Source organism: Seriola dumerili, unplaced genomic scaffold, assembly GCF_002260705.1.
Source record: "Seriola dumerili isolate Sdu_G_001 unplaced genomic scaffold, Sdu_1.0 BDQW01000047.1, whole genome shotgun sequence".
Lineage (NCBI taxonomy): Eukaryota > Metazoa > Chordata > Actinopteri > Carangiformes > Carangidae > Seriola > Seriola dumerili.
Window position 1 is genome coordinate 205203 of NW_019174302.1, and position 53740 is coordinate 258942.

Consider the following 53740-nt stretch of genomic DNA (forward strand, 5'->3'; position numbering starts at 1 on the left):
TTTTTTTTTTGTGGGGGGGGGGGGGGGGGGGGGGGGGGGGGTGCAACAAGATGGAGAGAGACTGCCTACACATACTGTCAAGGCAGTTAATATAAGGTGTGGAGATAAGGCCCCACAGACAAACATTGACCAAATCAGGCATTTCAGCAGCGCAGCCCGAACTGTCAGTCAGCCTGAGAGACAGACCAACAATCAGCACTCTACCTCTGATAAGGGCTCTACTGGGCGCGTGCAGGAAATAGCCAATCTGCAGCCAGCCTGGCGAAGGAGGGTGATGGCGGGGAGGAGGGAGGAACGGTGTGATGATGGGGAGTGACGGGGTTAGAGGAGGGAGTGAATGTAGAGAGACAACAAGTGAGGGGGTGNACCAAGAGTTCACAGGGAGGGATAATACCCGGGAGAGAGAGGAAAAGACGGAGAGAAGAGAAGAAGAAAAACAGGATGATATTCCTCCACACCCCACCAAGTGCTCTCACAGAGGAAGAGATTCAGGAGGGAATATAAGTGATGGGGGTAAAAAAAAAAAAAAAAAAAAAAAAAAAAAAAAAAAAAAAAAAAAAAAAAAAAAAAAAAATAGAAAGAGAGGTGTGATATCAGCTCTTAAAATAGTGTCTCTCTCGGTTTTTTGTCACCTGGGAACAGCTTGCACAGAGAGAGTGTGAGAACTTGGTTGAGACCAACACCTTACATTAATGATTTGCCAACAGCTTTGACTGGCTCATTCTTCAATGTGCTGTTCGCCTTGCCTCGCACACAATAGCATCATTTCATCGTCTCTATTGATTAATGGTGCATATAGTGTGTACATGCGCGAGCACAAATTCACATGTGCGCCGCATCTGAGTGAAGGATAACGCTCCCTATTTAATGGAAGAGTCTGGCTATGAAATTCCCTCATCACAGAATAAACACATCCAAAAAAAGGCTGGAGTGGATGCCTATGGAAATCCAGGGAACGGGAAGGCCACGTCGGTAGCTTGGATCCACACTGGCCCCTGTGGGTCGCATCGGGAACTGCAGTCTGGCTGCAAGTTTGAAGAAATAAATTCCCACCCGTTTACCTTTGTCAAACACATTTAGCTTCCTCCGAGCAAAACAGTGGAGAGCACCAACAGCTGGCGAGTATTTATTTTCGGAAGTGGAGTCAGAGGGGTGTCTGAGCTTCCTTGATCATGAACCAAAATGCCATTACCATGACCACTGATAACAGTAGGAATCGTAAACAAGCTAATCACAGAGGGCCTATTTGTATTCTGATTTGAGGTTGCATGCACTGATGTGCTGGGGGGGGGTGCACAGAGACCAGGGGGGAACAGGCGTGGGTGGCGGCAGAGAATGGGAAGGGACACGGATGGAGGGTGGGGTGTGTGCGAAAGGGTTAAGTTCCCTCCCTGGTTGCATGCTGCTTTCCCTTGCTCTGTCAAGCCCCATTAAACCTGCTACACCACAGCAATATGGTGCCATCAATTACAGGCACGCTGCCATCAATGCAGAGCGCAGAGGAGAGGAGAGGAGAGGCAGGAACATATAAACAGGACAAACGGCCACATAAAAGACCTGCAGCTACATAAAGCCCTGCAGCCTGCCTCATAGACACACACACACACACATACACACACACACACACACACACACACACACACACACACACACACACACACACTATCTCCTCTCTCTCCCTGCATCACCTCTGAGGTATACCATCACTGTGTGAATGAACGGACGCTTTGTCTCAAATATGCACAGTACAAATAAATAAATAAATAAATAAATGCAGGCCTTTAAGATTCACTTTCATTCACGATACCAATCAGATTTCTGAAAAGCATGGAAAAAAAAAAAAAAAAAAGGACCTGGGCACGCTGGGGGACAACCTTAATTGCAGTGTGCTTCTACTGCCCCCATGTGATGGAAGTAAAAACAATTCACAACGACAGAGGCATGAAATCCAAAATAAAAAAACAGAAATAAATTTAAAAAAATACTCACCAAGCACTTTATGAGGAACACCTGTACACACCTGTCCAATCAGCCAATCATGAGGCATCAAATCCTGCAGGTTCAGGTCAGGAGCTTCAGCTAATGTTCCAGTCAAACATCAGAATGGGGAATAATGTGATTACTGATCTCATGGGATTTTCACACACAACGGTCTCCAGAGTTTTTAATTCAGAACGGAGACAAAAACACTAAATTATAGGAGGTCGGGGGAGAACGGAGAGACTGGTTAGAGCTGACAGAACTTTTACAACTGTGGTTGTAGAAAAGCATCAGGATGAACAACACATCTAACCTCGAGGTGGATGAGCTACAACAGCAGAAGACCACGTCAGGATCCATGGACCCGACCTGCCTTGTATCAACAGTCCAGGCAGGTGGTGGTGGTATAATGGTGTGGTGAATGTTTTCTTTGGGCCCTTAATACCAACCAATCATGGTCTGAATGCCACAGACTCTCTTGAATATTACCGCTGACCCTTTACAGCCACAGTTTACCATCTTCTAAAGGCTGCTTCCAGCAGGAAGTACATGGGCCACATGCTTGTTTTCTTCTGGCCCAGTTCCACGGGCCAAATCTGGCCCATATACAGCACGACTGTAAGATGCTACCTCCACATCTGGACCAATCCTGGCCCACACACACACACAGAAAATCTTCCGGCTGTCAGTCAATACGGGAGGATAACAGCTGGAATCCACCCAAATCTGCGAGTACGTGGGCCGGGCTCTGGGCTGAAGGCCGAGGCATAACAGGGCCAGATGTTTCATTTCGCTCCATGTCACAAAGCAAGAGACATCTCGAACTGGTCGTCTGTGATGCAGTCACGTCAACAAGGAGAACCTCAAAGGAAATTTTCCATCATCTTGTGGAGTCCACGCTGAAAACAACTGTGGCCGTTTGAGAGCAAATGGAGGCTGTACACTGTATTAATATATTGTTAATAAAGTGCTTGATGAGTGTGTATCTACTACTTCTACTTAAACCCACAATCCTTCTCACTATCATGGGACAGAAAAGAAAAAAAAAAAAAAAAAAAAAATCAATAAGACCATGACAGTTTGAGTAAGATCAATAGCAGCGGGCATTCTTGAAAGTGACACTTACAAATCTGTGTTACATCTCCATCACAGAGTAACCGGCATTCCTCGAGGTTCTGAGAATATTATCAGCCATTCAAGAGGAGAAAGACACAACAGCTGTACTCATTCAGTGCCAGGAAAAGAAGAAAGACACACGACCACTGCTCTGAGATCGGTGCAGGTAATTGTTGCCGAACAGCAAAGAGAGAACAAAGCCGAGCTTTCGTTGCCTTTTGCTGTTGTAGCGTCTGGAAAGATTATTGTGCAACAGCTGGATTAAGATTCTCTGAGCATCATCATCAATTATAGAAAATATAACTTTTGATTATTCAAAAACAAACAAAAAAAACCAAAACAATACAATTATGAAAAATGCACTAATGCCATACATTATGTGGGTATCTGCTCCAATAATGGCGCTCATCAGGTATCCGCCATGACTTGACCAATCCACACTGAATACTGTTGCCACTGTCAATACGTCACAGGCTACCAGCTCCGTTTGTAGTGCTACAGCAATCCCTGACCTCATTTTACATTAGATTAAAATGATTCCTGGGATTTCCAGAACAGGATTTTAAAGCCCCCGACCCCTCCGCTCAAAAATGTATTTTGCTTTCTGTTACTTCCCTTGGTTTCCATTCTGGAAATGTGATCTCAGTCTACATCATTCTAGAAGAAACGTTGCAAGTTCAGCATTAAATTTTGCTGTTTCCAATTTCCAAACGTTAGCATGCTAACCGGCTAGCTCCAGCCTGGTCAGAAAGTATCGTCACTTTCTGATACCGAGTCACTGTAGCCTCCAGTCTGCGTGAAGACGTAGATGCTCAGAGGACGTATTATAACCTCTTGTCTAGTAAACACAACGATGGCTGAAAGTCTTGGCAAGACGGGAACGTTAACAGCTGTTAATGCTAAATAGTTCTTTTAGGAGTGGACTAGTGTTGGATTGGGAATCTGAGTTGAGTTACCAGAATTTGTATCAGGAGAGAAAAAGTGGGATTGGTGGATCCGTAAAAAAAAATCTGCTAAAAAACAGACGAATTAGGAAATTACATCATTATTGGGTTTATTAAGGATTAATTGTGATATAGAAAGTTGCACATTGAAAAATCTGTCTTTTATTTCTTTTCAGTAGGACTTTTGAATTTTACATGGCACATTACTTACAGTAACCAGAACAGGAATGAGGACTTGTCTTACCTTGTGTTAGAACTTTAAAGGATGGATTTACCCAAATTCAACAAAAAAGAAAGAGAAAAAGAGAGAAAACTTTCCATATTTTCTCAATTAACATCCATGGTATCTATCCAGTGATGCGTGTAGCTTCTGTTTTATTTTCCAAGGTTTTCAGATATCTGTGGCTCATCACAGACCTCGCTGTGAACAGTTTTCTTTGCAACTATTTTGAACCAGAAAGAAATATCGAAAAACCTGTTCACACTGACATCCGTGGATTATCCGGATCAATCTGGACATTGTTCAGTAATTTAGGTGAACTAACCCTTTAAACAGGCTACACAGTAAAAAAAAAAAGAAAAAAGAAAGATAAACGCAAAGAAAAACTACATATTTACAAATGGCCTCACATTGGCCTGAGTCTTATGTGGAGTTTATCTGAGAGGAGGAACTACTGCTGCCGGAGCTCTTGGTCTTCTGCCCCCTGGTGGCGCTGGGCTGCCGCTGCACCCGCTGGCTGGACGCCTCTCTGCTCTTCTCACCGTGACTCGCTCCAGCTTTACTGCGCACTGCCGACAGAAAGCAAGAAAACAATAACGATGAAGGCGAGTGTCGAGTTATTCTCACTGCAGCTTCACACGGTCCAGGCAACATGGACACTTTCAGAAATGTAAAGGAACGATGAAATGGAAAAAATGCATTTGATGTATGACATGAGAAGAAATGGTTCCAGTTTTACTTACCTGCTTTGAACTGCAGGTGCAACAGCGTCAACGCTCGACTAGAGCAAGAACCATAAAGTGACCAGAAAGTGCTTTTAGCAACGATGAACTGTGACGGTTCAGAGACTAGAGATGGGACTATACACATCTATCTACATACAATATGTAATTATTTAACAATAACTAATACTATTAACAACTTAACTACAGCTAACATCACACTGCAACGACCAGTCTATAACGAGTAGGAGTGGGAGTCTCATCAAAGAGGCAATCAGTTTGATTAGCACCAGAGTTTTTAGTTTAGTACGATGAAATGTCATGATTCATCTCAAGTCATATGTTTACCGTCGACTCCATATCTTTTCGTTTGTCGTTTTCTACTTTTCCTGTGTGCACCTGCTTTTTTACAAAGTACTCGACTGTTGATTTTGTCGAATCAACGACCTTTGATATCTTTTTTTTATACCTCTGCTCTTCTTCCCTTCTTCCCTTCACCCCGTTACTCCTCATACTGACCGACGACAACGCCTCAATCTAAAGGAAACTCTCAGTGTGCTCGGAGCCACATGTGAGCCGCACACAGCTGCCCAACATATATTCAAGCAGCCAAGTGTTCAATGCCTTTTGAATCCTTGCAATTTGAGCGCCATGTGTGAAACGGGCTACACCTCCCACGTAGTTCCTTCTACAGTAACATAAATCTACTCCAATGAAAGATGAGATTTGGCACTTTAATGTAGTTTCCATCATATTATTTCAAACTGAATGTGCTGAAGCTCGGAGCCTGAAAAACTAAAAATATCTAACTGTCCAAATACTGTACGTCAGCCATGCCAAGACCCTTCATCCCCAGGTGATAATTAAATCTGATATCTGGTCAGAGTCCTGCTTTCATTGAAAATCAGGCAGTTTGAGTTTTATTTTCCTCCATTGTATTGAATGCTGTATTTCACTTTGTTTCGGCACAGCATCTTTTGTGAGGGGAGGGGAAACCGAAACACTGACGCAGTCGAAATTAGTTTTTGAATTTGTAAATAAATTCAGGAAATAAAAGTTAAATGAAAATTCTCCCTCTCACACCTTACCCAATCTTCTTTTCTTTTTTTTTTTTTTTTTACTTTCTAGCCACTTTAAAAACAAACAGTTCTACTATTCTAGTCCACACAATCATGCATGTACACACACACACACACACACACACATGCATACACACATAGCTTCCACTCGGCGTAGTCATGAGATGTGGGGAAAGCACAGCATGTAGTTTCCTGCCTGGTAATACAGGCAAACAAACATAACACTTATATTTATAAAGAACAAAAACAAAAAGGCAAGCAAGTGGACGGATGGAGGTGTGGGACGAAGTGCAGCAGAGGGGACCTTGAGAGTGAGGAGAGCTAGAGTCTTGGGGGCCGTAGACCACAATCTTAGTGTTGACCCTTGTGGCTCTGGGGCCAGATGCTGAGGGGGCAGCTGCAGGCGGCTTTGGGCTCTTTCCAGAGACCAAAGAGTCCTCTTCTTCAGGAAAACAAGAGGGACAGAAGAGAATAGAATTGACGGGGGGGACAGAAAGGAAATTAGAAAACGGCGTGGAGTGCACACAGTGAAGATCAGCTGAGCAGACTCTCTACTGTACACCCCTGGTCTTCAGTTCACCTCCATTTAAATGGAAAAGCTCGCTATGGATTGAACTGAAGAGGGGATTTAGTTAGTGAGAGGGATCAGGCGATGCGGAGTGCAGGACAAGAAGCTCTTCTACAGTATGTACAGTACTGAAGAGGAGGGATAACAAAGCAAGCTGAAAGGTTTCGCTTCATTCTGAAAGCTGAGGCCTTTTTCCACACTGTGTTATGAAAAGCTGGGAGCCTGTGCTTTGCAGACCTTGAACTCTTTCCCCTGTGACCGGACACGGTTTATTTACTGCTGTTAAGAAACTTTAGAGGCTCTACAGGTCAGAGAAGTTCTTCTACCAAATGAATGAAAATGTTACATGTCACAAAGTCACATTTTCAACACGTTAAGTGCAGAACTGTCAGTGTCGATAAGTCAAGATGAATGTTGTGGGGAACGTCTAAAGACATTTCCTCCAGTAGACATTTTGGCTGTGAAAGATCAAACCCTCATTCACTCATTTACTACTCCCTATAACAGTTTGCTCTGTAACCAGCAGTAAATTAAGATTTAAGACTCTTATGAATCATTTCATCTTCACTGAAATGTCATGTCTATAAAAGCAACAAATAGAAGAAACAGGAAAACTTCCCATTATTCTGACTTGGCATCGATGTTCACACATTATTCTTTGTTAGATATTTGCAGCAGTTTGTTACCAAGTGAAATCGGACATAAACAGACAGTGTATAGCTCCTATAAAATGAGATGATTTCATTGTAATAGTGTTATTATTGGATTATATATTTTGATTTAGCTCTGATTTTACTTGGATGATTTTTCTACAGGATGACATTTTGTTTTTTCACGTTTATGAGCAGCTAAGAAATGTTTCTACAATCCAGAAGACTGTGTGAGTTTGCATTATCAACATACGTCTCTTTTTATGAGCAGATCTGTGACATGTTAAATGTCCATGTCTGTGCGTATATTTATGCAGGACTGTGATATGTGACGTGGTTACACGGTCCCGGATCAGAGCTTAACTTGATCCATCTTCAATCTGCGCAGAGGTCTGATCAGCCACAAGAAGGGCAAAGACCTGTGAGAGAGTTATCTGTAATCTAGTCACGTAATTGTCTTCAGACACTGACCTCTGGGCTCTGCTGGTGCTGTGGTGATGCTCGTGGTGTGGGAGGCAGCTGAGGACTCTCCGGCGCAGCTTTCGGCCACTCTCTGACCTGCACACATCGCCTTCAGAGTCTGGAAGACTGCTTGAGGAGCCACGTTCATCTTCAGCAGGTCCACTATGATCCTAAGAGGAGAAGAGGAGGAGTAAGAGAAGCGGAAGACGAGTGTTTCCTCGTGTTCATTCAGCATATACACAAATTCAGCCTGGTTTCTAGTCGTTATGCTTACTTGAAGACCTCTTGGTCTACAGTGATGCCTGCAGCCTGGGTCAGTTCAAACAGCTCAGTTTCTTCAGCACTGAGGACTTTTTTCTTCTTAATAGCATATTTCTGCACGTTGGAGGTGACTACGAGCGCAGGGGAGTCTGGGGCGGAGGGAACGGTTTGTTGTGGTTGTTGAGCCATTGGAGATGGATACCTGAGAATAAATGAGACTTAATAAGGAACATTAAAACATACATAAATAAACACTGTAATGTGAAACCAGTGAGCTGCCGCCCGGGAATCAAAACACGGGTAAATAATTTCGACGTCCTCTGCAAATATCATCAAACATATGAGAGACAGACGAGGAACTTATTAAGCAAAAGACTGTTTAATTAAAATAAAAGTACAACACAATAAAACACCTACCGTTAAACTAACATTGATGAGCTACAATACTCCTGCTGGAGACAGGCGAGGCGCGCCAAGAATACGTCATCACCAAAAGACAAACCGTGCCGTATTATGGGAATTGTAGTCAGTAGTAATAGGGAGCTTTCACATGCATTGGGAAAAATACCGACACTCTCAGTACAATAACCCTGTACAAATTGCTGGTAAAGGTAGAGGTAGAGGTAAAGTCCGATCAGTACGTTCTTACATTGAAGAGGAACAAGCTATTTTTTTTATATATTTCTTTTTTCTTTTTTTTTTTATAAATTAAGATAAGTAAGATAAATTAATAAATTATATAAGCTAATGCGCTGCAACGCTTTTTAAAGCCACAAAATTAGTCAAAAATTTATTTGGATTTGTTGTACAGTCTTGAAGATATAGGCCATATTAGTTGTAAAATGCATTAAAACTATGTGATTCCTTAGAAAAATGTTTTAAAATAACCTTTAAACCGATGTATTTATTTATCCATTAATTTGTCTTTTTATGTTGGTAATCTATCCAAATGTGGCCCCTAAGTTAACGTTTCATTACCTGACGCTATGACAATCAGCGATGGAATGGGACGCTCACCTGACATGACTTTGCTGCGCATGCGCTGTAAAGAATAACGTCGCAGAAATAGCAGTTTTTCTCTAAATTTCTGTTACACTATCGGTATCATAGCAACATACTGACACACGTAACACTATAATGACTTTCATTGTTTTTCTACGGAGGAAAGTAGGCGAAAAAATTAGCATTGTATGCTAATAGTGCGTAATGAGCAAACCCGGAAGAACTTGTAGGATTGTCCTCTCGCACCTGCTCCGTCTTCTGCGCTGTCGACGAAGAATGGCCGCCGCTGCAGCAGGAATAAACAAGCAGGGCGCCGTAGCGACGATGGAGCCCTGCATCCGACACGGGAGGGGAGCCAGTGGAAACACGGTTAAGGTTGTAATGTTGTAATCTTGTCACCGTGATCCGCAGCTATATGATGTTCGTTGTGTTGAGTGTGTGCGTGTGTGTGTTTTTGTTTTTGTTGGCACGGAGGGTCGTCAGCAGGCTGCCTTCGTGGCTTCTGATTTTGGGTGAATGCTGCTGCGTTGGCGTTGTTAGCCGTTGATGCCAAACTGTCATCCATAATCGATCAGAGCTGTGTGGTTTTTTGGGGGGGGGGCACCATAAGAAGATTAGCCTGCTGCTGACGTATTTCATAATGAACCACATTTGTGCAGAATCGCAAGGCTGCTGTTTGAGCCTGCAACACGCTAGCAGTGCTGGAGGATTACCATCGCTAGCTGGCGTCTGCACAAGCAGTGGTTCACTGCAGCTCCTCTTAGCAACGTGATCAGTTTTAAAAGTCGTTGCTCAGTGCGTATGCAAGTTACAACCTGCATATCTTAAAATAGTGACATGCTATTTAAAAAAAAAAAAAAATGGTGCAGAAGCCAAGGAGGGTTATTCATCTGAAACAAGATGAGTCAAGGTGTTAGATCTCAGTGAATTCACTCAAAGTGGAACAGCTTAACTCTTCTAATCAGTCTGACTCTTAATTATTCTCTGGGTCCTTGTCGGATTTGTGAAATCACTGCCAGCTATTTTAATAATAATATAATGACAATAATAATAAACTATTCATATTGCACTTTTCTTAACAAGGTTACAACGTGCTTTACATAAAGAAGAAAACAAACACATCATCAAACAGAAGTAACTTACCTGAAAACATAGATTGAATAAAGAATGTTTTAAGACACTAAAGAAGTAGCCTGTCTGATCTCTGTAGGTAGAAAGGAAAGGCCCAGTCACCTTTAGTCATCAGTAAACAAATAATAAAAGATAAATTAAGTATATCTATGTATCTATGTATCTATCCATCCTTGGTATAACCAGCAGGCTCCCTCCACCGATCTAAGTAGACACTTAGGAGCGAGGCCATATAATGCAGTATTTAGTTAATATTAAATATTTCTACACACACTCACGTAGGGGTGTTCTGGAGTTTAATCAAGCTGTGTATTCACTTACAGGTGCTGGAGTGTGGCGTGTGTGAGGACGTCTTCTCTCTCCAAGGGGACAAGGTCCCTCGTCTGTTGCTCTGCGGTCACACAGTGTGCCATGATTGTCTCACCCGGTTGCCCCTCCACGGCAGAGCGGTCCGCTGCCCCTTTGACAGACAGGTCACTGAGCTGGGTGAGTTACTGTAGTAACTTATTCACTTCCTGTCTGAAATGTCTACATTTTTTTTTATGCAACTTTCATTTTGAATTGAGTCATGATCTTGACCTGTTGTTTGAATATTGTGCTGAAAAGTCGAGTCTAATTTTGACCATCAGGCCATAAGCGTTACAGTGATGCATAGGGAAAAGGATGTTAGCTGATTTCCAATGTTTGTGCACTACACAGAACTATAGTCCGACTACTTCCTGGAGAAAGTTTGGAGGATTTTTGGTGCAACTTTCCACGTCAAAAAATCCCAGAAGCGATAGAAAACTTTAGAACAACATCCAGGGATCTGCAGGTTTCTTCTCGTTTGGCTTCAGAGCAGAAACTGCAGCTACTTCTGAGAACATGAAAACCAAACCAAAGTTGATTTTATCTAGATCTAGATGATAGTGGCTTGATGAAAATAACATTTGACAGTCAAAGCCAGCGAAAGCCAACTTTTCATGCATCACTGAAGCACGAAACTCTGCATGAATTCTGCTCTGAATCAAAGAGAACTGTGCTGGAACATGCCAGGTATTCAAACAACAGTGAAGCTTATAATCAGTGGTTTGATGAGACAATATTGGAAAAAGGTATTTATTCAGTTCCTGTTCATTTGTGAGGCTGTTGCTCGTGGTGTTATTGCCTTGGATTGCATTATATTGTCTCTCTCTGGCGATCGGTCCTTTTCTCTGTATTGGAGGGTGGAAATCACGACTTTCCTATTGACAGTGTTTTTGTATTTCAACATCTGTGTAGGAGACTCTGGAGTTTGGGGTCTGAAGAAGAACTTTGCTCTGCTTGAACTCTTGGAGCGACTCCAGAATGGAGCCACTAATCAGTCGGGAATGGCGGAGGATGCTCTGAAGGGCATGGGAGAAGTAAGGGAGAAGTCTGTCATTGCATGTTGACCCTCACAAACTGCTTCACCTTCCCCTCACAACAACTCTTCTTTTTCAACTAGTGCATAATACGGTGTGACGAGGACGAGAGCCACACAGCCTCCATGTACTGCACCGTGTGCGCCACCCACCTGTGTGCCGAGTGCTCCCAGCTCACCCACTCCACCCGCACTCTGGCCAAACACCGCCGGGTGCCGCTGGCCGACAAGCCTCACGAGAAGACCCTGTGCCCGCAGCATCAGGTCCACGCCATCGAGTTTGTGTGCCTGGAGGAGGCCTGTCAGTCCGGGCCTCTCATGTGCTGCGTGTGCAAGGAGTACGGCAAGCACCAGGGACATAAGGTGGTTAGAAACATGCTATATATATCTCATCACCTCATCCAAACAGACATCCTCATGTTTTCCTCACCTTTCTTTTCAGCACGCTGTTCTCGAGACCGAAGCAAATCAGATCCGTGCGTCCATTTTGGACATGGCCCACTGCATCCGCACCTTCACAGACGAGGTGTCCGAGTACTCGAGGAAGCTGGTCGGCATCGTGCAGCAGATAGAAGGCGGGGAGCAAATAGTAGAGGATGGGGTCGGCATGGCGCACACTGAACATGTAAGATATGACGCCGGACCTCTTCTTAAAACATGAGTGATTGTGTTTTTCCTTCTGAGCATTAACCTCTCCTCCACGACCCCCGTCAGGTCCCTGGCACAGCGGAGAGCGCACGCTCCTGTGTCCGGGCTTACTTCGCGGACCTCCACGAGACTCTGTGTCGGCAGGAGGAGATGGCGCTGAGCGTGGTGGACGCTCATGTCAGGGAGAGGCTGATCTGGCTGAGGCAGCAGCAGGAGGACATGACCATCCTGCTGTCTCAGGTGTCCACCGCCTGCCTGCACTGTGAGAAAACACTGCAGCAGGTAGGAAGCATCAGAAAACACTGAGCTCAGTGAATAATCTGCTGGATTAAGCCTACACTGTCAGGCTGGTGCACACACACACACACACACACACACACACACACACACACAGTACAATGTCAGGCCTGAAGGTTGTTCTCTCCTCTCTGTCGTAGGATGACTGCAGAGTCGTGCTGGCAAAGCAGGAGATCAGCTGTTTGCTGGAGACCCTACAGAAGCAGCAGCACCAGTTCACTGAGCTGGCAGATCACATTCAGCTGGATGCTGGCATCCCCGTCACCTTCACGAAGGTACACGCTGTCCCCGCGGTCAGAATTACTCCTGGACATTTGCATTGATCCGCCAATGAAATCATGCGACGTGTAAAAGGACTTTGAGTCCCTTCCAATATCTGTAACAACCCGGTCAATATGTGTTGTGTTGGCAGGACAACCGGGTCCACATTGGTCCAAAGATGGAGATCCGTGTTGTGACCTTGGGGCTCGACGGCGCCGGGAAAACCACCATCCTTTTCAAGCTGAAACAAGACGAGTTCATGCAACCCATCCCAACTATCGGTTCGTGCATTTGCAGTATAATGACTATCATTTATCACTTGCCCATAAATGTTGTTTGGTTTTTCAGTCACAAGAATCTGATTTCTCTTCACTTTTGTCCCAATAAATCTGTGTTTTTCAAGGTTTCAATGTGGAGACAGTTGAATATAAGAACTTGAAATTCACCATCTGGGATGTGGGTGGAAAACATAAGCTCAGACCTCTCTGGAAACACTACTACCTGAACACTCAAGGTATTGACTGTACTTAAAACATAGTGTTTTATATTGTCTAAATGTGACACTGACAGATTCAACTTACTTACAGCTTGGAAGAAAGATCCCTGTTGACTCCAGACACAGTTTGGTGGAGTTTGGTTGAAGTGCAGTCCTTTTTAAATCTCCACATGCGGTTTTGAATAGAACATATTTTAAAAATCAAACATATCTTTTTGTTTCAGTGAGTATAAAATTTGCCCTTGAGACGGGAAAACACTCATCATGGAGGAGCATCTTGTTTAGTCTGAGGGCGTCTGCGCTGAAAAGGGCCGTAGACATAAATAATCGTTTCCGTTCACATAGAAACACGCTCGATTAATTATTGCAACAATATAAAAATGCAGTGAGAAGACTACTGCGCATTCTTACATCCACCAAGGCTGTACTTTCTGCCAAAGGTTTATCTACTTGTTTATCTAAATGTAAAACAAATGTTGTATTTTATATTTGTGATTATTTTAGATCACTCTTTAGAGACGTGGTTTTGTTTTGTGTTGATCCAGTGTTCAAGTTTAAATTATGGAGAGTAAATCAGGGAGATTGTTATAGATGTTTCAAAAAGATGAGTGAAAACTACGATCAACTCTGGTTCTTTTACATGTGCTTGATAAATAAACTTTGATTTTATATGGTGGTTAAAACATGAGGCAGTTAAAGATGAGCTGCTGCTCCTGTGTGTGTGTGTGTGCGTGTGCGTGCGTGCGTAGCGGTGGTGTTCGTGATCGACAGCTGCCACAGAGACAGACTGATGGAGGCTCACAGTGAGCTGGCCAAACTACTGACGGAGAAGGAGCTGAGGGACGCCCTGCTGCTCATCTTTGCAAACAAACAGGTACAACGTCCCACAACTGCGGACGGACGCACGCACGGCATCATGGGATACGCGACATACCTTCTCTTGGTGAATTTCTGTAAAGCACGTTCTTTTCTGAGCTTGGGCCGTCGGTTTGAATGTCGTTTGCGTTGCAGGACGTCCCCGGCGTCGTCTCGGTGGAGGAGATGACGGAGCTGCTGAGCCTCCACAAGCTGTGCTGCGGGAGGAGCTGGCACATTCAGGGCTGCGACGCCCGCAGCGGGATGGGCCTCCACGAGGGGTTGGATTGGCTCTCCAGACAGCTGGTGGCTGCTGGCGTCCTGGACGTGGCCTAAGTGAAACCTCCCTATCCTTACTGACTCTCCCCCTAAACAACCCCCCACCCCCCACCCCCAGCCTCTCAGCTCTCTTCACCAGTTCTCTTACAACCTCCTAGTATTAAAATTTAAGACAGCACCGCGGCTTTAAGCCCTCTCTCGTCATCTTTCCCTCTTTGTGCACCGAGAAAACACAGATGTAAATACTCTCTAGGCTCATTTAATGGGAACATGGAAAATAATAACTATCTAAGTCTGTCCTACTGCGAACAAACTCCCATCCTGCTTCATTTCTAAGGCAGCTTACACCGTCTAACTTTAGTTTCTCTTCGTTCTAACCCTTTCAGGAGACGACGCTGTTCATCCGGTATCTATAACTAGTCGACTTAGGTCCAGTCAAATGTTAGAAATGCTCCTTGTGCCCTGACAGAGTGAACTGTATCTGTATTTTCTGTCTCACATGTTATTCACCATGACCACAGCCACCACCACAGGTGACAGTAATCTCAACTAAAAATGCAGAGCAGTCCGTATCGCAACGACAGCATCGTTTTATTTGCTCAGATCATCGTGAAAATGCCCCTTTAGTTGGATCCAGTTTATCTGCAGGTGAGTGAGGGGGGACGTTCACTACAGGTAATATAATAATAAACCCAGAGGACTTCCAGTGATGGAGAAATGTTCAGATTCTTGGCCTTGTCACATCTATTGTAAGCAATAGCAGCTGATGTCTTTTAAGTTGTGTGTTCAAGTTTTTTTTTTTTTTTTAAAAAGTGTATTAACCTATTTAATGCCACAGCTGGTCTTGAAATGGCGCACCAGTAGAGTTTTTTTGGTTTGAATGTAGTGTTTACTGTTACAGAACAAAACTGTTTACTGAACTTATTTATGAGCGGGAACGAGGATGTTTCTGTGTGTGAGGGGGAAAAATACAGTTTTTATTGCACCGATTCTGCCTCCGTTTTTTTGTGGAGCGTCTTGCGCGCAGAATTTGTGAACTGCACTTGTCTGCTGCCTCACTACCGGTTTCATTTGGAAGTAAATGAACTACCTGCTGTTTCTTAGTCGACTCAGAGTTTATAAAACTCACTGCAAAAAAGTTAAAAAAACAAAAAAAAAACAAAAAAAAAACACAAAAAGTGGAAAATATTAAATATTCCTATTTAAACATCACACACACTAGTCCTGTTTATCCGTCTGGAGTTCTTTACGAGATGGTACACCTTTAAATCTACAGCCTTCAGTAACGTAATGTGAAACTTAGTGAAACATTAAGCCTAACACTGACACTTGTCTTATTCTTGAGGAACCATCGTTTTTCAGTTTCATTTAATCCTTATTCATTGCTATGTAATGTTTACGACTTGTACCTATGTATAAAAATACAAATAAAAAAAAAAAAATGCACGTGTGAAAAGCCTTTCCACTTAGTTTGTGACAACATTTTCTGCTGTTTTGGAAACGTAGAAGCACAATGCGCGTTGAAACCTTTGTTACCAGTGGACTTGATAAATGGCTTTTGTAAATTATTCATATTGTGATGCTGTAAAATAAACTAATTGACCTTATTTGTTTGTTTTATTGTTTCTTTCTTAATTATAACAAATCTTTCCGACTTCAGTCGCACTGAAAACTTTCTTTAATAACTCGATGTGGTAAAAAAAAGAAAAGAAAATAGGTGGCTGTACAGGACACGATGGATGACGTGCGATCACTTTATGGTGATGTTGATGATGCTGATGTCTTCGTACGGTTTGTCGGTCTTGGGGTTCACTTTGACATTGGAGATCCTCTGGACCGCCTCCATGCCTTTCGTACACCTTCCGAACACTGTGTGCTTGTTGTCGAGCCAAGGCTGCGGGGAAAAAAGAAAAAAAGGGCAGCACATGAAGCGAGTCCAATCACAACTGACAACAGATATGGGGAGTCTGTAACACTGAGGCTTCATACTGTAGGTGTCAGTTATAACCGTGTTCAGGCGGGGCAGGAGCTTTACAACAGAGTCACGGTGCTTGGCAGCTGGTGTGAGTGAGAGAGAGAGAGAGAGAGAGAGAGAAGCAGTGGCACAGCTGGAGAGCAGCAATGACTTGGAAAATAAATGTATGAAGGAAGCCAAGTGTTCTCTGTTCTCTTCCTGGCTGCATCACTGGTGGATTTCTTCAAACCTAGTTTTATAATTAATGACCGCTGCTCACCCAACTTCTCACAAACAGCACCCTGAATAAATGTACTCCCTGAATCAAAGACAACATCGCCAGAATACAATCTTCTGTTGCCCGTTTATAAAGTCCAACAACACCCAAGAAAAGGAAGAAAGAACTGACAATATGTCAGTTTAGGACTCACACACTGGAGCGCACCTAGTCAAAGCCTCCCTCTTAAATTTAAGGGGTGTAAGATACATTTCTGTTATAAAAACAGCTCAATTTAAGAGCTATTTTTAATGTATGTGAAGTGTTTTGCTGGATATTAATACTGCCAGTAGCTGGAATGAAAGAAAGGTGGAAATTTGGGGAGATTGATGGTTTTTCCCTCTTTTGCCTGTTTTTTTCTCCTCAATCACTTAAAATTGGTTCATTCAGTGTTTCACAGTTTATTACACTGGTTTTATTTTCTTTTGGCAAACACAACGATAATTACAGGAATGGTTTGACATTTTGGGAAACGGATTAATCTGCTATCTTGTCAAGAGTTAGATGGGAAAATTCATTCCACTCTGTTAAACATGAGGCTGTTGCTAGGAGACGGTTAGCTTAGCACAAAGACTGGAAGCAGAGAAACAATAAAAACTACCAGTACCTCTAAAGCTCACTTACTATTATACCTTGTTTGTTTAATTCATCCAACCACAGACTGTTGTTTGTACACTGAGAAACAGGCTAGCAGTTTACCTCTGTTTCCAGTCTTTATGCTAAGCTAAGCTAAGCTAAGCTAACTGTCTCCAGGATGTAGCTTCATATTCAACAGACAAACATGAGAGTGGTTTTGATCCTCTCATCAACTTTAAGTGACAAACGTATTGATTATGCAGACATGCTGTCAACCTCTCTGTGGGTAAAAAGCTTTAGGCTGCTGAGTATTTTGTGACAGCGCTCAGTTCAGTTACTGTTACCAAGTCTGACGTGGTCAGATCATCTCAGCAACTTTTAAAATACCGTCTCAAGGACTTGCAGCATATTATTGAAGTGTTTGTCTGGCAGAGGCCGTAGTCAGGTTTGTTGTGGTGAGTTACTAACGGAGGCGACTTACAGTGGGAACGACGGTGACGAAAAACTGTGAGCCGTTGGTTCCGGCGCCTGCGTTCGCCATACTGAGCGTGTACGGGCGGTCGTGTCTCAGCGTGGCGTGGAATTCGTCCTCAAACTCTCCTCCCCAGATGCTCTCTCCCCCCATGCCTGTTCCTGTGGGGTCTCCTGTCTGAATCATGAAGCCCTGCACACAAGAGACGCAAAGACTTAGACCCAGCAGGACAGAGCTGCGGGGTCAGATGTCTGATCGACAGGTTAGAAATCGTACCTTGATTACTCTGTGGAATATGTGGCCGTTGTAGTAGCCGTTCCTGCTGTGAACGCAGAAGTTCTCCACAGTTTTGGGGCATCTGAACATAAAAGAGCAAAGTTCTGTTTATATCTTGTAAAGAATTAAAGAGGACTTCTGAACAAAGCCAACGTGTCCATGCTGGAAACCTACTCCACAGGGAAGAGCTTGATGTGGATGTCGCCCATGGTGGTGTGGATGATGGCGCTGTCAGACACCCTCTTGGGGCCCTCGGCCTGCGTCGCAGCCATCACCTCCTCCTTCGAAGGCTTCTCGTTAAAGATGTCTCTGTCCGAGTCGGCGCTCTTTGTGTCCTCCGGTTCCCTTTTTGAGAACTTCAGTGAGGAGAACAGATGCATTAACAGAGACGCTAACAGGAAAAAAACTGAAGCTTTATCGTTTTGATGCTGAATGTCATGTGATCTCACCATGTAAAAGCGGTTCTTCTTGAACGCAGTGCAGAATATGGTGGGGTCGGGCTCTACGTTCTCTAAGGCAGGGTTGTCAGACGCCTTCATCTCCACAGTGGGGGCCACCTGCATGGCCTTCGCAACCCCCTGGAACAAACTCAGCTGCACCACTCGGATGTTCTCCAGCTTCCCGAGGATCCGCACACATCTGAGGAACAAGATCCAGAGGAATTTATTTTATATTTGACCGATAATGAGCAAGATGCAGTTCTGACACAAGTGGTCAAATATTACTGTAATTGTCATTACAGCGAGGTTCTTTCGTTGATTTTACTTGACTTGTCTTTTATTTTTTTTTTTTTAACTTTACTTGAATTTGTTGTTGTTTTTTTTGTCTAAATGTTTTTCCATTTGCTTTTATCATTTGTGGTTTTAAATTTGTTGCCTTCGTAACTCGGCTTGACAGATACTAAATATTATTACTATCATCATCATCATTTGTATTTTTATTATTAACTCCAAGATTAGTCTTTTTTTGTTGTTGTTTTTTTTGCCTAAATGTTTTTCCATTTGCTTTTATCATTTGCGGTTTTAAATTTGTTGCCTTCGTAACTCGGCTTGACAGATACTGAATATTATTACTATCATCATCATCATTTGTATTTTTATTATTAACTCCAAGATTAGTCTTTTTTTGTTGTTGTTTTTTTTTTTTAATTTAAATTGTATTTTATCTATAATAATATAAAAACAACAGTGGTGCTACTTAACAAAGTAAATGCCACATATTAATGACAGTGGCCAGACCATGAGGCGAGATATGTGAAACCCTGAAGCTCTTACTTTCTCCACCTTCATATGAACGTACCTGTTGGTTTCCACATTGATGACCTTGATGCCCAGCATGGTCCCGTAGAGCACAAAGTGTCCGGTCTCGTCAAAGATGATATTTGTGAGCCGGATACCATCCACCTTCTCCAGCTCTCTCTCCACGGCCATTCGCCTCCCAAACTCCATGTCAGGCAGCTGCTGCCTCATCTGCTGCAGCTCTGTGAACATCTTAACACACAAAGCATGTGTGATGAGCATGTGGATTCATCACATCAGTAAAGATTCAGGATGAGACACGTGTGAGAACTTACCGTTAACGATTCATCGAACACTCTCATCAGTTTTCCAGTTAGAAAACGGAAGATCCTGACTTTCCTGTCGGAGGCAATGGTGGCCATTTTCTTCCCATCATAAGAAAACGCGAGGCTGGTGGGATATGTTTTGTGTTTTGCAAATTCATACAAGTCTGTGTCTGTTTTGTATTCCCAATCCACATGTTTGGGGAACCTGAATTCACTCGGGAGGCCGGTCCAGTATTCAAGCATTCCCGCTTTGTCAGCTGAAACGATGACTCTATATTTGGGATTCAGGCGGATTTGGGACAGCGGCGAGGAGTGCATTTTGTCGAAGACGTGGAGGGGCTCGTTGTCCCCTCGTCCGTCATAGACAAAGATCTTCCCTGTGGATTTTTCCGAGCAGGCCACTGTGGAAATGGCATCCCCGGGATTATAGATCCACTCACACTGGCCTGGTTGAAAGCTACGTAGAGAAGAGGAAAAAAAATCTTTGTCACTACATCCTTGTCCTGTTCTTCATGTTTACAAATTATACCTGAAGTATACTTTATACTTTGTAATTTAGGCTCACCCCAACTTCAGCATATTGATCATGTCAAAGTTGACAACATCAAATACTTTCATGGCCTGATCATCACCAACAGAACATAAGAGAGCCCCTTCAGCACTGGCTGCAATGCTTTCTATCACACCTGCAGAAAATGCAAAAACAATGTCAGTATTCATCATACTATATAAAACAGAGGGTAACCAGCATAACACTTTGCCATGTAGATGCCTGAAAAGAGATTGTGATCGACTCAATTCATACCGAGATGACTTCGAAAGTGTTTGACAAACTCTATTCCCTCATCCTCTTTCTTCTTCCAGAACTTGACATGGCCGTCCTGGCTGGCTGTGATGATAAAGTCTGTCCTGAAAAGGAGGGAAATTTACTTTGATTAGTCAAAAAACTTGAGGCAAGTGTGCGATTTTCATAATAGTATGATCATTTTATTTTCATTTCCTTGTATATGTGTTAGTTTGAGGATATTTTGACTGTTAAGCTATGCTTTGAGTTTCTCCTTTCAAGATGTGAAGAAGAAGAAGAAGTTTGTGGGCAGGGTCTCTACATAAAAATATTTATAGTAATAACAATATATAACTATTCTTATGAAAGTTGCAAATCAATGCCCATTATTACAGGTACACTGTAATAAGGCCCCATCACACAAAACATTGGACATTTAACACAAATAAATGGCATTTTATTCAGACAGGAAATCAGATTACCTGTATGCAACTTCTTCCACCACCAAGCTAATGATCAACTTTAGTGAAAAATCACTTACTTGGAGCAAACTAAGTGTGTGATAACGTCTCTGTGCATGTAGCTCCTTTCATACATTGCAGCTGAAGGCAGGTTGTCCAAGTAGACACGCTCATATTCCAAAACTGAGAAAAACAAAACAAAAACATCCAAAAGTTAGCGGGACTCTGGTTAGCATTAATTAGCCTCGTTTAGCGGGAGTCGCACATGAATGAGATGTAGCGAGGTAATGAACTACCAGAAACCGACCTTTCCTTTTCTTGGCTTTTGTGGCTTCGCTTGGCATGGGTCCGACCCATCCATCGTCTTCTTCATTTCCATCTCCACCCTGGTTTTCATCTGCTTTTCGTTTTAATTCCACATTGTTTTCAGACTCCGCCATTGCTGCCGATTTTCAGCACTGTCCTTTCCCAGTTACGGTACTTCCGGCCGGGGCCTCAACTTCTGAATTCTCTCTTACTGGTTTGCAGTTTCGGCCTTAAGATCCTGCCATAATTTGTTACAACCAATAAATTATTTTTCTCGTTATTTTATTTTCATTATTTAAGGTTTTAAACGAATGTCTATATCAGAGTGTAACTAACTGGCTGTAGTGGAACAAAGTACTTCGCTGTTTCTGACGGTTGGCTATCATGGAACACTTGGGTCAAACCAAAAGTCAACTTTAGGGGGGTTTGCGATTATTGCTTGAATTTTTCTGTGAGTAACACAGTTTCAAATTGATACTCATGTAAAGAAATTATTTAGACAGGTTATAACAAAAACAAAATGACTGATTCAAATGTTAATTGTTGCGAAGAATCAAATAAATAAATTTTGTTTTTATTGAGAATCCCCCATGTTCTCGGAAATAAACAATAAGCTCACATGTATAGTCAACATGGCTGTAGACAGAGAAGTATAAAAATTTGTTCGTTGTAAACCAAGCTAATTTAACAAAAAATATCTTCCACTTTATATTTTTATCGTCTGTAAGTGTCAGTGTAAAAAACACCATTTTCTTGCTCTGACGAAAAACACAGCTGTGGTGTCAAAATGAGCAATATTTACATTCAAGAGCCTCCAACAAATGGAAAGGTGAGCGCGACTTTTTGCAATTTTAACTTTCACATTTTTCTTTTATACTCATTTTCAACAAATTCCTTGAATACATACTTCCGTTTTAGAGTTCTTAACGTCGAGTACGTTTGGCTTCGTTGCTATGAACGATTAAAATGCACGACTACAGTTCTGAAAGATGCAGTTATAATAAAGACACTTTTAACAGTCATTGTATCAGCTATAGCTAACATTATTTATGTCAGATTTAGTGTTAGAGTTGTAGAGCAGTTATTTTGCTTTACAGGCCATAGGTGAATTGGAAGACGTGGTTATAATAACCTATTTAAATGTCCCACTTTTTGATCGTCTCTCAGGTCCTGTTGAAGACCTCAGCAGGTGATATTGACATTGAGTTGTGGTCCAAGGAAGCTCCTAAAGCATGCAGGAACTTTGTGCAACTGAGCATGGAAGGTAAAAAAAAATCACTGCCAATCAAATGACTCACTGTATCTTCGAACACGCTGCAAAGCTACACCAAAATCAGTCAGCAATCAGCTTTTATACTTCAAAAATACATAAACAAACATGTCTGGAAAGTCTTTTAAAAAACTTCTGCGTCCACTCTGAAGTGTGTTTAAAGCAAGTTATGTTAAGTATGGAGTAGTGTCATTTAGAATTAGAGTTGTTTAGTGTATTGTTTAGTTGTCTGTAGGATTTCCTGATTTGATGCTGCTACCAATTTGAAATAAATATATTACCAACGTATCTTCTATCTTGAAATCTGAAATAACATCACAACACGCGCTTAACACCCTGGTGTCACGGTGCAACAGTCTGACCATAACTGATCTCTTAAAGTGGTAAAATATCGATTCATATTTATATTTAAGAATGTTATATTTCAGTACATTGTGGTTTACGTTGCAGTCTAAGCAACTCGTATGTATTTCACAATAGCTTCACAATCATGAATACACTTTTCATGAGTTTTCATATACATTAAGTTTTTTTTTTTTTTTTTTTTTGTTGGTCATGCTTCATTTTATGAGACCATAAGTTTCCTGGAAAGAATTGTGCAATTTGGTATTAATTATAGGAGAGAAAAAAAGTTATTTTTTTGAAAGAACTCAGTTTAAATCCAATTAAATAGTAATTTATTTATGTTTGCCTGCTGACTAAAAGACTCCCTACTTTACGCCAAGAATTATTTGCAGTTAATTAATTGGAAGTGTACCAATTGAATACTGTCTTAATTTTCCTTTTGCCTATTTCCAAATTACACAACTCTTTTCAGAAAATTGGTGGAAATTATTATGAGAATTGTTTTTACAGATTACAGACCTGGAAAATGAAAATGTTATATGTCTCTGTCGTCTAGGTTACTATGATGGCACAATATTCCACAGAGTGGTGCATGACTTCATTATTCAAGGTGGAGATCCCACTGGAACAGGGACGGGTGGAGAGTCCATCTATGGCCGGACATTCAAGGTTGGATATATATATATATATATATATATACATATATATTAACATATGAATCCTGATGACCAATCAAATACCAGGAGAATCTAGCTGACACTGAAAGCAGCTCTCTTACACTGGAATGAATACCCGTACGTTTTCTTACAGGATGAATTTCACTCCAGATTGCGCTTCAATCGAAGAGGTTTGGTTGCCATGGCGAATGCTGGGCCACACGACAATGGCAGTCAGTTTTTCTTCACCTTGGCACGTGCAGATGAGCTAAACAATAAACACACCATATTCGGCAAGGTAAATCTGAAGAACGGGAGCGATGAATACATAAATAAGTCTGTCCCCAGCTAAGTGTTTGCATCTTTCAAAGGCTCTGCAAGGTTTTTGAACTGACCATCAGTTTTATTCCCAATGCAGGTCACAGGAGACACAGTTTATAACATGCTCAGATTAGCAGAAGTTGAATGTGACAATGATGAAAGACCTCTGAATCCCCACAAAATAAAAACAGCTGAGGTATTTTCCTGTTCCTCTTCTTTCTTCTTTTTTCACTTTACAACTTCTTCCTTTTTAGTACCTGTGTTTTAAACACTGACACAAGAAACCTTTTTTTTGCCTTTTCCAGGTGCTTCATTCTCCTTTTGATGACATAATACCTCGTGAAACAAAGAGAGCCAAAAAGGAAAAAGACAAAGAGGAGGGAAAGAAATCACAGTCAAAAGCTACAAAGTGAGAGCTCAGTTTTCATTTCTCTTTTCATCATCTTTCCCTGTTTCATCTGCGTCATAAATATGTGGATGTCAGAAACATTATAATGATCAACAACCACCCGAAGCAGCCACGTACGCTCCGACAGCGAGACCACATTCCACTTGCTGCACGGCTAAATTTAGTTTTTGTCTGACCCGTGTTGTCACTGATGCTTCAGCGCTGAAACTGTGTTTTGGTTTTTGTAGGAACTTCAGTCTGTTGTCGTTTGGAGAGGAAGCTGAGGAGGAAGAGGAGATGGTGAATCAAGTCAGCCAGGTACTGGATTACAAAATATGTCCGTGTCTTTACAGACCATTAGAACATGGCCACATCTGCTATCGAACCTCATGCCAGACAGTCACACATCACAACTAAAGGGAGGGAGTCTGAGTTACATCTTTACTGAGCGAGTCTAAACAAAGTGATTGATTTGGAAATACCAGTGTTTCCTTTTTTCAGATGTTCTAGATAATAAAAATTACTCGGTCACCTGAGAGTAGCTGCATGTTTCATATCATTTTTACATGAAACATTCAAAATGTTTTTCACTTGTTTTTTCTTTATTGAACTTATAAAAAAAGTTAAGTGAAATTGATTTTTCAGAAAGTCGAGTTTGCTTTGGAATTAAAAAAAAATGTTGCATCATGTGTAAAAACATTGTTTGTGTTTCCTCAGACTTTCAAGGGAAAAAGCAAAAGCAGCCACGACCTTCTGAAAGATGATCCGAGGCTGAGCTCTGTCCCAGCAGTTAATAAGTATGTACAATAACTAATTAATTAATAATGATTGAATCCTCGATTTATCCTTTTAAACATGAGCCCATGTCCGTTCTACTTTAAAAGGAAGAAAAAGAAAGGGACACCTGGAGATGCAGCCGAGGTGAGTCAGACAACAATAATGAAAAATTCAATCTGTGTCACTCCCAGAGTCTCTTTTATCTGACCGTCAGTTTCACTGCGTTCTTCCAGGCGGACGATGATGAGGCCGATGATGATGTTGAAGATGATGCGGATGAAGAATACGACTCGGATGAGAGAGAGCGGATGAGGGAGCTCGTCAGTCAAAAGCTGAAGAAAGAAAAGGGCGCAGAGAAAGCGACGGAGCCCAGTGAGGAAGAGCGAGGGAAGAAGAGCAGCCGCAGGTATGACTCCGCTCTAACTCTCAGTCTGAGTCTCTCCGAGGCTTCAGGTAGAAATATTAACTATGTCCAACACACTGGGATGTTTGACAAATAACAGCTTGTTGTTGTTGTTGTACTTGTAATGTGGTGTAACAACCAGGTGGGGGAGCTGTTGAACTGTGTGATACAGAGGAGGCGAGATGGAGAATTCCTCTCCTGGTGAATTACAACAATAAGACGAGAAAAGGCCACGCAAACTTTGTTTTTAATGACAAACAGAGCCTCAGGTAAATCTAGTTAATAACCAACAGTCCGGTTTAATATCACATAAAGGGAAAACAGCAAATCGTCACATTTGAGAAGCTGGAACCAGAAAATATTTGGTGTTTCCTGCTTTATTGATTTTCTTTAAAAGGTTAATTCTCTCAACCAATTGTTTCAGCTTCTCACTGAGTTGATGTTGAAATTTTAAAGCAACTAGAACAAGCTTCAGAGATGAGAATGATTCATATAATGTTCAGACACCCCCGAGGCCCAGACTCACCAAAAACAATCATTAACATGTATTAATTACTGCCTCTCTGCAGCAGCAAATCCCCCCCACAACAGCCATGGTTTGTCTGCGGGTTTCTTTGATGAGGTCGTGGCTGGACTGTCGTAGCAGTCTGACGAACAAATTGATCTCCATTTAAAATAGTTCTTATTTAAAACACGTTCTTCAGCCTCTCTAATCGAGCACATTTTGCTGTTTACAAACAGTCAAACTAAAATTTTCAGTCAAATTCAAAAACTTTAAAAGAAATTTGTTGACATGAGTTTGGTTGTGGAGGAACACATTAAAACTTTTTCTCTTGTTAAGATGCAGATATTTAAGTCCCCATAGCTAGATTGTTTTCATTATCATTGAATCTACTGATTATTTTCTCGATTAATCAATTACTCTTTGGTCTTTAAAGTATCAACAACAGTGAACAGTGTCCCAATGATAAAGACTTTACAAAATATTAAAGAAAAGCAGCATGTCCTCACATTTCAGAAGCGGGAACAAGAAAATTATCAACAAATTGTCCCCAAAAATGATCAACGGCACTTTGATCCTGAACAGCATTTAATAACAGACACATCGACGCTGTGAGAGCGTGATGCTCTTGAATGTCATTTCAGTCTTTCCCCTATTGAAATGTAGTGTCAGTATGTGGGTGTCCATCCAGTTGTGGCGCGAAGTGTAACAGAGTTTTGAGAAAACTGGCAGCAGAAAATGCCAATCAATGCGCGTTTTCCATCTTCTACCGCTGTCATGTGAACATCCGGTGGCTCTAAAAAGCCTTTGTCATTGCATTTTTAAAAAACAAAACAACGTGCAAGTTCAAATAGGCAACAAGTAAAACTTCAAACTGTGAAAAACACTGTCTGTGATGGAGCAGAAGTGTCAGTGGACGTTTAGGTCACAGACTTCACATACATCATGATTTGCTAAATTTATTTTTATTGCACTTTGTCACATTTTGCCTTTATCAATACATCTGTTTTTTACACCTTTTTACACCAAGCTTAGTTCCTCATTTTATTTCCTGCCTTTGCGCAACGTTTTAAATGTGCAATTTGAAATATGTGCATAAAAACGGGTGGTTTGTCACCGCACCTAATGCTACACACATATACCAAACACACACACACACACACACACACACACACACACACACACACACACACACACGCACACACATATCTCAGTTGTAGCTCACTGGACCAACATCAGTGGACCTGCTATTTGAAACAGGAATGTTGGCACTCAACGCAAATTACTTACTGTGCTGAAGTAGAAGCAAACAGTGCCTCTGTCTGAGCCAGCAGTGTGAGTGAAATGAAGGTGAGAGTGGAAGGTGATGGTGTGTGTGATACAACGCTCGTATGAAAATGACCTGAGGAGAACGAGGAGCGAGCGATTTATCTTTCATCTCTCTTTGATGCCGAGGGGTTCGGGCCAGTTATCTCTCCTCCATATCCTCTTAACAGGTAGCCCTCAACACACATAATCAACATACCCTTCTCTCATTAGTGCTAATGGGATAAGGAGCCGGCCCCAAGTCAGTTGTGTGTATGTGTGTGTGTGTATGCGTGTGTGTATGCGTGTGTGTGTGTGTGTGTGTGTGTGTGTGTGTGTGTGTGCGTGCGTGCCCTGACTGACAGCCAGCCCAATGCAGGCAGACTGTAGTATATTAAACACAAGCGCAGATTGTTTTGCTACAAGAACTGTAACCCAACACAGTGGTTTGTCTTGGCAGCGAATCAAAGAGCAGGCTGGTAGGTACAGTGTTAGTCCGGGACAAAGGGGGCATTGTTGCAGAGGGAGCTCTGCTCTCCCACCGTTGCTTTGCTTTGGGCTTTCAGCTGCTCTGTGCACAAGGAGGAACACCAACTGCTATCTAGTCACCTGGGAAAAAAAAAAAAGAAAAAAAAAAAAAAAGCAGAGAGGCTGTTAAAAGCAGCCACTTTTCTCAGCTCTGTCTGATTAACTTTACTAATGCAGGGCTTTTGTTGTTTGTTCTTTCATTTGATTCCTCCCACACTCAGACGTACAGTATGTAATGTGTGTGAAGGACAGTGCTTCAGTGTCTGCAGTGTACTCAGGCCTCAGTCAGGGGAAAAGTAAGTTACAGTGCTGACTGTATCTTTCTTCTCAAAGTCAAGGCTGCTTGAGACAACCTTGAAATTAGGAGTCTCCTTGAAACCAAAATAGTTTTTACATCAGGTCAAAACTATCTTATGTTGCTATCCAGCAGCCAGATGATATTCCACTGCAATATTCCATGATTGCAAAATGCTTGGACTTGTTCACATTCACGAGCAAGTTGCCAAATAATGGACCGAGAAAATTTTCAGACTTTAAAGATCAGTCGCAACTGGATCGGAACAGATCCTCTTTACACTGAGCCGGTCTCGGCTTACTGTGATGTCTGGTGTTGTTTGGTAATTCTGGTTAAGCTTTTATGCTCACAGTTTGACACTTCTTTTATGTTGCTATTGATCAAATCTGCTTTTGCTGTGTTTGAAGTAGGCCCCTTTTAGAGGGGGGTTGCTTTCTAAGAGACAGTACTGAATGAAGTCCCAAAAGCAGTGTATGTGGTAGTCGCCACTTTTGTTAAACCCGACGGGGCATGACTGGGGAAGCAAAACGCTTCCATATGGCTGTGGGACACAGTGTGAGCTGCCTCTGCCAGCAGGGCCTGGCTCCCTCTGCTGTCTCCGGTAATCGCTTTTCAGTTACTGCAGGCTGAAGACAATGACAGAGCTGCTCTTCCTGTTATTTAGATCACTTGTTATCACATACTTATAAAATGGTGTATACAGTTTATGGCAGCAGACTTTAATAATACAGGTGGAAGGATTTTAATAGAGCTGTTAAAAAAAATCAAGTTGCTGTCACGGTTATCACGTCATCCACATGAAGTCCCCAACGATGAATCAGAAAGTAAATGTGCCTAAAGGTGTGTGTGTGTGTGTGTGTGTGTGAGTGTGTGTCCATTAGGTACACCTGTACAACTCCATGTAATCCACTACAACAGATCTACCTCAAATAATTAACTGACAGTTCATGGGAAGTTGTGATAATTCGTCCACACGTTTATCGCTGAGGTTGTAGTAAGTGCTGTTGTTGGTTGTTGCTGGTCTGTATTATATTGAAATGTGTTTCTAATGTTCTTCCCCCCCTCATGTTTGTGAATGGGTTTGGCAAAAAGAAACTCAGTGTAATCCAGTTCAACACCACTGCGAATACCTCTCTGACAGTATCAATCAAAACTGAACAGTGTTTGTAAAGGTAGAAATTACAGCTTTTGTATTGTGTTACATTGGTTTAGATTTTGCGGGCGTCCCCAGTAAAGTGGCCACTAAAGCAATGGACTGTGTATAATAACTTATTTTGAAGGGCAGTGTCTGATGATTGTTTTCATTGTGGATTGAGCTGCCAGTTATTTTTCTCCAAAAACTCCCATCACAGCGTCCCACAGCGCGTGTTGACGTATTCAAATAGATCGTCTGTCTTGTCTGTCACAGTTTCCCAAAGCCTGAGAAGACGTCTTCAGATTTCTTCTTGTGTCTGACGAACAGTTTACAGTGAAACCGCCACACGGGAGAAGCTGCAAGCAGATAACGATCGGAGACTGATTGATTATTACAGTAATTGCTGCTTAATTTTCCATCACTCCACTCAATCAATTGACTTACAGTTGCAGTTGTAGTTTTCATCTCCTAGTTTTTGGATTTGAAAGTATTCCTTCAGCCTCGTGGACAGTGGAACTTAAATGGGACATCAGACACTAATTATCCTGACCAAGTGGCCGTTTCCCCGGTGCCGTTTCACCGTGTATTAATTGGCTGCACCTGTCTCTCGTCATCGGTCACAACCCAACGCGTTCTCAGGCAAAGGTTGCGAAGATCAAGAAAGCATTCGGCGCTGCCTTTGTGTAGAAAACTGCTTGAGATAATCCAGTTCTTGGCAGCGGGATTGTGTATGTTTTGGAACCTCCAGGTTTACACATCTCTGGCCCACTGTAGCATGTCTGCCCCATATGGGGCACTCGCTTGCTGGAAAGAGTTCCAGACAGCAATGCATGTCTAGGATATGAGGGTTGAAAATGAATAAAAAAGCAGCAGAGCACTTGGACTATGATCAAAGTCAACATTCGACAATGTGCACGTTTGCTCTGTCTGTTGCTCTTAAACAAGCAAAAAAATACCTACAAGGAAAAATGTACAATGAAATGTCACTGCTATAAAGCAGAGACACACTCGACATAATACAAGGTTCATTACTGTCGTCCATCGTGACTAATTAACAGGACGGCAAAGGGTCCAGTCACTAATTGTGAGGCAGATGAACCACTCTAAAAGAGGAACCTTGGTCCACTGCGTGGGTAATGTGTTGGTCTAGATCACTCTGCAAAGTCATGCAAATTCCTGTGTTGAGGTTGGATTCCTCCACTCCAGCTCACAGTTCTCCTTGGCTTCTGACCAAGCCATGGAGTGCCCCCTGAGGGGAGCTCACCCAGCCATCTTGTTATTCTAGCACATTCATCCACATCACTTGCTCAGTCGTTAGACTGGTTTGAGTCCACCGTAGCAGGGAGAAGCCGCTGCTGCTGCTGCTGCTGCTGCTGCTGCTGCTGCTGCTGCTGCTGCTGCTGCCATCCTTGAAGTGTGCTTACTCTAAGCAAGATGTGTTAAAGTTTACTTTGAAATACACATTTGACTTTTCACAATCATACTGTGAGTATATTTTAACTTAAAACAGTTTGATTTTTATCAGTAACTACGTTTCTTTAGGTCACTCGAAGGCTGGAAAAAGAGAATACAGACAAATCCAAAAAAGGCAAGTACGCCTGCTTGTGCATTTTGGAAAACGACTGAATTTTTGATGAACCATACAGTCATCACTGTACTATTTTTAAGGTTGTCGAATTCCTGCGTCAGCCTCAGACTCCTGCCAGACACTGGAGTATTAAATGCAAGGTTCTGAATCATGAGAGAGCTCTTGGTCTTCTGCCAATCACTTCATATGCTTTCTTTATGAAAAGTTAATCATCCACAGCTCTCTGGGTTTCACTTTTTTTTTTTTTGTTGAATTTTTCTGAAAGAGTGACAGTAGCTGGCAGCTCCCAGGTAGACCGGGACCACAGGGACTGGTAGGGAGTCACAAAAAAAGGGATTCACTACAGTCTGTTTATCTGGCAACCAATGATAACAGCTGAGTGGCTTCATGTTTGTTTAAATGACCAACAGAGTCTCCTCTCTTGCTGGCAGATGGAGAGTCCATGGATGGATGCATAGATGAGTGGATGTGTCTTCTCTGTGGCTTTTAGAAAGAAAAAAAAAAAGGGGGGGGGGGGGGGGGGACGATAGCGAGTCCAGGCAGAGGGTGCACTCCACGAACTCCTCCAAAATCCTCTTCTTCTATCCTTCCCTCAATCTTTCGGATGTTGCTATTCACCTGTGCTGAATTTAGTGCTGATTTTAGTGAATGCTTTCTGCACCTGGACTGGGTTGCACGAGCTATTCCTACCCTTTTTTTTTTTTTTTTGTAACTACTAGACAGCAGTGAATGTGTCGTCAAGTAAAGACGAAGTGATGTGTAAATTGGTCTTATCAAAAATCAATCAGTTATCTAAACAGGAAGTTCCTGTAGCATCGCACTCTGTATATTAAACTTACTTGCGAATGCTTTGTAAATGTAATAATAGAATAATAAACTTTAATTATCCCGCACTTTTCAAAACAAAGAGCTTCACATGGTTCAACCAGGATTAAAACATTTCAGGAATTAAGGCGAGTAAAAACTAATACTAATAATACAGCAATGCGCACACACACACACACACACACACACACACACACATAAATGTAGGTATTACTTTGCTTTTATCTGGCGCTGCCTGTTTTGATTCGGTGATTCGTAAGTAAACGTCCAAGTTGTAACGAGGCTAAGTTTGAACTTTTCGAAAGTGACACCTCGTGCTGCATTAAAAATAAAAGTCACTCTTTGCTCGAGTTAGTGAAGCTTCCACTTTGGAAAAATTAGCTTTTATCTGTCACACGTTTTGCTGAGTTTAGCTTATCACAGGTTTGTCAGTGTCGTTCATATGTCCGCCCATAACTAACAAGAAATTACAGGAAAGAAAAAGCCAAACATGTATGTTTAAGGTCATTTAGACACAGAGTCGCCATTACAGAGTTTGTCCACCAGAGAGCACTGACTGGTTTATTTCTCAAACGCTCAGTGCACATCGTAAATAACAAAGGGGTCCTGATAAAATATTTGTTTTTGTTCTGGGCTCGTGTTAAAAATGCATCGTTGGCCAATATGTCTTTATTAAAATTTAAAAATCTCAAAACACTGATTTTGGTATTTGCCTCAAAAATTCAATATAAGTCAGATTCTACTGGGAAAAAAAAAAAATTGTCCCTGCCTGAAGAATATGAATGTACACTTTGGATTCAGGTGAACAATATGTGGTCCTTCCAGTCTAGTCAAAGTGTGTAGAGAGAAAATAATTTGTAGTGTTGTGATCTGAGGGTCTTGAGAGGAATTTGCTGAGCCCCAAGGTGTGTCGTAACAGGTGTTGTTGGGGCTTTTCCTGCCCTTTCTGGCCTCTTTCTGTTCACTGGCAGCGGGGTTGTGGAGCCGATTGTTTGGCTGTTGCCTCGGATACGTATCTTGTTTTCTGAATGGCAGCGTGTCAAGGCAGGCAGAAAATGATCACTCAGTCCAAAGCGTTCCTCGCTGCAGAATATATGCATGTATAACCTCACCTCTCAGTTCTGGAGAAGAGGCTGGACTGTGTTCAAGTAAGAGCCTCAAGTCATAGTTGACTCATAGTTAATTTCGCTAAAACACACAGCAGACCCCCTCCGCTAAATGCAACATAATCACTGAGGATGAACTATGTGAAACTGTGTGAAACCCTCTGCCTGCTGCCTTGACCCTATTCCAGCTGACCTTTTCAAGAGCACTTATATATATTGACCTTAAATACACTACTGCTTTATGAATTCCTGGCATTTTCCCCGACTCTTTTTGACCACAACTCAAAATAAACTAACTTAGACCCCTCCTGTCTTAGTAATTACTGCCCTATCTCAAATCTACGTTTCCTGGGCAAGGTTTTAGAGAAGGAGGTGTTTTAAACACGTAAACAAACACCTTTCTGAGAACTTTATTCTTGAACATTTTCAGTCTGGTTTGAGAGCGACCCACAGCACAGAGAGTCGTAAATAATGTCAGATTAAATGCGGCTAGTGAATTAAATAAATCTGTCTTCATTCTCCTCGACCTTAGCGCCGCCTTCGACACTCTTGACCACAAACATTGAATATGGTGTGACCCAAGGCAGTGTCCTAGGACCTTTGCTGTTCTCAGTCTACTGTCAGTCTGCCGCCACCGGATCCGTAATCTGTCGGCGTGGCGTGAATTTTCACAGCTACATGTCTACATGAGGCCAGATGACACAAATACCCAATTGGGCCAGCCGTTAATGAGTAGATGAGCAAGAACTTCCTAAAGCTAAATGAAGACGAGACTGAGACTAACTACTTTCATGTGGTCAAGCACTAATTGATTACAATTCGCTCACCCAAAATGTATTTTAATGATAGACACAACCACACGGAGGAAAACCTCTGTGTCATTTTAGATTGTGACTTTACAGCCCATTTTAATTCTTTGACCAGAGGCCTGCAGTTTCTTTAAAATGAGAGATCATATAACTTCTATTTATGCAGCCTACACTGGCTCCTTGTATATTTTAGAACCGATTTCAAAGTTCTCCTCTTAGTTTTTGAAGCACTAAATGGCCTAGTCCCCTCTTATATCACAGACTCCCTATCGTTCTGTGATCCTCCACGAACCCTAAGATCCTCCACAGCTGCTCTTTTAACTGTTCCCAAGGTCGCCACAAAAACCTTCGGGGATGCTGCTTTTAGCCACTACGCCCCCAAAAATATGGAAAACTCTGCCTTTAAATATTAGAGTTGCTGACTCAGTGGACAGTTTTAAACAACAACTCAAAGCGGATGCTTTTAAGTTGCAGCTGTCTGTTTTAATCTTTCTAGGGAAACTGTGTTAATGCGTTTTTTATAAATAGTAACACTCATTTTCTCCCTTCCTTCTCATGTATGTGTTTGGTTTTAAACCTGTTTTTGCTGCTGAGCTGTAAAGCACTTTGAGCTGCAGCCTTTGCATGAAAAGTGCTATATAATTTATTTATTCATTCATTGAGGTTTATCAGGCTTTACCTCACCTTACTCATGTGATATTGTGAATGGCAGTTTGTAGCCTTTGTATTCTTATGTGTTTTTTGTTTTTTTTTTGTTTAGTTTTTTTGCCCGCCTCTGGTTTGTCACATCTGACTCACATTAACATACTGTATGTAAAATGTGTCTCAGAAAAGAGGTTTGTTGTCATTGCTTCTAGACAGAGCTGAGCAGGAGACTTCCTCACACAGGCCAAGTCTCACCCTGCCAACCAGTTTTGCTCTTGGCAACTCAGTCTGGATTCAGCTGCAACATTTTTTCTTCAGGAAAGGAGAGGACTAACAACTGCATGTCTGACTGATTCCTCATGTGTATCCTCAGGAGCAGCGGGGAAGCTAACGAGGAAGAGACATGACATCAAGTCAGCCACAGCTGTTAATATTTGTAAAGGCACTTACAGTTAAAATATCACTCGGTTTGATGCCTCGATGCTTTGCCGCAGACGATGTCAGAGAATTAAACAAAAGATAACGTGACTGCTGGAAAGCTACAAACACAAGAATGAAAGTTCCAGATAAAAGGAAAGAAATGGATATAAATGAATGTCAGTCCAGAGGAGCAGATGTAAGAAACAAAGGCAGCCATTGTTTGGTCTGGAGATGCCTCACATGTTTCTAGGCCAGGGGCCCAGACTGTGCAGCTTACCTGTGCTTTGTGGCTTCGTAAGAGAATGGGACAAAAACAGAGCTGTCAGGCGGTACAAAAATATTATCATTTCCTAACATAACATACAGTATCTGCTCTGCAACTGGCAGTAGTCTCAATCATGTGAAAGGGAACAATAATCAGCACGGCTGGCCCCAGTTCAGACTTCCAGCATTTAGCCTTGCATGAGCTGGGCTGCGGGCCACCTGCCAACAGCGATACTACCTTGAATCAAGGAAGCAAAGATGTGCCTTGGCCTTCCTCTGTCATCCAGTTAAAGGTTTTATAAGGGTTGCTGCACATAAGAAGTGCCTGTAATATTTAATGTAGTGCCACTTGGAGGGAGGAAACATAAAGTTTTTCATTACTTCTGCCACTAACAGCATTTGGCAGTTGTATATTTCATGTATCACCGGACATTTATGTAGTTAACTGCACACAATTACCTGCAGTAATATCCCATGGCTTTCATCCAAAGAGTTGTGCTCTGCTCTGCAGAGGAGTGGACATGAGTCACATGACAGGGACTCGAGACTCGAGTGTTGAATCTAATCCGGTCTAAAGACTCGACATGACGAAATCAACAGACTTGGAACTGCTCCGACTTCAACACCAATAAATCGTGAGTCATGAAAAATGAAATGGCAGTACATTTTTCTCAGAGTACATAAAGACTTGGGACTTGTTGCTCTTCACTCAGGACTTGACTTAGGATGTATTGGTCTTTACTTTGGACTTGTTGGTCTTAACTTTGACATGAGAGACATTGGTCTTGTGCTAGACTTGCCTAGACTTCACTTAGGATTTGATCTGTGACTTGTTGGTCTTGACTTGTGACATGATTTGAGACTTGTTGGACTTGACTTTGGACCTGTGTCTTGACCTGAGACGGTTTGGGATTTGCTGTGCATGGCTGGTAACTTTTGGGACCCAAGTTTGGATCTGTTTGTCTTGACTTAGGATGTGACTTGGGACTTGAAGGTATTTACTTGAGGCTTGTTGGTCTTGATTCGGGATTTGTTGAGTTTGACTTGGGACTTGACATGAGATTTGTCTCTTTGGACTTGGGATTTGTTGATCTTGATGTAGGACTTGACTCGGGATTGCATAGCCAACATTTTATGCTCAAAACTTGGAAAATAATGTCTTTGTCCAAACTCTTTCATATCCAAGAAACATAGAACTAACTTAAAAGACAACAATATACATGATTTTAAACACTGTAATTGAATTGTGCGATATAGGTTTTATTTGCATAGACTCCAAAAGTGTGAAAAAAGTACTGGAATGATTATATTCATTACGGTTAGTGAGTGACGGCGTTTTAGTAGGTTAGAAATTACTGCCTCCGTCAGAGTCATTTCCCTTTTTCTAACTCTAGAGTGACAATTACTCATCTCCAAACAAGAAACACATTGACATTTTTCTGACTTGAGTCTGTTCAGTCTCAACGACTCCTCTAGTGCTTTCCAGGAGCCTGGGGGGAGGAGCGGGGGGGCAATTATTTTATCAAGGCTCCATCAAATTTATTGGAGTAACACAAACTTTTAATGCACATTCTTCATTCTGACACATGCAGAGTATTTTATGTTTGTTTTATATGCCCACATAATTGGCCAGGAACATTAAATTTTGAGAACAATTAATGTTTGTTTGTAAAGACCAGCAACAATTCAGGGTATTGATGTCATTTTTATAAATGATGCATTTGCTTCTTTTACAGCGGGAGCCCGTGGAGTTTTAACCATTCGCTGTGCAGTTTGTCACGACTGACTTTTTGTCCGTCAAAACCCTTTTCTCTTGTCATCGCTCTTGTCCGCTACAGGTGTAATTCTTTATAACGGTTATAGATGTTGAGTTTAAACACTTGAACCTGATTTCTCCCGCTCACAGTGATGAATTACGGAAAGAGGCACGCCAGTTAAAGAAGGAGCTGCAGGCCATAAAGCAAAGGAAAGAAGAAAGTTTAAAACCTGCAGTGGATGAAGTCAAGGACGGTATGTGAGCAGCTTTTTATTATATATCCCCTGTATTTACTGATTGATGTGTATGACTGTCACTCATTATACTGTGACTCTACTGGTGTTTTGATAATATACTATGCAAGTCTTTTACCACAGCTAAATTCGTTTCAGTGACGGGGTTTTTTTTTTTCACCACGCAGCTCTAAGTGTGAACAAAGTCTCTAAGAAGGTGGTCTGTGCCACATTCCCTGCTAATGGACACTTAAGACAGGCAACCCTCTGATTTTGTCAATTAGTTGCAGACGTCTACTTTTTTTTCCCCCCCAAGGGTCTGCATTTTTGTGTTACAGCTCGGGGAAAATTGCAAGGGGTAAAAATTGTTGAGTGGCCGCCATAGTTGCACATCAAACCCCTTTGTGTGTTTGTTAGTTTTCAGCCTTGGCCAGTGTGAAAAAAAAAAAAAAAAAAAAATCTGCTCCCACATCTCCTCGGGTCTCCACCACACTCCAGTCTGTCATGACGCCGTCAATCTTTGGATTTTTGCTGATGCTGAAACACATTTTTGAAAATTACAAAAACCACTTAGGCACAGAGGTTAGCTTGAGGTTGTGTATGTATTGTTGTGCAACAAAACACAATAGTATGCAGGGGAGGTGGGAGGTGGGGGGTGGGGGGTCTGCGGGGACCAACCTAACTGTGGGATTACCACCAGCCAAAATGTACTGGAGACCATGATGGGATTTTGTTGCTCAAACATTGTTTTTGTCTCCACAAACACTGATGGTTTTATGTTTTTGAACGCAGACACTGAGCCCACTCATGACTTGCCGATGATTGGTTCAAGATTGTCGTGGTGAGTTTAGGTGAAAGAGCACGAAACACAATCATGACATTGTGCTTTAATACTAAGATTAACCGAGATCCTGTTGGTGTCTGGGACTTCGTGTGTTGCCCTTAGTGATATCTGCGCAGAGTTAAGCTGTTTCTACAAACATCCTAAGCAGAAAGAGGCCAGTTATAAACTCAACTGTTGAGGTAGTAACAGCCACACATTGTTATACCGAATGGCGACGAGCCTAAGCTCCTCCATTATCTTACAAGGTATTTAGACTCTGCCAGGGACTTTTGTTTTGTGCTTCTGCTGCAGCTCAGCCAGAGGCGGGAGTTTCTTTTTAAGGGTTCCTCATTACATTTCTGTGTTGGAAGCGAAAGTTAATTCCATTAGATGTGATTCTTAGATGTCATGGGCCAATGGCCTCTGCAGGGGAGACAGATGTCGCCTCAGTTGCTATAAATCTCGAAGCTCAGCTCAGCCGCAGAAGAAGAACGCTCGGGCGAGGGCTCGTTTGCTCTCGTCCCACTGGAGAAGCCGCACAGACGCATTAAGGATCACATTGACACTGTTGTCCCTTAAAGCTTAAATCATCCTCCTGGTTCTGCTCCGACCTCTTCGTGAAGGTTAACCTCTGCTCTCGTTTCTCTCACACGCCTCTTTAGTTGGTCAGCGCAGGTTCAGCGGGAATACACGAAGATTTTAGGGCGGGACCGTAACGGCTATGTTTGTCTCTGATTAATTTCTCAATTATTAGGTTTCTAGAATGTCAGAAGATAGAAAAATGAAATAATTAAATCTTAACATGTGAGAAGCTGGAACCAGAGCTAAAAGGCTATAAATAAAATAGCATATACAACACCTTATATTTTCAAAAATAATTGTTCTTTAAACTTGAACACAAGCTCACTTTAACCCCTTAAAAGACACAAACCTGAAAATAATGCACTCCAAATAAAAAGGTTTCTGTTCTTCAACCCTTCAGCCCTGATCTCCTGCGAAAAGCAACTCTTTAAATTTTACAACCAAAAAGTCAGAATGAGTTAAAGAGACACTGAACCAAAGGTACAGAGATTTAAATGAAAAGGGGGAATCTAAGGTCTCTAATAGAACATTCTGTGATGAAAACACTTTGGAGCCACAGACACGAGTCTGAACCAACTCCGTGTCAACAGCTGTTGCAGTGATATGTGAATCCTAAAATGCTTTGCACAGAGAGAATCAGGAGACTTTGAGCTTTCAACCAATGGATAATTTGTCAAGGTTGTGTGACGAATGAGTCCAGTACAGATCAAAACACACCTAAAACAGCGCTGCCAAGGCCACGGCGTCCCACAGGTGGGATGGTGTATTTTAAAAGGCTAGATAAAGTTTATACAGTATATATATTCTGTCTGCTTCCATTTTAATACGCACAGTTTTGCCGTTACTCAAGCTGAGGCACGACTGCAGCTACTGAAGCTAATGCGCGACCTTTTTCCTGTAGTAGAACGCTTTGTTGCACCTGTGACCACACCCACCAGTGATGTCACTGGGTCCTGCAGCACACCAGGGTTCACACTCAAGGGCCAAATATCGCGATATACGATATTATATATCTGTATCAAGGAAGCAATATACACATTTTTATTATAATTTTCTTTTTGATATTATGAAGAATATTTCATTTAGCGGGAAATATCATGATCTTCCATATTTATGAATATCACGTCTAGAGCACACCTGAACGTCACTGCATCAAGGTGAAAGTTAAACCACTGGATTTTGTGCTTAATCGGTCTGGATTCCGTCTATAGCTGAAATAATTAGTCGATTAGATTAACCAACTATTCTGAGCACTTTTTTCCTGCTTCTTCAATGTGAGGATTTTCAGTTTTTCTCAGTTTTTACATCTTTTCAAACTGAATATTTTTAATTGGACTAAACAAAAACTTTAAAAAAATTATTTGATTAATTGATGACGAAAAATGAAATTGTCAGTTGTCATCTATTGTTCCCAGTCCATGGGTAAAATAAACACAGAGGACGAAACCTAGAACTGGTGTGATTTTTCTGCAGTTATTATATTATAAGCCGAATGGCCGGTCCGTGTCTAATCCTCATCCCCCTCCACCAGCAGCCTCCTTATGGCTGGTATGTGCATAACACTGTACTTGAGTGAAAAGCAAATTGTCTCTTCTGAATTCACCATCAGCTAAAGCACACAGTTTATTTTTTATTAATTCTTCTTTCTTTTTTTCTTTTCTTTTTCTTTTTCTTTTTTTTTTTTTTTTACCTTTTTTTGAATTATTTTTTCAACAGTCATCACTTCACTTTTCATCACATAAATTACAGCATGTTCCTGCAGTCTGGTTTTCTCTTTCTTGGCATGACCGCTGGGTTACCGAAGCCAAAAATAAGAGGGGCCATTCTCAAACCACTGTCCATTCAATACCCACCCTAAATTATGTGGCAACAGTCTTTAACCCATTTAGGTATTATACAGGTTATGCTTGTGTGCTGTGGATGTTTTATTACACTGGTGTCAGTCATGTTGTTGGTTTAGAGGAAATGTTGCAGCATGGTGGTTTTGGAAACGACAATTACCTGCGATTAAGTTCAGCGTGTTATTTTGTCTATTCAATGTACCGTTTGACAGATTTTGACCGGGTTAGTTATTTTCACTGGACACTTGTGAAATATTTTCTTATGTTAACAGTCTTTTTTTTTTTTTTTTGCTGCGTAATTGAAGATGGATCGTCGGTGTTGACCTTGAAGCACTAACTGACAGCATTTTTTGATGTGTTTTTGATTGATGATCACGCCGCAGTGCTGCTTTGACTTCTCTGTCGAAACCGTTGATTGTTTGACAGAGTACGGGGGAACCTTTTATCCCACAGAGGAGGCGTTTAGTCCGTCCACAACAGCCGTCCGTTGCTACAACACCAGCGGCTTGATTTGTAGCTCTCTTGAGCCCAGGTGACAGGAGAGGGCAGGAATGTAGTTAGAAAGGCCATCAAACCCAAAGATAGTAGTTAGCGACAACAGCTGGAGCAGTTGATGTGTGTTCCTCATGTAGGACCTCGGGGCGTCATCAGTCAGCATCCAGCATGTCACAGGCTGCAGCAGAGGTGACTGGGGGAGAGATGGAGGAAGATCACTTGTTGGTCTCATAAATCAAATCAAAAAAAAAAAAAAGAAAAAAAGAAGAGGTTTGCCCCTACGAGCAGCGGAGCAGACTTCCATGATGACTCCACGTGGGGAAAGTGAGGCGTTTAGATTTCCAGGGTGTTTGGAAATCTTTCTCAGTATTCGGAGCATTCGCAGAGACGCAAGAGTAATTGCATGGTTTCCTTAAATGACAGGCAGCCTGAACGCCCCGCAGAGCTGAGGCTCTTCATCGTTCACTTACGTTCCTCCTCATGTGAACTTATTTTTCCCCAAGATACAACTTTTTTTTTTCTCCTCAACAAGAAGTGTGACTTCTGTCAGAGGACTTATTACAGAATCGCTATGAATATCTTTCTGTTTTAATTTGTGTGTATTGAAGTCATTTATTAGCTTCACTAAAAGTCTTGTTAAGTTTACACCGAACACAGATTAAACAAACAAGATGTAAGATGTTACCTAGTGAACTTTGGAGGTTTTATTTACCTTTGGACAGAGTCAGGCTAACTGTTCCCCCTGTTTCCAGTCTTTAGGCTACGCTAACCTAAAACTAAGCTAAGCTAAGCTAACCGTCTCCTGGCTCTAGCTTCATGTTTATCAGACAAATATAAGAGTGGTGTCTATCATCTCATCTAACGCTTGGCAAGAAAGCAGATTAACATATTTCCCCAAAATATGGAACCCATCCTTTAATGTCTAAGCGTCTGCGCCTTTAGCGTAGAGACTGAAGCTGAACTGCAGTTTCATCAGCACCATATTTGTTATTGTAAAAATGAAAGATACGCAAGTGGACTTTGTATATTTATAATAAATTCTGTTTGTGAGTGACAGATGACTTGTCTGTCACATGGCCAGTCCAAGTTTTTTAAGTTTTTTAAAATTTATTAATTATTTCAATTCATATTTTTCTCCTTAATAATGTTTTCTTTCAGGTTTTATTTTTGTAGAGTCTCTAGTTTTTGGCGCAGGCTGTGTAACCTTGGGTTAGTTCAGGTTTGTTATGTCTTTCCAACAGGCTTTTCTGTATCTTATGATTTATTTTTCTCCCCTGTGTTTCATGTTGTTGTATTTCTTCTGTAATTTAGTCTTTATTAGTAGATCTTGTTCAGCACTTTATCTTTTCACAGTCTAAGCTAATGATAAAGGGCTGTATAAATAAACACACATTAACAGAAACTCATAACATTGCAGCTCTTGTTAAATAACAAGCTGCGAACTCCGGTGTTTTCTCTGTTACATCATTTATTTTGTGCGGCTGAATGTGTCAAAGCGTCCAGTCAGAGGTGGGCTCAGCTTGGCCGGCGAGGTGACGCTGTCCCCCCCCCCTGGGGGCCAGGCGGGCGCATGTGACATCACATTTTGTTGTGGAAAGACGGTGCTCCAGCAGCCAGCAGACTGTGCTCACTGTCTGCCACTCTGTGACTTCACAGCCCGCAGTGTCTAAGCTGGGAGATTTACAGAAGCACATTAACTGCATGAGACACCAATGTCAGCACGCTGATTGTCTCTGTGTTCAGCCATGATGAGAGACGGCTTCACAGAGGACAGTTTGGTGGAAAATTATTCCCAGCGCTGCCTTCACTCTGTCTGCATTTAATAACACACAGGTCATACCTCTTCGTTTGTAACACCAGTCTGCTGTCGTGTACGTCAGTCCAGCTTTTGGCCCATGTAGAAAATGTTTTTATTTTCTCGATTAAGAAACGCAGTTTACAACCACAGAAGATGAATAAAAACTCATTTGAGAAGTGAATATTTGCCTTTCGACATGTTCAAATCAAGTCAACTTTTTATTTATAGCGCGCCAAATCACAACAGAAGTTATCTCAAGGCACTTTTTAAACAGAGCAGGTCTAGATGTCCCCTCTTTATAATACTGTTAACGGAGACCCAACAATTCCCAACATGAATTAGAGGCTAAACAGCATATATTTGAGAATATATGGAGGCCCTTCATTAATTATGTTAAGGATTTAGCTTTAACAGATGATCGAGTGACTATTGTTAAGACAAGATTATTTATTTATTATTCCTTCCTTCCTATATGCTGATGTATACAGTATATTATTCAAATGCTAGAGGCTGTTCTTCATGATGTACTTCCACTAGTTGTTGCAGCTCTACTTCCGTATCAGACGTAATTCTAAAAAAACAAAAACCTTTTATAAACACAAGTTTGTACAGTCTCTCTCCCCTGTTAACATCTCATTAACAGCAGTTTAGTGACTTTCACTGCTTTCCTCAAACCAAGTGAATAAAGTGCACATATGCTCATGTGTCGTGACTCTGCTGAGGATTGAAGGGGTCTCTCTTTGCCCAGGAGCGATCAGTTACATAAGGTTTGGGTAAAAGCTTGCAGCTGTAATGTAGGTCATCTCTGAGTAAGATTAAGTGACGGGTCACTAGGTGGGGGCTTTAGGCCACTACATCTTTGTGAGGGTTGCCAGAAGTATGGATTCACGCTGAGCATGTCAATCTGAGATGAGAGGACTGCCCTGTGCCGCCTCATCTTCTCCCTTATTATCATGTTCTCAGATCGTGTACGGCAGCAACTTTCACAGCTTGACAAGCTTCACTTCCTTTTATCTTTTCCCTCTGATCATGTTCTGCCCATCTGTCAAGTGCCGCAGAACATGTGAAGCGGTGGTATTTTCTTCTCTCCAAATGTTGTCAGCTAATAGCGTCAGAGAAGTTTTAATCACCCTAATGGAAGTATTTTTTTCCCCAATTAGATAGCTTCCAAGTCACTTTGGTTGTGAAAGGCTGCATGGCCAAAGAAGCCATACTTTTAATTGGTAGGTTACTAAAACTGTACATTTAAAACTATTAGATCTTTAAAATATGGCCGACAAAAGGTCCACATTTTCCACGTCTATCTAGAGTGTCAAAATCCCTCCAGAGAAAGTGTGTGTTCACTCCCAGTTAAAATGTTGTCTAAAAACAATAAACAAAAATGGATAAATGCAGCAACTTTTGTTTCATGGGAAGATGCATTAGTGGGTGATTTATTGTTAAAATCCTCCATTTTGTTCTTTTCCTTGTTTTAGAATCCTGTAGTGTTTTATGTTCCTGCAGAGCTGGGCCGGGGATGAGCTGTATGAGGATTGGGGATGATCCCGGGCAGTTTGAGATTCTTGTTTTGGTTTGGCCCAGCAAACCCAATAAACACTGAAGGCATTTGAGAGCTCCCATATCCCTGGCAACAGCAGTCTTAGCTACGTAAGATTTAGATGAAGTAAATTAATAGTGATCGGCAGCGATCTCTCTCTTGTCTCTCCAGTGGATAAAAAGCCAACCAACGAGGCGGTGGCTGAGTACCTGGAGGGAAGAAAGAAGTACGAAGAGCAAAGGAAACAAAAACTGAAGAAAGGCTCAAACAGAGAAGCGCAGGTAAAAAGACTCAACATGAGGTCATTTTTTTTTTACTGAACTTGAAATAGAAATCATTTCAGCAGAGTGATGGAGACACTGTATGTTCTAATGGCGTCCAATGTTTTCGCCTTGTAGACTCTGGCCCTTCTCAATCAGTTCAAGTCCAAGCTGTCGTCCGCCATCACTGAGGCTCCAGAGGACGACGTGGAGGAGCTGGCAGAAGACGACGACAAAGGATGGTCAGTGAGCCTGATATCATTTAAGATAAATCTCTTTTTTTTTATTTCCTTGGCTTCATCTGTCACTGTAGACCCCGTTGTCAGGTTTTGTTTAAGTTTATTTGCCTATTGATACGGAAAGTCAGACACGTGTCCAACCATCAGATCCACATCTTTCCCAGAATCAATACCATTATTCTCACTGCAACACACTCTCATGCTTTGCTTTTTATAAAGCTGCAGCGATCAGTCGATTTTAAAGGACAAAATCATCCAAAAATGATCATACATGTTCAGTTTCAATACAAACTGGATGTTATAACCTTCATGCAGGGAGGATTTACTGCAGGACTGTTGTATTAGACTGCACCAGTTTTAGCTAGGTGTACCTAATAAACTGCCAACTTGAAAGAGTTTGAAAGACATGGACATGTATAAGGCAGAAAGGAGCCAATGAAAGATGCTATAGAGATGCATTATGGGAAGTGTACGATCCAGTTTTTTTGTTTTTTTTTTTAAGTCTGACTTATAGCCTAAAATTTACTGTCCTGTAGAAGTTTAGCATTTCTTACTTTATCTGCAATTTTTAATTATTAAAGGGGCTATATGTAAGTTTTGCCATTGCTACATAGCTAACATTAGCATTAGCAGCTGTTTACTTACCAGTCTAGAAGAAATGTTGCGAGTTCAGTATCAAATTTTATTCCTTTACTGAACAACAGCTGTTTCCAGTGATGGAAAGCAACCCTATTGTTTTACCTCTATTTCTATCACTTCTTTTTTCATATTGAAGTTAGCATGCTAACCAGCTAGCCCCTGTCACTTTCCAATACCGAGTCACTGGAGCGTCTAGTCTGCCTTGAAGAGGATGTATTATAACCTCTTGTCTTGTAAAAGTAACACTGACTGAAGCTCTTGGCAAGACTGGTAAGTAAACAGCTGTTAATGCTAACGTTAGCTATGTAGCAATAGCAAAACTTACAGAGGGCTCCTTTAATTTTATACAGCCTAAACTGCGGCCACATTTTGTCAGTATTTTATGATAAACTTACAGAGTATAAATGCTTATGCCTCTGAATAGAAGGAATACTGGATCACCAAAGACAGGATAAAATGGCTAATAAAATAATTCATATATTAGTAGCAGCATGTGAGCGCACCAGAGTCCTGACTGCTCCTGGAGAGTTCAAGAAGCACTTTGGCAAACACGTTGTTTTATGGACGGCGAACTGCAAGCATGACAAGTTGGCACGAAAAAGCCTTTTTCATTAGCCTCTGCTGGTTTACGTTGTGTTATTCTATTGACACACTGGGCTGTAAGAGATTGTGAAAGAAAGCTTTTATTTTAATAGTAAGAGAAGCGTAGATGAGACGGTAAACTGGTCAGATATTGCAGAAAAACCTCCCTTTGTACTGGGGTGGATGAAGCTGACCTTTGTCGGATCCAGGCCTCGCTTCAGGCTCTGATAAATGTGTGTGAAAGTTCAAGTTGTACGCATGCGTGTGTGTGTGTGTGTGTGCGTGCATGCATGTGTGTCAAGTTGGGATTTCAACCCGCAGCCACCAGATTGGCCATCAGGAAATCAGCCCTGACGCTGTGTTTTCCTCTCATATTCTGTTTTTCACCAAAGATCTCAAACTCTAACTACACAGAGTGAGGGTTTGAAATGAATACCATGTGTTTGAATTTGAGCAAAGTGTCTGTGTGTGAGAGAGATTTAGAATAACAAAATCTGTAGTTGCTATTAGTCTCGAGAAAGCCCCCTTGAAGTGTAAGTCTGTCTGTGTGTGGGGGCCCTAATGAATTTGAGAGAAGCCTTGGCTGGTGTTCGGGGCCTCTGCCAGGTCGTAGACACCTCACTGTGCCCTCCCCCGCCAGGTATGGTGAGGAGGGAGGGACAGGGGCAGTAGCATAGCAGTCCTAGAAAAACACCAGTGGGAAGTCTGTGCCACTCTAGGAGCACTGCGAACAGAATGTGGGTTACAACAGGTCAGACATTAGAAGTCAAGTCTGGGCCAGAGGAGGTAAACTATTCCATCTGTGTCTGTGTCTACAAATTCTGACTCTCCCTCTTCTGCCCCCCCCCCAGCCTCTGCTAACACACAACCTCACAGAGTCCACACTCTCAACGCAAAGAGGCCGCCGTTGCTCTCACCATCACTCCTGTACTCCTTAATCTCCCACCCACTGCTTCAGTAAAAATAAAAAAAGATAAATAAATAAATAAATAAATAGAGGAGCGTCTCCTGTAGCCTCGCATCACGGCAGCACAGGGTGGTTTTGATAAGGCCCGAACGCCGAGTTTCCACATCACGTCTCGGAGCTGTGTGACTCTGAGGCTGCGCGGCCGGCCGACTGTCATCACCGAGACTGCTAGACAAATTATCAGAGGCGGCCCGCTCACACAGCAGGAGTCCTCAGGGTCTGCCAGAGTCTAGCCATGACATTCTAGATGAGCTGTCACAACTCCTGCCGATTTCAAATGAACACGGGAGAAAGTGCAGAGCTCACACACACACACACACACACACACACACCCAAACTGCGCACTCAGCCAGAGACAGGAGCAGACATATACCACATACAGTAGACGAGGCATCAAACGCAACATATTTTAAAATGTACAATAATGAGTTTAATGCAGTTTCTGTATTTAGTGCAGCCAGTTTGAAACACACTGGTGCTACAGTCTACACACTGTTGATGATCAAAGATGAAGGGAAGGTTCGAAGATTGTAACATAAAACAGTGTGAGCAAAAGTTTTAGGCAGTAAGAGTGAAGTGAGGATGGTGTTAAAATAATCCCATGAGTAGTTTTTATTTATCAATCAAACAATCAAAGTCAAATTTGCCGTGCTAGTATTAAACTTGTAAAATTGTAAAATATAAAATTGATGGTACTGGACAATGTAATCGCAACGTCCGCTCTTTCTCCATCCTCATTTCCTGTCACACCTTTTCCATCTACTACCAAACAAGGCGGAAAGTCTCTTTAACCTTCGTTTGAATGTGTTCAAACAAGATAAAAAGTCGGGTTTCGTTAAAGAACCTTGAACGCCTTAAAGACCGTCGTAGTGTTGCACTCAATTGTAGAAAAGTGACAGCAGCTGTTATGTAATGAAACGAAAGAGAGCTTAGTTTAATGTGGCAGATGCAGTTTAACATCATTCCAATACGAAGCGTGAAACTGAGAGTTTATAGCACAGTTTTTACGCTCAGTGTAATTAAAACAGTCAATCTTCATTATCACAAACCCACAATACACTGCACATTCAAGAGTCGAGTAAAATACTGTATCGAAATGCATTGATTATGATGCACAGTCTAAGGAGAGACGACAACTGATAACATCATACAATGAGAGAGACGTTCACAACTTAGATCCTTTTCTCAACTCGCCAGTCGCTGCATGACGTGGGTGGGAATGTTGGATTGTCAGTTTTCGGAAAGTCACAGAACTGAGACATAAAAGTAAAGTATTAGACAAATTGACATTTTGACGGGATGATGTTAAACCATAAATGTCAACCTGAAGGTAGCGCTAGAAGAAAAAAAGTCAGGGGATCAACAAAGTCATTGGGATTCACCCTCTGGGGAACATGAATGTCTGTACAAATTGTCATGGTATTCCATCACATGGTTGTTAAGGTATTTCAGCCTGGAGCAAAGCGGTGGACAGACAGACAGACTGACTTTGCCATCCCTAGAGCCACGCTGCTATCGTGGCCAAAAAGTTTTTCCTGTCCACAACAGAATCCAACATCTTTCAGTTATTTCTGATTCTTGATTTTTTTTTTTTTCTTTTTTTTTTTTCCACTCAGCCCTGGACGCAGGAGACGTAGCCTCTCAGCGGGGCTAAAAAAAAATTAAAAAAAAAATAAAAAAGGATCCTTGCAATTGATTAGTCTTGCAATTGATTGTTGTTTAGATTTGCAGAGAGAGCTTTCGTGCAGGAGCTGGAGAAATCCTGTCAGTGGGAGAAACTGTGTTTTATCTGTGAAGTGCCTGACACTGATATCTCCTGTGAGGAATGTCCTGATTCTTTAATCTCTCTTTGGGGGAACAGAAAGTGACTGGGGAAATGAAAGACACATGACCGTCTGTTCTCCGGGGACTAGGGCTTTCACTCAGGATTTTTTTTTTTTTTTTTTTGACTGCTAAGATGTCTCAAAAATATGACCCCAATACTGTATTTCTCATTTTAAGTGAGAGAAATCGTTCCGATACTTCTTTTCCTACAGTTTGAGCAGCAGTATTAATAAGGTCTCAAGACTCAGAATCGTGTTTTGACCATTTTGTCTGGACACCCCCGTGTCTTTAAATTCCAACAGGGCTTAAAATCTGAGTTCAAAACACTTTGTGTGACCTAGGCTTAACATGGCTGTATATTGGCTTCCCACTGACAGCAATACAGAATATTTTGGAAATGTTTTGGGTTTAGTCCAAGAGGACAAAGTTCAGGCGATCGCTTGGACGCAGCTGTGTACAGATTTACTTCAACCTCCATCTTGGTAGTAATTTAAAGCTGCACTAATCAATATTTTTATATTCACAATGGATCACGTGACTGTGTGTACAGTTAAAAGTTGCTCTTTGTGATGAACCCACAAACTCCGCAGTTCCTCTCAGCTCTGCAGAGAATTTTAGCATCTTTTACCTCATTACTTTTTGGCCTGCAAATGTACCGTTCTGCTTCAGTCTCACTGCTCTTATCAGCCGTGTTTTCATCTGCAGCAGGCAGCTGTTTTCAAAGAAGCTGCTCTGAAGTACTAACTGTAACAAGCTCAGCACTAAACAGCAGATAATGTTAGAAACCAGCTGGTGAACACAGTGCAGCATTTAGCATCTAAAAGGACAGATATTTTCAACTCAATTCAGTTTTATTTGTATAGCACCAAATCATAACACACATTATCTCAAGGCACTTTGCAGGGGAAGGTGAAGACCTTACAATATTATGGGAAAACCCAGCAGTTCCCTCAATGAGCAACACTTGGCGACAGTGGGAGGAAAACTCCCTTTTAACAGGTAGAAACCTAAATATTTCCCTCGGAGATAAAAGGAGAGTGAACATTGGACTTAAATTCATCAGTGGACACAAACAGGATAGAAATGAATGTTAATGTTTCTCCATGTCTGCTGGATGTTTAAGTTAGCAGCTGTTTGCTAACACATACGCCATAACAACTCTACGAGGTGATGTCAGATGTTGTGTTTCCATGTTGTCGTCGCCGTGTACGTCATTTCTTTCCATTAGCATGATGAATATTTTACAGATTGGTCTCTTTGAAATCACCCTTTATATAGAGCAAGAACACTTTCCAGTAAATATACAGAGGCACCTGCAGAGGTGCGAAGAGGTCACTGATTGAACTGAAGGGAGATCAGTCACAGACTTAACTAAACTTGGCGAAAAGTCTCAAACTCAAGACGCAAGAGAACTGCAGTGCAATAATTTACTATTTACTTAAAATGAATCAACCGGCTTGGCTTAGCTTTTAGCACTAGCTTGTCGACCACTCTGCAACACCAACATGACATAACATTCACAGTATGCTAACGCATGAATGCATAACACTTAGCCAGTAATGTTTTTATTGCTTCATGCTTTTAATGTTCTGTTTTCTCTTATTTTACTGTCTGTTTAATCTTTTTTCTGCCTGTTCTTCAATTAGTTTTAATGTTTTTTGAAAATATATAGATGAAGTTTGTCATTATTATCTTATTTGTTATGTGCAGAATTATAGAAATGGTCTCTCAAATCCAAGTTTGTCCCATTTTTAGATGGTAATAATATTGTAATCAGACTGAAAGCAGAAAGAGAGCAGCTTCTCTAGATAAAAGTTCTGCAGAGCAGTGATTTAGTGGTTCCTCTCCTGCGGTTCTTTGAACTCTCTCCACCCCTCTCTCCATCTGATTTAGGATGGGCCATGTTCTGCAGTTTGATGAGCAAACCAGAAAAGTCAAGGATGCCAACATGCAGGACGAGGACACGTTTGAGATCTACGACCCGCGCAACCCTGTCAATAAACGGAGGAGAGAGGAGAGCAAGAAGATCATGAAGGAGAAGAAGGCCAAAAGGTGAGGTCGCGAGGTCGGAGGTCAGGTCCCGCCCAAGCCACGTGATTGAAGAACTGGTCATACAGCATCCTGCCTGTCCGCTTTTCCACCACTTCAAAAACCTCCAGCTTTTGTTGAACAGTCTCCTGGCTCGAACATCTGGATTGAGGAAACTGACCTGAGCGCATACCATCCCTGTAATCTGTGATGGAAAGGCTTCTTCCCTTGGAACAGCTGCACCCAGACAGCGCTCAGTTACTCATCAGGATTAAGACTGTGGTTGCTGTAATGGTTAAGGTCGTGATTTGATTCTGTGTAATGCTGTTAACGTTTTTATGGCAGTTTAGCTTTTTGTTTTTGTTGTCTAGTGTTAAATGTGAGCATCAGACAGAAAAATAAATTACATTTATTAACAAGATATAATGATTTGACTCTGTTCTCTATTTTTATTTTAAATAATTGAACGCTGAGTGGCCACTTTATTAGGTACACCTGTACAATCTAATGCAATCCAGTGCAACAGCCATAATTTAACGATCTTCACAAAGCTCGTAATGTTCAGTTTTTGTGTAAATGTTAAAATTGAATTATAAGTTTATTACTGAGGTTATAGTTAAAGGGGATGATGTAGTGGAGAGGTGTTTCTAATGTTCTGTCCTTCCCATTGACAGTTATGCCAGTTGCAGCCTTCTGAGCCAGAAGACCTGAGCTGTGTCCACTCACTCATATTCTACATGTTTAACAATAGTTTTCCCTGTAGTGAGCAGTAGATTTAAAAGGTTTCTGACACTTATGAATAATCATTTTGCACCATGAATGACAGAATTATTTTAGTTTGTAATAAACAATGAATAACTTACAAGTACGCAGCCCACATGGACTTATGAGACAGCAAAAATACAGTTGCCATGGTGATACATTTATCAGACAAAAACATGACTTCTTATATAAAACACTGGAATGCAAACAATAAACTTTGTCTCCTGCCTCAGACTTTTTTGTGGCAGATGAGATTATTGAACTTAAAACAAATCATTATATAACGAGCAATTAAAAAAAATGAACTGGACTTGCCCACGTCAGATGAGAAAAGACTTTCTTCATCAGTGTCAAACACCTGTGATTTCACATCTGTGTGAAAGTGAAAGTGTCGCATGTTGATGGATAAGACATATATCATATAACCAACCCCTCCCTGCATCCACTGTCTGTATTTCTCTACTGTTACTATCTACATGAAGACAATATGCTAAAAATAAACAACAACTTTGGACACTCAAATAAAATGGTGGAAATGAATTGCACAAGATGTGTCTGCTGTATTGACCTTTCCTACCTTTTATAGCTCAGGTGCTCATAATATTGGTTCTTTCGTTAACCTGGTGAGAAGCAGCGAGTTGCAGTGGAGTTTCAGAGTAAAAAGTTTTCTCAAGGTAAAACAGCAGCACCGATACTGCTACCTATAAATAATACTTTGGAAAAGGCCATTAATGAAAAGCCTGGTGCTACTTAAATGTGAGGACACCTCGCTTCACAACAGCGGTTTTTACTGGATTAAATGAATAGTTCAACATTGTGGGAAATACACTTCTTTGCTTCAGGGGGAGATGAAAAGATCAACAACACTCTTGTTTGGCTTGGTTTAGCTTAGCATAGCTCAGCATAAAGACTGGAAACAGTTAGCCTGGCTCTGTTCAGAAGGAATAAAATCCACCTACCAGCACGTCTACAGCTCATAACTAACATAATTCATCTTGTTTGTTTAATTTTTAAAGAAAACAAAGTGTAAAAACCAAGGTTTGGTTTTGTGAGGGGATATTTGTGCAACATTTTTTTCCACTCTTTCTGCTAAGCTAGGCTAATTGGCTGTGGAGCAAGGGAGTAGGTTTGGTCTCAACATTGGTAGGGACACAACAACTCTGCCACCCCTCCAAAACAAAGAGATTGACTTTTTAATGCCATCAACCGAACAGTTGATTGACATATAAAATCTGAATTTATATTCAGGAATACCCATACACAAATGTAATATATGTACATGTGTTGAATTTCCATATATGAAATATATGTACATATGAAGTAAAATCATATATGTATTGAAAATCACATACATTAAAGCACAAAAGGTCATACTATAGTAAGGCATAAAAAAGTCTTAGTGTAGTAAGGCATAATAATGTCATAAGAAAATGATAGAATAGAAAAAAAGTCATGGTATCATAAGGCATAAAAATGTCATGCTATATTAAGGCATGAAAACATCGTAGTATAGTAAAGCATAAAGTTTCATTGTTACGTGCTGTAGTATTGTGTATCTGTGTATGTGTGCTGGTCTGCCCTCTGCCCAACGCTTTTCTCCGCCAGGTGACTCGGCACGGCTATCCCTGATCCCCAATCAAGAGATGGAGGTATATAGGCGGATCGAGTGAGTGATTGTTCGGCGCCAAAGTGCCATCCAGCAGCTGTGGAACTGTCTGTATGTGTGTCTTATCCGTGAGATAGCTGTGTGGAGCTATAGTGGTTATCCACGCTGATATTGATAGTGATCCTATCCAGTGGTTATTGTTTATTTGGTTTGTCTTAGTTTTTAGGTTTCTATTGTGGTTTCTTTTTCTTTTGTGAATAAAATTATATCTTTGTTTGGCTCTATCGGTTTTCCTGTTTATTTTCTATTTTGCAAAGTTCATTTTGTTCATTTTTACTTTCCTCAACCCCTGGACTCTTTCCAGGAATTTAACAGTCATAATATAATAAAGCATAAAAAATGTCAGGGTATAGTAAAGCATGACAAATTCATAGTATAGTAAGGCATAAAAACATCATAGTACAGAAAGGCGTAAAAAAGTCATAGTATATTAAGGCATAAAAAAGTCATCGTATGATAAAAAGAAAAAGACATAATATGATAAGGAATAAAAATGTGAAAAAACGTCATACTATAGTAAGGTATAAAAATGTGAAAAAAAAGTCATATATTAGGGCATAAAATTCTTTTAAAAAAAAAGCATAGTATAGTAAGGTATAAACATATGAAAAAAGAAGTCATAGTATAGTAAGGCATAAAAATGTGAAAAAAAGTCATAGTATAGTAAGGCAAAAAAATGTGAAAAAACATCATAGTATAGTAAGGCAAAAAAATGTGAAAAAACGTCATAGTATAGTAAGGCAAAAAATGTGAAAAAGCGTCATAGCATAATAAGGCATAAAAATTTGAAAAAAAAAGTCATAGTATAGTAAGGCATAAAAATGTGAAAAAAACGTCATAGTATAGTAAGGCAAAAAAATGTGAAAAGACGTCATAGTATAGTAAGGCAAAAAAATTTGAAAAAACGTCATACTATAGTAAGGCAATAAACGTCATAGTATAGTGAGGCATAAAAATTTGAAAAAAAAAGTCATAATATAGTAAGGCAAAAAAATGTGAAAAAACGTCATAGTATAGTAAGGCATAAAAATTTGAAAAAAAAGTCATAATATAGTAAGGCAAAAAAATGTGAAAGAACGTCATAGTATAGTAAGGCATAAAATG

The 53740-nt window shown here is 41.3% G+C and overlaps 4 protein-coding genes across 5 annotated transcripts; 2 read left to right on the top strand and 2 right to left on the bottom strand.

The window, feature by feature from the left end:
* Positions 1–4151: 4151 nt before the first annotated feature.
* Positions 4152–8486, bottom strand: LOC111217859 (mitotic-spindle organizing protein 2-like). Of its 2 annotated transcripts, XM_022739869.1 has the most exons (5): positions 8420–8486; positions 8016–8204; positions 7751–7911; positions 6366–6503; positions 4152–4829 (listed from the first exon to the last, which is right to left on the bottom strand). In XM_022739869.1, the coding sequence occupies exons 2-5, from the start codon at positions 8189–8191 to the stop codon at positions 4684–4686; spliced, it is 621 nt and encodes a 206-aa protein (XP_022595590.1). In that variant the 5' UTR covers positions 8192–8204; positions 8420–8486; the 3' UTR covers positions 4152–4683. The 2 variants fall into 2 exon arrangements, with proteins under 2 accessions (XP_022595590.1, XP_022595589.1); XM_022739868.1 differs by lacking the exon at positions 6366–6503.
* Positions 8487–9261: 775 nt separating this feature from the next.
* trim23 (tripartite motif containing 23) lies at positions 9262–14462 on the top strand. Its single transcript, XM_022739796.1, has 11 exons — positions 9262–9379; positions 10459–10621; positions 11396–11517; positions 11601–11879; positions 11959–12141; positions 12231–12446; positions 12602–12736; positions 12874–13003; positions 13126–13236; positions 13968–14092; positions 14230–14462. The coding sequence occupies exons 1-11, from the start codon at positions 9281–9283 to the stop codon at positions 14407–14409; spliced, it is 1743 nt and encodes a 580-aa protein (XP_022595517.1). The 5' UTR covers positions 9262–9280; the 3' UTR covers positions 14410–14462.
* A 1533-nt stretch (positions 14463–15995) lies between these two features.
* On the bottom strand, positions 15996–21174 carry ppwd1 (peptidylprolyl isomerase domain and WD repeat containing 1). The gene is made up of 11 exons (XM_022739797.1): positions 21024–21174; positions 20797–20899; positions 20277–20380; positions 20037–20157; positions 19481–19928; positions 19207–19397; positions 18357–18546; positions 18082–18263; positions 17908–17989; positions 17641–17823; positions 15996–16246 (listed from the first exon to the last, which is right to left on the bottom strand). Exons 1-11 carry the CDS (start codon positions 21154–21156, stop codon positions 16103–16105), a joined length of 1881 nt encoding a protein of 626 aa, XP_022595518.1. The 5' UTR covers positions 21157–21174; the 3' UTR covers positions 15996–16102.
* Positions 21175–21620: 446 nt separating this feature from the next.
* Positions 21621–51606, top strand: cwc27 (CWC27 spliceosome associated protein homolog). The gene is made up of 14 exons (XM_022739812.1): positions 21621–21851; positions 22190–22286; positions 23194–23306; positions 23448–23591; positions 23712–23810; positions 23920–24023; positions 24251–24320; positions 24720–24799; positions 24887–24923; positions 25013–25185; positions 36511–36614; positions 43841–43950; positions 44068–44171; positions 50074–51606. The coding sequence occupies exons 1-14, from the start codon at positions 21810–21812 to the stop codon at positions 50234–50236; spliced, it is 1440 nt and encodes a 479-aa protein (XP_022595533.1). The 5' UTR covers positions 21621–21809; the 3' UTR covers positions 50237–51606.
* The last annotated feature ends 2134 nt before the right edge of the window (positions 51607–53740 follow it).

Coding starts and splice junctions, on each gene's coding strand:
- cwc27 (XM_022739812.1), top strand. CDS start 21,810: ATGAGCAATATTTACATTCAAGAGCCTCCAACAAATGGAAAG. Junction 21,852..22,189: donor AGCCTCCAACAAATGGAAAG/GTGAGCGCGACT, acceptor ATCGTCTCTCAG/GTCCTGTTGAAGACCTCAGC. Junction 24,024..24,250: donor TCACAGTCAAAAGCTACAAA/GTGAGAGCTCAG, acceptor TGGTTTTTGTAG/GAACTTCAGTCTGTTGTCGT.
- ppwd1 (XM_022739797.1), bottom strand. CDS start 21,156: ATGGCGGAGTCTGAAAACAATGTGGAATTAAAACGAAAAGCAGATGAA. Junction 20,900..21,023: donor AAAAGCCAAGAAAAGGAAAG/GTCGGTTTCTGG, acceptor TGTTTTTCTCAG/TTTTGGAATATGAGCGTGTC. Junction 20,158..20,276: donor ACACTTTCGAAGTCATCTCG/GTATGAATTGAG, acceptor CATTTTCTGCAG/GTGTGATAGAAAGCATTGCA.
- LOC111217859 (XM_022739869.1), bottom strand. CDS start 8,191: ATGGCTCAACAACCACAACAAACCGTTCCCTCCGCCCCAGACTCCCCT. Junction 7,912..8,015: donor GTAGACCAAGAGGTCTTCAA/GTAAGCATAACG, acceptor TTCTCCTCTTAG/GATCATAGTGGACCTGCTGA. Junction 6,504..7,750: donor AGCACCAGCAGAGCCCAGAG/GTCAGTGTCTGA, acceptor GTTTTCCTGAAG/AAGAGGACTCTTTGGTCTCT.
- trim23 (XM_022739796.1), top strand. CDS start 9,281: ATGGCCGCCGCTGCAGCAGGAATAAACAAGCAGGGCGCCGTAGCGACG. Junction 9,380..10,458: donor CCAGTGGAAACACGGTTAAG/GTTGTAATGTTG, acceptor ATTCACTTACAG/GTGCTGGAGTGTGGCGTGTG. Junction 12,737..12,873: donor TCCCCGTCACCTTCACGAAG/GTACACGCTGTC, acceptor TTGTGTTGGCAG/GACAACCGGGTCCACATTGG.